This window comes from Notolepis coatsorum, assembly GCF_963971535.1.
Source record: "Notolepis coatsorum genome assembly, chromosome: 18".
Lineage (NCBI taxonomy): Eukaryota > Metazoa > Chordata > Actinopteri > Aulopiformes > Paralepididae > Notolepis > Notolepis coatsorum.
In genome coordinates, this window is record NC_140182.1 from 29,219,044 (window position 1) to 29,291,132 (window position 72,089).

A 72,089-nucleotide genomic window follows, 5' to 3' on the forward strand; every position below is an offset into this window, starting at 1 on the left:
TAGACCAATGAAAGAGGATATCCCTGGACTCCTTCCCCTGCAGGAGAGAGAGAGAGCTATAGCAGCAGTGCAGCTATAGGCACTTCAATTTGCTCAACTTTGTCGGCTTGAATACAGATGTATTGCAGAAAGGCCAGTGGAAATGCTGGCAGCACGTGGTGCATCTATACAGCTCCGGCAAAGATTTCCCATTTTGAATTGTGATATGCATGCATCTAGAAAAATAAAGGGCCTAATTGGTCAAATTGAACGTTCTTATATGATTCCAGACATAACTTTGACCACAAGACCACCTGACATACCCACATATGTAGTGTCTTATGTAGTCTTATGCATAATTGCACATAGTTCATGTATAATATTGTAAAATAGCTTAGACATAGCCTACTTGCATAGAATAGTCATGTATAATAATGTATAATATTGCTGGCTGTACAATACTGCTGTACAATACTGCTGTAGGCCTATAATACTGCTGTTCATATCCAGTATACACATATTTACATTAAACATAATATTCACCATTCCTTAATTACCATCATACCCACATCACATAGACTGTAGTGTATAGCACAGGGGTCAGCAACCTTTTTGACATGGAGTGCCTGTTTGAAATATAGTTGTAACTAGTGTGCCTCAACAATATTCCATGCATCGTACATTTTTTTCTCATAATCGGGTCTTTTTAATGATAATTTGTACATTATTACATCATTATTGTTATTGTTATTATTAACAATATTATTATGATGGTTGTATCAACCCTAAATCTGAGTTGGGGGGGGGGGAATGCAATGCAGACAAACAGCTGCATACAGTGCGACCATTTCACTCACATTTGCCCATTCATTTTTGGACACATCACACACCATCGGTGTGTGTACTGTACGTGTGCTGTCATAGCTCCACCTACAGGCCTAATGGAGAACACCAGGAGAACACCAGGATGTGAATGGAGGGTGAATGTGAGGTATATCGTGTAAATAAGTTTTGATTGATCGCAAGACTACACTGTACAAAAATAAATAATAATAAGTTACCAGAACTTAAAAATATTGAGTTCAGTTACTGTGCATTAAGGTTTTCAGTTTTCAATCCATAATAAGTTAACAGAAAAATAAGTACACAACCACATTATTTCAACCTAATAAAACTATGTTTATTGTCATTGTTTTAAGAACACAAGTTGACTTGGTAATACTCACATTTTGAGTAAAAAAAATGGCTTTTAACATGTGCAATGTGCAATGAAATAGAAAAATAAATAATAAAATGTGTTGATTAATCCCACTGGTCACAATGGTGACCGTAATAATGTTTTTGTTATAAGGCTCTGCAAATGTTACTGAATGATGTAGCAATGTATTTCCAGCTAAATTTAAATAATAAACAAATAAAGGGTCTCAATTAAATATGTGGTAGTAAAAATAACCTGTGGGAGGATTTCAACAAGATAAATGCGACAACAGTGCAAAATATTTCACTATAATATTTCAAAGCAAAAAAATAAATAAAAAATTATAATATATTTGTTTTTAATGCTGCCCCCTGTGCCTATGAAAATGCCCCGCGTGCCTATGCAGGCATGCGTGCCTAGGGTTGCCTACCCCTGGTATAGCATATAGCAAAAGTATACCGTTACCTGGCCTATGGGGACATTAATGTGTGTTGTCGGGCCTTACAAATACATTTGATTTTGATTTGATTATCAATAAGGTAGGATATCTGACTGGAACACACAAACACACTATTTTTTAAATCACATGCCATGAAACTAGAGGAGAGTCTAACTTCAAGAAACAGGCTGTTCATTCAACAATGTATGTATATTTCAGTTTGTGGAGTGAATATGAGTTGCATTGTTTTTTATTATTATTTATTTTCAATTTATGTTCGAAATAAATAAACGCATTCATTCAAGATATTGTGTGAGCAAAAGTATAGTTAATTTACTCATACAGTATGTACATCCTCTGGCCTTGCGCGGATCTCACAGCTGTGCCTGCACAGTGCAATACTCCAATTCAGCCATTGGGTGGGTGGCGCTGCTGAGTGGCCCTCACAGCGCCTGTCAGAGCGCGGCCCTGAGACTGCCGCTGGCTCTGCGGCTCTGCAGCGGCATGCTTCTCTGTAACGCGTTATTTTTTCCGTAGCCGCATTTCTCGGAGACGCTCTCTGATTGGCCGACGCCTGTTTCTACACTGGTTAAGCTTAGGCACTCTTTCGAAGTTGGTTAAGGTTAGAGTTTGTCTTAGACTTTAGAGCGTGACGGCAAGTTCTTTCGACGGTTAAGCTTAGGCACTCTTTCGAAGTTGGTTCAGGTTAGAGTTAGAGCATGGCGATAGAATGCCAGGTAGTTTGCAGGCTGTTCAACGCGGAAATGGGCAAAGCACAGCTCGTCACGCGGTTGGGCAAACATGTCAGTGGCCAATCAGAGAGCGTCTCCGAGAAATGCGGCTACGGAAAAGAATAACGCCTCTGTAACACACACAACAACCATAAACCCCTCCCATCTCAACAATCACTTTCTCTTTGAGAGAAAACGAAACTTACCAGCGTTGCTGCTGCTGCTGAATAGTTGAAAATGGCAGAGTGTGTTTCGGTAGATCCAGACCCGCTGTCTTGTTCTGTTTGCTTGGACACTCTGAAGGACCCGGTGACCATTCCCTGTGGTCACACCTATTGTATGGCATGCATCTCTGGCTTCTGGGACAGGAATAATAATAATAAACCAGTCTTCAGCTGTCCACAGTGCAGGCAGGCCTTCACACCAAGACCCGTTCTGAACAGGAACACTGTGCTGGTCGAACTGCTCGATAAGCTGAAGAAGGAGACAACAGCTCCAACCAGCTCCCCTGTCCTCTGTGCTGGGCCCGGAGACGTGGAGTGTGACATCTGTCCCGGTAGAAAGCTGAAAGCCGTCCAGTCCTGTCTGCAGTGCCTGGCTTCCTACTGTGAGAACCACCTCCAACCTCACAGAAACTCGCCTGTGTTTAAGAAGCACAAGCTGGTGAATGCCTCCTCGAACCTACAGGAGAAGTATATGTGTCCTTGTCACGACAAACTGCTGGAGGTCTACTGTCACACTGACCAGCAGTGCATATGTCTGCTGTGTGTGATGGATGAACACAAAGGCCACGATATCGTCTCGGCTGCGGCAGAGAGGACTGAGAAACAGGTAGGTTTTTACAGGACATTCACAGCCAAGAAAGAACAAATTACTTATTTTCAGTGGTGGAAAAAGTACACAGTTCTTTTACTTAAGTAAAAGTAGAAATACCCAGATAAATGAGTACTCTGGTAAAAGTCCTCCATTCAAATTCCACTTAAGTAAAAGTGGAGAAGTATTTGCAATTGAATGTAATTGCAAATTGAATGTAAAGTAAAAGTATGCATTCTACATGACGTTTGTCTATTATTCCAATGCTTGGGACGTCAAAAGGTTGTGTTAAAGTGGTATGTAAGTGTAACGGATGGTATCGTGAAGTGCAGTCAAGAAGGGTTGGGGTGAGTAGTGGTGCTATGGCCCTGGGTTAAACTCACTCTCATCCTCAAAAGACACAAACACGTTACAAAGACACGTTACAAAGCAGTGAGTTCACTTCTTGGTATAGCGGTCTGTGTTGTTGCCCTCGGCGTGGGAGACATGGGTTCGAAAAAGTTTGATGTGACAACTGACCACTGGCGTAACTCTCTCTCAATGTGTGCGGGGGACAGATTTGGGGGCGTGGCGAGTGACGGCGATGGGGGGGGGGGGTTAGGGGGGGGGCCGACCAGGGGTGCAATACCGCATTTTCCCAAGCGGTGGCGCCATTTCTCCATGTAAACGACACACTGAGTGAATGAATGAATGAAAACTTTATTTAACAGATTGCAGAATGGGTACAATACAGTACGGCTCAATACATACAATTGTTAAGGGGATGCAGACCTGAGAAAGACGTTTGTCTTGTTTCCATCAGGATCCCCCATTTTCAATTCATATAGACATTTATGAAATACACAACATACATGACATTTATGGCATAGGGACATATAGGTATTTAGTACTGATACACTGGGGCGACAGTGGCTCGGGAGGTAGAGCAGTCGTCTGGCAATCCGGAGGTTCCCGGTTCGATTCCCGCTCCTCCCGGGCAGCGTGTTGATGTGTCCTTGAGCAAGACACTTAACCCCTAATTGCTCCCGATGAGCAGGTTGGCACCTTGCATGGTTGCCTCCGCCGTTGGTGTGTGAATGTGTGAGTGAATGGGTAAAAATGTGAGTAACAAATTGTAAAGCGCTTTGGATAAAAGCGCTATATAAAAAAGCAGCCATTTACCATTTACCATTACATTTGTGACATAAACGTTTTAAGCGCCTTTGAGGTGCTTTGGTACCATGAGGTAAGCATAGTCATAGTACCCTTGAATGAGTGCTCCTGCCAGAGTCTTCAGGGTATTCTTGTTTACCAGAGAGGAGATCCGGTACAAGAATCTAGTTCGTTGGTTGACTTTTTTTGAGCTCATACAGAAACAAGTATTGTTGTGACAAATAATAAACAAATTTGAAAGGTTTATGGTGAAAGAACATTTATTATATGGTGCTTCAATTAGCAATTATGAACACAGTAATACAAGATATGCATGATAAAAAAAAATACATGCTAGGTTCCTGAGAAACACTACTATACAATATACAATTTTAGCTCTTAATGTATCTATCACCTTTATCTATCACCAATCACTTTTAATCAAATTTAATTACAGGTACAAAACATTAACATAAATCACTCTTATGCACTGGTACATAAGTTATATAACAAACCTGTTTCTATGTAGACTACTATACAATTTTAACTTTGTCATTATTATACTTAATGTATCTAAACTATATTATACAAGAGCCACATCTGTTCTTTCCTTAAAGTGACTTTATATACCTCATTCCTTTAAAGTGACTTCTCCATTATTTAAATTGACATTTTCACATTTAAACTCATCCAATGCTTCCAAAGACATGTTGTCTCCGATCATGGGCAGAGATGAATTCCTCACAGAGTTCTCTAATGTCAAAGGCATCAACTCTTTCTTGATGTATATGACAAACTGCCACACTGTTCAACCTTTTCTGCTTCATGGAGTTGCGAAGCCAGGTCTTCAACCTCCGGAGTCCGCTGAAACTCCTCTCAGCTTCAGCAGAGGATGAGGGAACAACCAGCAACAGCCTCACAAGGACCTCCACCTGATCAAAAAGACCTCTGACTTCAGGCAACATGCCTCTCAGGATGTCTGCAGCTTCTGTGCTTGATGCATAGGTGTTAGTTGCTTTGAACATGGCTAGCTGAACATCCAGCATCCTCCTGTTCATCTCTGGATACTTGTCCACAATGTCATCACTTTCTCCCCTAATAAGCACACCCTCCAACTTCTGAAGCACTTCAAAGCTTCTTTGATTAAACCGCTCTCGGAATTGCAGATCTGCTGTGTCCAGTATTTTGAAGAACTCCCCTCTGAAGAAGTCCACAGAAGTTGCTGGGACATGTGCTGCAGCGTCACCAGTTAGACGTTTTGGAGGGTTGCGGATACGAGGCATTTCCATCGGATCGATGTTTAGTGAGGTGACCACTGACCAGCTTTGCGGTGTTGTCAAATATCTGTGAATGAATGAAAATTTTATTTAACAGATTGCAGAATGGGTACAATACAGTACAGCTCAATACACACAATTGTTAAGGGGATGCAGACCAGAGAAAGAATTTAGTCTTGTTTACATTAGGGTCCCCCATTTTCAATTCATCATTATTAGTCAGGATTTTCAATTCTTAATGACATTTATGACATAGGATAGGGACATACATATATAGTACTGTTATATTTGTGACATATACCTGTTGGAATCTTTCCTCTGTTCGTTTCTTGTGGAGAGCTGTCTTGACACACTCTACTGCAGCCTGCATCCCTGTGATTGTGGTGGTTCGCCTTTGCAAGGATTTGTTGAGGCATTCCATTGCCTCAAGAACCTCCAAAGCAAGATGGAGTCCCAGAACTGTGTTTCCTTTCTGGAATCTGTCAAGCAGACCATTTGCCTTTGTAGCTGATTCAGAGCCAGTTGAAGCCATCTCTTCCAAGCTGAGTAACACTGCCGCATACTGATTGAGGACTGCATGCACTGCTGCGACTCGCACAGTCCACCGTGTAGGACACATCGGCTTCAGTGTGGTGAAGGATCCATGTGAAGATGTGGCAATGTTGCTGAAGATGTTCTTGAACTTGCCTGAAAGTCCAAACAGACGCCCCAATTCATGGACCCATTGCAGAGCATCACGGACTACAGATGAAGCTGTGCAAGTTGCCTGTGTTATCAAATTAACACAGTGAGGACCACAGTGTACATACAGAGCCAGTGGCTGTGCTTGTGAAATATAGGCTTGTGCACCAGAATATTTTCCGGACATGTTTGCTGCTCCATCATATGTCTGTCCCCGGAGCCCATCAAGAGACAAACCAAGACGAAGCAGCACATCTTTGGCTACATTTGCTAGGTTTTGTCCAGTTGTGAGCGACACTTCATATAAACCAACAAATTCTTCATGGGGAATAAGGTTGTGGTCAACATAGCGAAGACAGATTGATTCCTGTTCGGTCCCAGTGATGTCCTGTGTTCCATCAATAATGATGGAGTATTGCAACTGTGGTTGTGATCTGATTTCAGTGGCTATATCTCTAATGATGGATTTTGCCATTATGTTCAACATTTCATTTTGGATTTGGGGGCTTGTGTAATCGACACGTGAATTAAGCCACTCAAACAACTTGGAGTCATCAGCTGATCTCATCCTGAGTAACTGAGACAGATTTCCTTGATCTGATTCATGGCCTCTGAGAGCCAGACCTTGTCTGCCCAGGAATTGCACACTGCTCATGATCTTCTTCAAGCATGACATGGCTTTTTGCTGTGATGCTGCCAAAGCACTAGAAAGCTGAGCATTAATAGGATTTGGTTTCTGATAATGTTGCATAACTGCAAGCTTATGAGACTTGCTGTTTGTATGATCTGTAAATCTCTCCACAGCCTTTTTCCAGTTTCTGAATCCAGCAGAAACAAATGCTGGATCAGTGTATTTCGCCAGGGTAGACTTCTCACGTTGAAATGCTTTTGCACAATAAAAGCACAGGACTCCACTGTGTGTATGACTGTAGTGAATCCAAGAAAATGCTTTAAACCATTTCTCTTGGAAACGTAGCGTTTTGTTTGCCAGTGTTTGACCTGGTATTTCTCTTGGATTGGGCTGATATGGCTTATTTGCATCCACCTGCAGAATAAACAAACCCAAAAAGAGAGAAACCATTAGAACACGGGTATAGGTTTACTAACTTTATTTATTTGAACCATGGGGACAGCGTACATTAATAAAACATTAATGCACCAGTGTTCCATTCCCATTATTGATTGATTGATTGGAAATTGTATTAACAGATTGCAGAATGGGTACAATACAGTACGGCTCAATACACACAATTGTTAAGGGGATGCAGACCAGAGAAAGAATTTAGTCTTGTTTACATCAGGGTCCCCCATTTTCAATTCATCATTATTTTGTCAGGATGATTGCAATGAGTTTGTATCTTGTTTGCAAATGACTATGTCTTGCTGATGGACTCTGTAAACAGGCTATTGGGAATGGAATGCAACCCATCACATTCACAGGTTTGGTGTGAGTGCTCAGCCTGAGTACCGGTAATCAGACCATGACATCGTTCACACACCAAACCTGAGGGGAGGGGGCAGGGAGCTCTGTGTCTTCCATCTATCCAACCATCCACTACACAGTCAAATATGTATTTTGTTAAGACATTATTGTTACTTACATAATTTCTGTCATTCAGTGGTGGGGATAGTGCACGCTGCAGCTGTGCATCTACGTTTACAGGCACTGTCTGTGTGCTTTCAGAAGCCGTATTTGCATCCTCCTGCAGAATAAACAAACCCAAAAAGAGAGAAACCATTAGAACACGGGTATAGGTTTACTAACTTTATTTATTTGAACCATGGGGACAGCGTACATTAATAAAACATTAATGCACCAGTGTTCCATTCCTATTATTGATTGATTGATTGGAAATTGTATTAACAGATTGCAGAATGGGTACAATACAGTACGGCTCAATACACACAATTGTTAAGGGGATGCAGACCAGAGAAAGAATTTAGTCTTGTTTACATCAGGGTCCCCCATTTTCAATTCATCATTATTAGTCAGGATGATTACAATGGGGTTGTATCCAAGGACGGAACGAGGATGGAACGGACCCGAATGGTGAGTGAGAAAGCACCCTTAGTCTACATCCACCCTTTGTTGTTATTGCCTGCCCATTGTAAGCTTTCAGTTGTGACTTTTTCTGTGATTTTTCTAGGCTTCTCACTAAGTGCTTTGAGATTACTTTCATTTATTAAGTTAGCTTCAGCCCCTGTGTCAATTTTAAAGGTCACGATTGTCCCATTGACCATCAGTGGCACAATCCATCTGTCATCACCTACAGCGTTTACAGTATGGGCTGTATCCCGCAAATCTGAGGGCTGTGTGCTGTCAGCATCTGCCTCACGTGAAACCATACCAATAAACAATGCATCATCACTGTCAGTGTAATCCGTTTCTTGCAGTGTTCTCACACCCTGTCCTTTTTTCTTGGATAGACACATTCTTGCATAATGGTTTTGTCCCTTACATTTGGCACACATCTTCCCATAAGCAGGACATTGTCTTGGTTTGTGTTTTTCACCACACCTCTTACAATTGAACATCTCTCGGTCAGTGTCTTTAATGTTAGTTTTGTCATCCTTGTCTCTATATTTGCTCCATCGCCTTTCTTTCGCGGACAGGGCGTTCACTGCCTCGCTCTCCTGGCACTCTGCTCCGTGCGCATGCTCACTGAACGTAATTGAATGTTGACGCGCTAGCTCACTGGCTTGACATATCCGTATAGCGCACTCCAACGTGAGGTCTATTTCCCTCAACAATTTCTCCCTGATTTTCTTCTCATTAGTCCCCAACACTATCTGATCTCTTACCATAGAGTCTCTGAGAGCACCAAAATTGCAGGACTTTGCCTTTATCTTTAGATTGGTGAGAAAGTTATCAAATGACTCACCCGGGTTCTGAAAACGGCAACGAAAGATGTACCGCTAGTACGTTTAATTTTTTCTTGACAGGCAGTGCTCATCAAACTTTTTTATGACCTCGTCAAACTTGTCTTTGTCCTCGGGTTCAACATACTGTACATAAAGGTGTTGAAGACTTCTATTGCCTCTGTGCCGGCGATGGTGAGTAGCAGGCCATGTGAGCGGATCGGAGCGTGAGCGGCGCGGGGCGCGGAGCGGGCGGTTTTGACGTGAGCGAGGAGTGGGTTTTAAAATGGGTCGGCGCGACGTCCGGAGCGAGAGTTCTCCTCCGCTCCAATCCACTCCAGGTCGCTCACAGTGGTTTAACACTGTTGATGTAATATACATGCAAAAAAAAATCTGCCGAGCGATCTGGCGCGGGGCTCGATTCAAGGTGAGCGGGGAGCGAGCGGAGAGCGACTTGGGGGCGGGGTCAACATGATCGATTAGCGGAGCGGACCAAGCTTTGAAGAGCGGATTTCTCGGCCGCGCCGATCCGCTCACGTGGCCTGGTGAGTAGCATGGCTATTTTCCTCGCATCTACACTCTTGTCCACTCCAACAGCGGCGAGATACAGCAGGAATTGCTGTTTGAACGCTCTCCAATTTGCATCCACATTTCCCGTCCGTTTCAATGTGCCGGGCGGTTTAAATGCTTCCATCTTCTTGCTTTTACTCCTGGTACCATGTAAAGATTGTAGTCTACTATCAATAAGACACTTGGTTAGTTCTTTATGCTTGCTTCAGCCAGCTGTTTATTGTCTGCAGGTTGTACACCGGTGCCCTAATTATATAGCCCTACCAGTAACCATAGTAACAGCTTGCATGATGTTATACTGCCACTTAGTGGTAGCAGCTATGATAGCACTTATCATTACAGTGCCGACTCACCCGGATGCCTTGGGTGGAGTGGAGTGAGTTTAAGGAGGGAGAGTGTAACTGATGGTATCGTGAAGTGCAGTCACGAAGGGCTGGGGTGAGTAGCGGTGCTATGGGTTAAACTCACTCTCATCCTCAAAAGACACAGACACATTACAAAGCAGTGAGTTCACTTCGTTACAAAGCAGTGAGTTCACTTCTTGGTATAGCGGTCTGTGTTGTTGCCCGCGGCGTGGGATACCCGGGTTCGAAACTCCCTTGGGGCAGCGAAGTTTGAGGTGACGATGTGACAACTGTTACATATGTGGTCCAGTAATGCTGCTCTGATTAAAGGTGATGTTAAAGTGGTATGTGGTCCAGTTATGCTGCTCTGATTAAATGTCATGTTAAAGTGGTATGTGGTCCAGTTATGCTGCTCTGATTAAATGTCATGTTAAAGTGTTATGTAGTCCGGTTATGCTGCTCTGATTAAATGTCATGTTAAAGTGGTATGTAGTCCGGTTATGCTTCCCTGATTACGGCCTCTTGAAGTTGACAGGCTTCAGATTTGAAAGTACATAATCTTCATAATATTGTTGCCATGCAACATGCTATGCAAAATATTTTTCTTCAAAGTAACTACTTAACTGATGGGTTCAGATACATGTAGTGGAGTAAAAAGTTCAATATTTCCTTTGAAATGTCATGGAGTAAAAGTACAAAGTTCCCTAAAATGTAAATACTCACGTAAAATACAAGTAGCTCGAAATTGTACTTAAGTAAAAAAAAATACTTAGTTACGTTCCACCCCTGCCTTTTTTTGTGTAACGTGATTACTGTGTTACAGATTAGTGACATTTTATGATCAGATTACACACACACACACACACACACACACACACACACACACACACACACACACACACACACACACACACACACATAAATATATATATTTGTTTAAATTTGCACAGAATCTCACACATAATGCCAAGGCTCTAAAGTGTTTTGCACACATTCATTTAGTTTGAGAGTTAATTAGTCTGAATATGACCACCAGTGATCAGAGGACATTGAATCTTTGTGTTGTGTTAATTACAGCTAGATTAAATGAAGTAGATGAAGAAAACGGAGATAAGGATTGCAATAGGAATTGCTATTTTTCCACCTGCATCATTTCACTGAACTGTAATTGAACACAACACAAGGATTCAGTGTCCTCTGATGACATCACTGGTGGCCACATTCAGACTCACTAACTCAATAAATGTGTGCAAAACAGTTTAGAGCCTTGGGATATGTGTGAGATTATGTGCAAAATAAACCAGCGTTGTTTTTTGGTGAAGTGCCCCTTTAATGGAATATTACTTATTTACAGAAGCAAATAGGAGGGACGAAGGTCAAATATGAAGAGGAAATCAAAGCGGGCGAAGAGAAGGTCCAGAAGCTCAGGCATTCTATTCTGAGCCTAGCGGTGAGTGTTGGTATTGACTGTACAGTGATGGGGCTGCAATATTGGGGGGAGGGGGGGGTTATCAGATATACTGATATACCTTATATATTGAAATTCTTTATTTGGAATTACCCCTTGAGATGAACCATCTCGTATATCTAAAGGTATTCTGATATACCTTTACATAACCTTTACAACACACACAGACTCAGTCGTAAAGAAGGCGAAGCAGCGCCTCTAGGCATAAAAAGAAATATTGTTTGGTTCCTGTTGGTTGTCAGTTAAGGCCATGAGTAGGTAGGGAATTTATTTAATTTAATTTAATTTTTTATTTTATCTTCCCACGGCGACTATGGATAGGGAATTTCTTTATTTAATAAAAAATTTCACGACAACATGGATGCATGTACTCTGCCAGCATGTTTAATATCCATAATACTAAAGGTTTGACTAAGATTTTTATGAAATTGTATTGTGTACATTTTTATATATATATATATATATATATATATATATATATATATATTTTTTTTTGAACTCCATAAAATAAATTGGGTCGCACCTAAATCGGCAGGGTCGGTCGGCAAACCGGAACCAAACCATTATTTTTGTTAGGCCCTACCACCTGAGACAGTTAACCCATTCTCTGCCACCACTTTGACCATCCTAAACCATCCTCTGCCAGCGCTATTTGTCTATGGAGATGTTCACCTTCTTTGCAGGGCTATAACTTTTTAAATTGTATTGCTAAATTGACATTACTATGGCCCATTCAACATCAATTATCTATCGTTCAGGATGTAGGAACGTTTTACTTTTTCATTCATACATTCATACTAAAATACCGTCTAGAGTATAAATATGTTTTTATCTTTTTCTGCAGTATTTCATAGAACGTGAGATATAGGCATAAATGCATGTATTAGATTATCAAATGCAGTTTGATCCATATCCACGGTGTCTGTATTGAGCTCCGGGACGATAAACGAGTGGCCGGACGAAATTAGGGGACAGACCGAGCTCCAACGGGCACTTCAGGTTTGGCAACTCGCCGATCGGCCACAAGGTGGCAGTATTGAAGCGTTGCAGAGTTGTGCTGGCTCAGACAGCATCAGCCAAGACTCTGTGGGTGAAATATGAATACCATGACGAAAATATGAAATATTGATCTAAAACACGCCTCACGGCGTGATTGGCAGACAACGCATGGCGGAGAAACCCGCCTTAACACGTGATTGGTGGAGAATGGGTTAAGGAAGTTCAAAGTATCGGGGAAGATACTCCAGTCCTTCTACTCCGGAGCTGTAGAGAGCATCTTGACTGGAAACATCACTGCCTGGTATGGAAACAGCAAGGCACAGGACAAGAAGGCCCTACAGAGAGTGGTGCGCTCAGCTGAGCGTACTACGGGTATTGCACTACCACCCCTGCAGGTCTTATAATATAACAAGAGGTGCAAATCCAGAGCCTGCAGAATAATGAAGGACCCTCACCACCCCAACAACAGCCTGTTCAAGCTGCTGCGGTCAGGCAAACGCCTGCGAACACCAGCAACTAGGACAGAGAGACTTCGGTTCAGCTTCTTCCCCCAGGCCATCAGAGTCTTGAACACTGAACTCTCCACACACAAGCACACATGAGCACACACACAACACACACACTGCATACGCTCACACACTAGTAGTCACTTTAGCATGAACACACACACACATGCTGCACACGCTCACACTCAACGGTCACTTTACACAATGAAAGGTCACTTTAAAAGGATATAGCAAGCTAGCAATAAGGACACATACCGGTAGTATAACTGTAGAGTGTAGATTGTATTGTATAGCATTGTATAGTAGTGTACATAAGACCCAGTGCCTCATCCGTAGCTAACAGTCTATTGCACTATCGCAGGACCTTAGCATGTCTTACCATGCTTTTTGTAAACTTTATGTACATATACCTGTTATGTCTATTCTTATTACTTGTATTATTGCACAAAATGTTTTATTCTCATCCTATTCTTATTATTGTATTATTGCACAATCGTTGCGGGCAAGACCCCCCGCATTTCACTGTATGCTTGTATGCCGTGACAAATAAAACTCTTGACTTGACTTGACTTGACTTGTATATCAGAATACCTTTACAGATATAATGTATATCAAGTTTTGATTATAATAATCATGATCAGCAGATCATTACTACTGTTGAAACCGTTAGTCATTGATCAGCAGATCAGTAACCCTTTCACTACCACACTACCAAAGGGTTAACCCTTTCACTGTGACAATACATAATGTTAACCCTTTCACTGCCACACGACAAAGGGTTAACCGTCTGTGTAGTGTGGTAGTGAAAGGGTTCAAAACCCTCCCTCATCCTATTTCCCGTGTCTCCCTCCTGTTGGACCTCAGGTCTGGGCCCAGGCGCTGGTGGAGGAGAGTGGCAGAGTGTGTGCGAGCGTGGTGTGCACTGCTGAGAGGATGCGCGGCGAGGTGGAGGCGCTGGTCAGGACCCAGGAGGAGGCTGCAGCGGGTCGGGCGGGAGAGCAGCTCAAACAGCTGGAACGAGACCTTTCTGACCTGAGGGCCAAAGACGCAGAGTTGACTGAGTTTTCAAAAACACAAGACCACATCCAATACCTTCAGGTGATGTCGGCTATGTTTGTGGAGCTGTTATATTATTTATATAGTTGATAGGCCAAATTATAATATGATCGACCAGATCCAATTGTGTTTAGGAAAAAACGCACGATGAACAGGAAGTGACGTGTTACTTGTGTCGTTTCATGGTGGCACTATTCTCACAAAACACAAACAAAAACACAAGGACTCGGGTCGCTTTCACACAGGGGCTGTTTGGTCCGGACTTTCGGACCAGAATTCGATAGTCCGGTTTTTCAGGTTTGTGTGAATGCGCGTCGAACTCGGTCCGCGGACCAAGCAGGCGAACTCTGGTCCGCCTGAAAACGTAGGTCTCGGTTCGGCTTCATCGAACCAAACGTAGGAAGTCACCTGATAAACCATCTTGGGTATATTATTACCGCAGCGCGCATTCACTGCAAAACAAGCACACTGCATCTATCTATCTATCTATCTATCTACTGTGCATCTTGGGGTAGAACAAGGAAGAAAAAAAACACAGCTGTTATTATTATTAATATTACCGCAGTGCGCATTCACTGCAAAACAAGCACACTGCATCTATCTATCTATCTATCTATCTATCTATCTATCTATCTATCTATCTATCTATCTATCTATCTACTGTGCATCTAGGGGTAGAACAAGGAAGAAAAAAAACACAGCTGTTATTATTATTAATATTACCGCAGTGCGCATTCACTGCAAAACAAGCACACTGCATCTATCTATCTATCTACTGTGCATCTTGGGGTAGAACAAGGACGAAAAAAAACAGCTGTTATTATTATTAATATTACCGCGGTGCGCATTCACTGCAAAACAAGCACACTGCATCTATCTATCTATCTACTGTGCATCTTGGGGTAGAACAAGGAAGAAGAAAAAACAGCTGTTATTATTATTAATATTACCGCGGTGCGCATTCACTGCAAAACAAGCACACTGTGTAAACATGTCTCGTGGACAGACTTGGGGGGCTGAAGACCAAATAAAACAGCTGCTTGTGGGGAATGTGGGCACTCACAAAAACAACGAGGTGTACAAGTTGTTTAGCGAGAGGATGGCGGTAATGGGAATTATAATCGAACGATGGATCAATGCCACGTCTCTGCTACTATCACGCTCACGCAGTTTGTGTTGACGCGCATTTCACTTCCTGAAAGGGAGGGATTTCCACTCTCCATTGTGTCCAATAGACGAGCGCCCTTTTCGACCGCGTGACATTGTTCAGATAGTTCGGTGCATAGGGTGCGCCTCACAGATTTTAGTGTGAACGCAGGTGAACCAAATGAAGAATGCAACAATGTTGCAACTTCACCACCAGAACCGCACAGAGTCCACCAAAACTATATGTGAAAGCGACCTCAGATGTGAAGTACATTTCATGCGAGCCACTACTGGGGGGACTGGCTGTTCGGGGGGGGGGGGGGGGGGGGGGGTTCACATGCTTTTGAGCAACACTGTACTTATTGTACTTATTTTATGCCTATTCTTATGTCTGCACTTTCTACATTGCACTACTTTTATTGACTTTTATACCTATTATTACGGTATGTCTGCAATGCTTTTATTCTATCAACTGTATGCTAAATGTTATGCCTATCTTCATTTTATGCTATTTGCTGTGAAGCACTTTGAGCTGCAATCCATGTATGAATTAATATTATTATTATTATTATTACTAGGCGCAGAGTGGCTAACTGTGAGTGAGTTAGTGACATTGCTGGTCATATAGATGCGCTTCACAGGGTTAACATACAGTCTCCCATTATGTGCAGGAAGGAGTGTTGACTGCACAATATGGGGACATTAAAGGTGCTATAGAAGATAACATACTGTAGATAAAATTTTTATGTAGACTAATAAAATATAAATTAAAATATATATAATAATAATAGAAAGGCGCAGAATAAAAAAAGATTGCTTTTCCCCCAAAGAAATGTTTAATTTACAAAATGTTGGCGGGTCCAAAATTAATGTTGTTGTTTACATGTTGCAGGCATGTATCCCCTCCCTACTTCCCAGTTCCCCACATCGAATGCACCCGATTGGATAAACGTGCTACTAGTTGAGACATGCTGGTGCTCTAGTGGGACATCTAGTGGCTCGATGTTATCTATAGCACCTTTAACGTTTTCTAATCTGAATCTGTTTCCAATGTAGAATTTCCAGTCTTTCTGCGACCTTTCCGGATCTGTGAGTACCATCCAGAGTACCACTTTCTACCCCGACTCATCGTTTGACGATGTGAAGAAACTGGTTTCCACACTGACAACACAAGTCAACAGTATTTTCGGCGAGACGTGGGATCAGATCTCTGAAAAGGGTGAGGTCACAATGTGAGGGGAAACAAATCCACGTGACACAGTTCTACAACGCTCGTGTCTAGGGCGGCTAGGTGGTGTAGTGGGCAAGGCGCTCGCCATCAACGCTGGAGACGCTGGGTTCGAATCCAGCTCTCGGCGTTGCTATCAGCTTGGCTGGTCGTTCATACTAACACAATTGGCAGTGTTAGGGGTGGGAAAGCTGATGGGTGGGTCCTGGGCGTTGTGGACAGCGACCCCTACAGTTCGGTCGGGGCGCCTGCACAGCGAGGGTAGGATCTGGAGGGAGGTAGTGTGACCTTCCACACGTTACACTCTCCCGGTGAGAATCTGCGCTGCCAGGCTGGCTGCCGGCTGGCTGCACATGCGTCGGAGGAAAGCATGTGACAGTCTCCGGCCTCCCGGACCAACAGTAGGGGGGAGTGCGCAACAACCAGGAAGGGGGTTGGGAATTGGCATAACGACTAAAACAGTGGGATGGGAGACAAATCTGAAAAAAGGAGGGGGGGGGGGGGGGAAAGATAATAATAAAACCTCTGCATCTTGTATTCCAGTGAAAAAATTACAAATTGTTCGAGTTCTTAAACCGAAGACCAGAGAGGAGTGCTTGGAATGTGAGTAACAACTGGACCCTCACATTTACACAAATCATACTAGGTTTTCTTTGTAGTTTATTTACATAAATCATACTAGGTGTTCTTTGTAGATTATTTATATAAATCATACTAGGTTTCCTCTGTTTATTTACATAAATCATATTGTTCTCTCTGTATACGTTACAGTTGAACAAAGCAGTCAAATGTGGCAGCACCCCAGAACAGACAGACACAGGAGACAGATGCATAAATAAACCAGATTTAATAAGATATAATTAAGGGGGGGGGGACTATCCTTTACAAACGGGGCCTACGTGGGGCGAGTGTGTGGATGCCAGCGAAAATGTTAATGAGGTGTGTGTAAGACAATTTACCGTATGGGTGCGTGCGTCTAGCGTGCAAAACGAATGTGGTGTGGTTATGTAGATGCGCAGGGCTGTTGTTCGTGCGTGTGTACTAACCAGTCCAGTATAGCAGGGGGGGGGCTTATCCAGGGAGTGAGTCCGTCTGTGAGGAGAGGGGGGAGAAGTCCAGAGGTGCGAGTGGGGGAGAGAGAGCGAGGGGACAGTGACACTGGTTAGGGAAACAAAAGAACAAAACACTGGGGAAACAAAATAACAAAGCCGGGTTTGATTTTCTACATGAGAGAGATATGCTAGGACTTGAATATACTTTAGGTTGACCAACCACAAGTGATCAGTACGATCAAGCACTGAGCGACGGACTGTCGGGCTTCTTATGCGGCAGGTGTCTCTGTCTCAGAGTGCGCCCAGCTGCTCCAGATTGCGCTTGATTAGGCCTGACGTGACGAGTTGTGACGAGGTGGGAGTCGCAACAGTAATAAATCATATTGCTTCCCCCCCCCCCAAAAAATATTTTATTTACAAAATGTTGGCGGGTCCAAAATTAACGTTGTTGTTTACACGTTGCATGTATCCCCTCCCTACTTCCCAGTTCCCCACATCGAATGCACCCGATTGGATAAACGTGCTGCTAGCGGAGACATTCTGGTGCTCTAGTGCAGTGCTTCTCAAACTTTTTCTGTCAGGCCCCCCTTTGGCGGACCAAAATATTTTGCCCCCCCTCGCCCCAACAAAATAGTCATGAAATGGGCCATGTTTAAATTTATTGAAATAACACCAATATCGTGACCTTTCAAATTGGCCCTATATTTTGTTTTCAGAGCTGTCATGGATGAAAAGCCAGCTTCACACAGATACTGTATGTGGTGCTGAATGGTATCAACACCTTAACTGCTGCATCATGAGATACTTGGTGGGCCATGAGATGAGATACTTGGTACTCAGCACCACACTCTGAAACTAGCTCTCTAGGTGGTATCAGATGAGATTTCAAAGAGTTCTTCCAAGAGTTTGGATGGAGATGTGTCAGGAAGCTTTGTCTCAATGTTGTCTGTAAAGGTTTTTTTTTTATCCAGAGTAACTTGGTGATCTTTTTCTGTGTTTTATTAAATAATGATTTTCAGATTTTGAGAAATGGTATTTTCATGGAGAACAGTGCAGCTGCAACAGATAGCACTTTAGTGATAATTTTCTGGAATAATTTTTTATTATTTTTTTTAAATCTCAAGGCCCCCCCTGTCATGCTTCTGCGCCCCCCCCCCTGGGGGGCGCGCCCCCCACTTTGAGAAACACTGCTCTAGTGGGACATCTAGTGGCTCGATGTTATCTATAGCACCTTTAACGTTTTCTAATCTAAAGTCGTATCCGTTTCCTCCCTCAAGATCTCTGCCGGCTCACGGTGGATCCCGACACGGCGTGCCAGACACTGAGCGTGTCCCAGGGGGACAGGAAGGTGGAGTGGAGCGACAGGATGCAGGCGGATCCTCGTCTGGAGAGATTCACCCACTTTGACCAAGTGCTGTGCAGAGAGGCTCTCTCCGGCACCTGCTACTGGGAGGTCGAGTGTAAGGGCTTCTTTAGCGTCGCGGTGGCATACGGGAGCATCGCGAGGAGCGGGGAGGGCGGTGAGTGTAGATTTGGAGGCAGTGATCGGTCCTGGAGTTTGGAGTGCTCTCCCTCCACTGGCTTTTTCCTCCACGATAACGTCCGCACGACGATCAAGAGGTACATACGTCCCAGCAGGGTAGGGGTCCACCTGGACCAGGAGGCAGGGACTCTGTCCTTTTACAGCATTGGTAAAAAAGTCACCTGCCTTCACAAAGTCCAGACCGCCTTCAGTCAGCCTCTGTACGCCGGCTTCAGGCTGGGGCTGGACTCGTATGTGAGGATCTGTGATATGTGAGGATAATATCGTACCAGTAGCACGGGTTAGAGTTGGGAAGTGACTGGTTACCTCTGTTGTTTATTTAAATAAATCATACTAGGCTTCCTCTGTAGTTTATTTACATAAATCATACTAGGTTTTCTCTGTATAAATCATACTAGGTTTTCTCTGTAGTTTATTTACATAAATCATACTAAAGTCATAGGTTTTCTCTGTATAAATCATACTAGGTTTCCTCTGTAGTTTATTTACATAAATCATATTAAGTTGCCTCTAGTTTATTTACATAAATCATACAGTTTCCTCTGTAGTTTATTTACACAAATCATATTAAGTTGCCTCTGTAGTTTCAATCAATCAATCAAATTTATTTGTATAGCATGTTTAAACATGACGCTTGTCAACCAAAGTGATTCACATAGCTAAGCTAAGTACAAAGAAAAGTATAAAATAAACAGAAAAATAAAATCAACGGATAGACAAAGGAAAAACAGAACAACACATCAACAAGTACGGCAAGAGTCAGAGAAGGCCAGGCGTCGCGATATAGGTGGGTTTTGAGTTTTGATTTAAAAGACTATGGAGGGGGCAGATTTGATGGACATGGGGAATTTATTTACATAAATCATACAGTTACCTCTGTAGTTCATTTACATAAATCATAAGGTTTCCTCTGTAGTTAATTTACATAAATCATACTGTTTCCTCTGTCGTTTATTTACATAAACGATGGAACATATTCTTAATGCCATCTTGTTGGCACTTTAAAGGACTATACCAGTGTTACTACATGTCACTTTTTAAGGGTGAATTCCCCACGTGGCTCAAGGAATCAAACATCTTCCAAGTGACATTATACATGTAGCCTAAATTATCAAGCGATAAATAAATTGTCACAGTTGCTATGTTTTTGAACCCTTAAATTAAAAGTGCTATAGATAACATTCAGTCACTAGATGTCGCACTAGAGCACCAGCAGGTGCATTCCACTGGGGAAATGGGAAGTAGGGAGATGATACATGCCTGCAACATATAAACAACAACATTCACTTTGGACCCACAAACATCTTTTAAATGATACATTCATTATTCAATAATGTTTTGGGGTAAAAGCAATACTTTTATTCCACACCTTTCTAACTTATTTTCTTTTTAGTTTAAATTAACACTTTGATCGCTGGGGTTAAATTCATAATTTACCATCCCTCGCCAGCCCTATTTAACATGGAGAAGTTCCCCTTCTTTGCAGGGCTATAACTTTTTAAATTGTATTGCTAAATTGACATTACTATGGCCCATTCAACGTCCTATATCTATTGTTCAGGGTGTAGCAACGTTATACTTTTTCATTCACATATTCATACTAAAATACGGTCTAAAGTAGTATGTTTTTATCGTTTTCTGCAGCTTTCTCCAGAACTTGATTTATAGCCCCAAATGCATTATATTGATGATGAAATACAGTTTGATAGGAATCTGTGCGAGATAAAAACCGTTCGACATCCAGTGTGTCAAGATGGAGTCCTGCTAACGATAGCGAGTGCCCGGACGAAATATGGGTGAGCACCACTTCATCCGCATCACTTCCTGTTTGGGCGATCGGCCGATTAAAGTGTTAATCTATTGACAGCATAATTTTTTTTATGATTACTCCACATAAAGATTTTTATCTATAGCACCTTTAACAAAATTGTAGCAAACTAGCTGCGTTACTTGTTTGATATCCTTTAGAACTACTGACGACAGATTGATGGGCCAAACACCTGAGTAGATGATGCAATTTCGTCAGGGAAGCAGGTTGGATATCTGTTGATAGAGTAGATGATACAGTAGGTTCTATTGAGGCTCGTTGAGGTTAGATGATACAGTAGGTTCTATTGAGGCTCGTTAAGGTTAGATGATACAGTAGGTTCTATTGAGGCTCGTTGAGGTTAGATGATACAGTAGGTTCTATTGAGGCACGGTGAGGTTATTTGATGCAATCTCTTCAGCGAAGCAGGTTGGATATCTGTTAGAGGGGCTTTAGTAATAAGTTTAGTCATATTAAACAATGGTTCTAACATATTGGGCAATTTTACATCAACATTGCCTCTATGAATGAGATTCAATAAGATTGAAAAACACAATTTTCATTGTACTGAATCTTTAATGAATAAAATTAAATATGTTCAAGTTTAGTTGTGTGTTTTGATTTTATTATGCTCTTTAGGCTGCGCTCTGCAGTCGCATCAGTGACATGGTTTTTACTGATTAATGTCACAACTAAGTATCAAGAAAATGCTAAAGGTTTCCATTTGTGTTCTGCATACTAGCATGGAGGATGTATTGTGCATTAGGGTAAAACCATCACACCCAACAATCGGAGACAAGTCAACTTTATTAAAGGGGACATATTTTAGTCCTTACGAAAAATTCAGATCCAACTTTCAGACTAGACGTTGCAGATCAAATATGACTAGATCCAGCAATAGCATAGCAATCCTGTCGTAAATCTTTTTTGTCAGAAACATATTTCAGGATATGAGAGAAGATGTACGGGCGAGACGCCATCTTGTACACGCACATTTCACCAAGATATTGTCACACGCACATTATTAACCCTTTCACTACCACACTACCAAATTGTTAACCCTTTCACAACCACACTACAGAAGGTTAACCCTTTCACTACCACACTACAGACTGTTTTCTTTAGTGGTAGTGAAAGGGTTAACTATGACTATTGTGGCTGCAATTCTGAACGGCTCATTTCAAGAGGGAGGGTGTTTTCAAGTGAGTTTACTATTCATGCAATCTCATTGTACACATTCTGTGTTATCCGTTTGCTTGAGGGTTTATAGAATCTAAATGAAATATATTGATGACATAATAGTCTTATTTTTTTTTAAATTATGATTACAAATGATTAAATCACTCGCACAATAGATGTATTAGCGGCTCAGTCTAATACAGTATATCCTCAAAGAAATGTAACATGTTTGTAAAAACAAATACAAGTAAAACGAAACCTTTACACACATCCTATACAGTTTGGAGGATTCTCAACTTTACATAAATATACATAGTAAATACAGGTGTGGCGCCAGCGCCACAGAATCAGAGGGTCATGATGTCATGATGTCACAGGACGGCTTCTACGGAGGCTTTAGAGTAGGAGGATCCATAGTGTCTGAAACGCAGAACTATTAGAAGGATAGGTTCTGTTGAGGTGTTTGTGAAGGGTGAGGTTGGATGATAAACTATTGAGGCACAGTGAGGTTAGATATACTCAGAGGAACAGTGAGGTTAGATGATATACTCTATAGAGGAACAGTGAGGTTAGATGATATACTCTATAGAGGAACAGTGAGGTTAGATGATAGACTATAGAGGAACAGTGAGGTTAGATATACTCAGAGGAACAGTGAGGTTAGATGATATACTCTATAGAGGAACAGTGAGGTTAGATGATAGACTATAGAGGATCAGTGAGGTTAGATGATGGACTCTATTGAGGCACAGTGAGGTTAGATGATAGACTATAGAGGAACAGTGAGGTTAGATGATGGACTCTATTGAGGCACAGTGAGGTTAGATGATAGACTATAGAGGAACAGTGAGGTTAGATGATGGACTCTATTGAGGCACAGTGCGGTTAGATGATAGACTATAGAGGAACAGTGAGGTTAGATGATGGACTCTATTGAGGCACAGTGAGGTTAGATGATAGACTCTATTGAGGCACAGTGAGGTTAGATGATAGACTATTGAGGCACAGTGAGGTTAGATGATAGACTAGAGGAACAGTGAGGTTAGATGATAGACTATTGAGGCACAGTGAGGTTAGATGATAGACTATAGAGGAACAGTGAGGTTAGATGATGGACTCTATTGAGGCACAGTGCGGTTAGATGATGGACTCTATTGAGGCACAGTGAGGTTAGATGATAGACTATTGAGGCACAGTGAGGTTAGATGATAGACTCTATTGAGGCGTGTGTTAAACGGCGGTCCATTGTGTCGTAGAAGCGTAGGCAGGCCTTGTAGCGCAGCAGCTTGTCAGCCAGAGGGCTCCTGGTCAGTCCCCGACCCTGAACAGTGAGGTCCAGGTACCTGGAGGACACAGGAGACAAGTTATACGTTAACCCTTTCACTACCACACTACTGAAGGGTTAACCCCATTCACTGCGACAATACAGAAGGTTAACCCTTTCACTGCCACAAGACAACGGGTTAACCCTTTCACAACCACACTACAGAAGGTTAACCCTTTCACTGCCACACTACCAAATGGTTAACCCTTTCACTGCCACACTGCAGAAGGTTAAAGATGGCACGAAACACCAAAATTATCATTCAAATGATGTTATTAAATGTATGTAATGGTAGCGTGTACAATGTTAACTCAATGATGTGTCATATTATCTAGCAAGAGACCATTAATTAATGATGCTGCTAATATATGTTTACTTATGCCAAGTAGTAACAACCAAAAGTACACCGGATATGAAACGCTAGTATATATTAGTTACTTACTTTTGGTTGTTACTACTTGGCATAAGTAAACATTTTCTCAAAGTTTCTTGATTTTCATTTTGTTATCAAAATGTAAAAAAAATAGTTTTGCCCCGTATCGGTTTTGTCAGTTTTGAGTTATAGGCCCTATGACCTCACTGAGAGTTGGACGACATGTTCACTGTGACATACAGGCATAGAGACGTGTGTGTGTGTCTCTCTCTCTCTCTCTCTCTCTCTCTCTCTCTCTCTCTCTCCCCTTGCTATCTCCTCTCTCTCACTTGCTATCTCCTCACTCTCTCCCCCTTGCTATCTCCTCTCTCTCTCTCTCTCTCTCTCTCTCTCTCTCTCTCTCTCTCTCTCTCTCTCTCTCTCTCTCGTGAGATGGTTGAAAGAACATTCTAGCTATGGACCGCCCTGAACATCAAACGTGTAGAGTTGTGGGTAGGGGAACATGACTGCCCATTAACTGTTTCAAGCAGTGCAATTTGATGATGTCTTAGGATTTATGATGTTATAGGGTTGTATTTTCTTAAGGGTTATAAAACTCAAACTTGTAAATCAACAGAAAGAAAAATTATTTAGTTAAACGTCCAGGTCGGGCAGGCTAGGCTACTGTCGCAGAACAACAACCCAAGAGTTCATTTCAGTGGAATTCTCCTTTAAAAGGATACCCTTTGAATTGTAGTTTGTCATAATGTGAGGGAGAGGGTTCTTGACTCACTCTTCAGGTTACAGACCCCTCCCCCCAGAACATATCTTGTTAGCTAATTAGCTTGTATTGATTTCACAAGGAATGTTACCAAGACACCTAGGGTAACAGAAGGACACATGTAGAAACATAAAGCTGCATTCATTTTAGGTTGGAGGTGGGAAGTTACAAGTGGGAAGGAAATGTCTCGAGCTACAAAGTCAGAAAAACATGGATGGTCATGCTAAACCTTTTGGCAATTTTTTCTTACAATTTGTCTCGCATGAACTACAACTCACAAAGACAGTTTACAACAACATATAGCTTTGTAAGTATATTAGCTATATGTTTTGAGAAATATACCAGCATTTGCGACTAGGAACTCTGAGTTATAATCGAATTAAATGGTAAATGGCTGGATTTTTATATAGCGCTTTTATCCAAAGCGCTTTACAATTTGTTCCTCACATTTTTACCCATTCACTCACACATTCACACACCGACGGCAGAGGCAACCATGCAAGGTGCCAACCTGCTCATCGGGAGCAATTAGGGGTTAAGTGTCTTGCTCAAGGACACATCGACACGCTGCCCGGGAGGAGTGGGAATCGAACCGGGAACCTCCGGATTGCCAGACGACTGCTCTACCTCCCAAGCCACTGTCGCCCCGAATTAGGCCTGTCGCAGACTAAGGACTTGTATAGTTTACTTTGATTGGCTGAAATTTGCAGATAGTCGACTTACTGAATTACTTACTGAATGCAAAAAAATTAAAAATAATATATTTTATTTATTTATTTATTTTTATTTGGGGGATGATTCCATTTGAACTGTGGGGGGTGCTTAATGTCTGAAGGAGTCGACTGAAGGCTTCTTGTCCTCTGCGAAAGCATGCAATTGGTCCACTGATGGATACATCTTGATATTTGTGTGAAATCCTCTTTCTGTGCCCCGTTTTCTTAGGCAGTTAGCCTCGCTGGTATGTGCACCATTAGCGTTAGCCACGCTTCTAGGCCTCTGCTTTTGGAAAGAATGATTACAAAAAAATAAATAGATATCATTATTATTATTATCATTATTATTTGCTAAGAGGTTGGCAGTCGACTACGGCTCCTTTCGATCGATTAGTCGATTATTCGTAGCAGACTATAATATTCCAAACAGGTCAAATAATCCCTTTAGTTTCTCTTTATTAATGTGGTGAGAGATAACTCCTACCTGTATGATACCCTCCAGAACGAAGGTTATCCTATAACCCTAGTTATATGAATTATGGTGAGCGCTCTGCCTACTGGAACTATCCCTTTAATCATATACTATCATGAAAACTTTCACCCACGTGTACGCACCCACCTGCCTGACCACGCCCACATCCGCTCATATATAAGCGGGGTCATGTCCATACTACCAGTTCCTTCCCCAGTCTTTCACTGCTGAAACGGAAGACCGTGGGGTCTTCAGTGAGTCAGAGCAGAGCGCTCGCCATAATTCATATAACTAGGGTTATAGGATAACCTTCGTTATATTTAATTTATGGCTTTGCGCTCTGCCTACTGGAACACAAGAGTGGAGCAGAGCGGAAAGCTCGACAGATGTACCCGCTGAGGCCCCCTACAACCATCAGAATACCGGGGAGGATCCGGGCCCCCCGGCCCCCCCTAGTGAGGGACGGGAGGGAGACCAGACCCGACTGTGCGAAGAGGGTTTAGCACCTCAAACGCACAGGGTGAGCAGACCGTGGGACTTACTCGGACGCGCATCCCGCACGCCACCAGGGAACGGACGTGAAGCGAAAAAAAACCCTTCACAGCCCCCAACATCGCGGGTCGGGGTCAAAAAGCCCCAACCCTGTGGCAAGGCCGTAGCAGCGGGGCGTGGAGGAGGTCCCAGCCCCAGGCCACATCCTGGGGGCTAGGACCCCCTGAAAAAGGGGCCTGGTGAGGTCAACGAGGCAGCGGCATCGAGACCCCACCAGACGGTCACTGGTGACACCACCCCCCACATCGCCAGCGTATCGGACAGGGCCTAAAATAAGTGAAGGCCCTTCTCCCCCTGGCACGCCGCTCCAAAGCGCTCCCAAGGAGGCTTCGCCCCCACAATGTTGTGGGGTCAGCTGGCGCGCCGGGGAGACAACCCTCCAAGGAGGTTGATCTCTCAATCCAGGTCGACAGGTCTTAAGAGCAGAACTCGACCTGCGCCCAGAGCACTGCGGACTAGACAGGCGCCTAAGGGGCCTACTGTAAGAACAGTATCCCGGCGGAAAGGGTGTTCGGTATGCCGTGCACCATGTCACAATCTCATGGGGCCACGAACCTCACGGAGTCTGAGTTAGCCAACCCCGCCAGCGAACAGATTCCACCACGAACCCTGACCCTGCCAATTTAGTAATCCTGCGGGGTCGAGGTTCAGAGAAAGAGTTTGACACAATTGGCAGACATCATGAAAGATGCGGGGGCATACTCTCGGGCAGCCGGGGTCAGACCCGGGCTCAACCTGAGAGTCGACTCTGCTACCAACACACCGGAGAGACAACCACCCCCCTATGTTTATTTTTTTTTATTTTTTTTATTTTTTATTTTTTTGTATTTTATTTTTTTATTCTTTTTTAAAACAAACATATAAACAAACATGACAACACACGATAAGATATACAAGCATTAATTGTCAGGGCACATCCAATGGGATCACCTTTTGGTTAGTTGTTTTATATAAGATATACCCATAATACCTGTTATCTAAAAAAAAAACCTACATACATATGCTCAGCTCGAACCCCCCCCTCCCGGACCCCACCTTGAGAAGTACCTCCACTATCCCTCGCACCTAACCAGACACTACCATTATAAGCTAGCTTTTATTCTCTCCACCACTTCTAACCACATTGACATTTTGGATTCATTGAGACCCAGAATTCTTGCTGTAGATATTTCATGGTAAATTACATCGAGATATGTAAGAAACCAAACTTTACGGCACATTTTTTCCGGTTGAAACCAGCGTGATGCGATCAGCTTTTTGGCTACTGTGATACCCGATAAAACCAATCTCTTTAGCTGTGGATTCACTGCAAACTCAAAAACATCATTCAACAGCAATACCGAGGGGTGTACAGGTATATTCCAAGATACGAGTTTTGATATTTGTTGGGTCACATCTTTCCAGAATGCCTTAACTGGTGAGCAGTCCCAATACATGTGCATAAATGTCCCTTCGTCCCCATTTGTACATTGGGTGCATTTGGAATCTTGTTTGAGCCCCATTCGGCACAGTCTTATAGGAGTCAAGTATGTCCTGTGAATATAGTTAAGATTGATTTGTTGATGATCCGGGTTCCTTGATGTAAGTCGGACATTTGCCCAGGCTCCTTGCCAATCAAAGTCATTTTCCAGGTCTGGTATATCCCTCCTCCAGACAGAGTCAAGTTGGAGGGTTTCATACGAGGACGTTAGTAATTGATGATAAAATTCTGAAACAAAACCTCTCGATGTCTCTCTTGAGTAGAAGAATTTGTGGTATCTGTGGTGTTCAATTGGTCTGTCTAATGGAACACCGTGAGACTTCAAACATAGCTCTAACTGTTTGTGAAAAAGCCATGTGGACTTGGTGAGATTAAATTTTTTGCGTATTTCTTTATCACTACAAAAACCCTGTTTGTTAAAAATATCCCCTAATGAGTGTATGCCTTGCTCTTCCCATATAGGGAATCTTATAGGTCGTTTTCCAATTAAGAGAGCATTGTTATTGAATAAGGGAGTATGGTTGTGCCATTCTTGTGGGTTAGGATTTTTTTTTTGTGATTCACGCCATATCCGGATCGCATGAGTAATTATGGGGCCAAATTTTCGTTCACAGTGCTTGATTGGTAGTTTAGTGTATGCTATGTCCTTCAGTCTATGTGGGGCTACTATGTTTTCTTCTATTTTCCTCCAAGATGCTAATGCTTGGGAGTCAAACCATGTTGTCAATGGACTTAATGAGTACGCCTTAAAATATAGGAAAAAATCTGGAAATGCCATGCCACCATCTGCTTTATTTCTCTGTGCGGTGGATCTTTTTATACGTGGTGGTTTGTTATTCCAAATAAATTTGTATGTGGAGGAGTGTAATCTTTTCCAGTAACCCTCTGGAGGGGGTAACGGTAGCATTGAACAGAAGAAGTTGATTTTAGGTAGTACATCCATCTTAACTATTGATATCCGTGCTTGTACTGTGTTCTTAAGTTTTGCCCATCTATCAAGGTCGTCTTTGATTTTGTTTTGGATTTTTGTGTAGTTGTGCTTCACCGTTTGTCTTATGGTAGGGAATATTTCCACTCCCAAGCATCTGAAATGTTTTACCATCGGTATCTGTCCTGGGAGGGTTGTATCTTTTTTTGCAGGGGTGTTAAGTGGAAGGAAAGCCGACTTCGGCCAATTTATCTTAAATCCCGATAAATCACCAAAGTCCTCAATCAACTTGAGCAGATGAGGCAATGTGGTGTTGGGGTTTTTCATGAACAATATTACATCGTCCGCATATAAACAAATTTTTTGTTGTGTGCCCTTGATTACGATAGGTTCTATGGATTGGGATTGTCTTATATATTGTGCTAACGGCTCTAATGATAGATTGAACAGACCGGGACTAAGAGGACAACCCTGTCTGGCAGAGCGTGATACCGGAAATATTTCAGAGATGATTGTGCCTGTTATAATCATGGCCGATGGGTCTTTGTATAATACTTTAATCATATCGATGAATCCTTTTCCTAACCCCATCCTTTCTAGCACTGCCCACAGATACGACCATTCCAGCCTGTCAAAGGCCTTCATAGCATCCAGGGACAGTATCGCCTTAGGTATGGTGTCCTCTTTGTCGGCATCAAGTACGTGCAGTATACGTCTTATGTTCTCAGTGATCAGGCGGCCTCCTATGAAGCCAGTTTGGTCCGGGTGAACTAAAGACGTCATATGCTTTTGTAATCTGATGGCTAATACCTTAGAGTACAGTTTGATATCTGTTCCGAGGAGGCTTACAGGTCTATAACTACCGCACTCGTTGGGGTCTTTGTCTTTTTTAAGGAGGACTGTTATGAGTGCAATATTGTCGGTTTTATGGAAGTTCCCCTCCTTGACTGAGTATAAGATCATATTTAGTAATAAGGGGCCAATTATGTCCCAACAAGAAAGGTACATTTCTGATGGGAAACCGTCTCTTCCTGGAGCCTTACCACTTTTCATTGCGGTTATGGCCATCTTGAGTTCCTCTAGTGTGATCGGTATTTCTAACTGTTTAGCGTCATCCTCTGAAAGTTTAGGGAGAATAATTTGATTAAGAAATGTGTCCATTTTGTTTTGATCGAAGGTCATTTCTGATTTATATAAATCGGAGTAGAATACTTTGAATGTATCGTTTATTTTTACCGGATCTGTTACAAGTACTTGTTGTGCTCTAATGGTAGTTATATCTGCAAATGTTGCATTAATTCTTAATCGCATGGCTAATAGGTGGCTGGGTTTGGAACCATGGGAGTACTGCTGTTGTCTTGTGCTGCGTATTTGTATTTCCGATTGTTGTCTGTATATGTCATTGATCTCTATTTTTAGTACGTTAACTTGATTTTCTAGTCGAGTTGAGTTGTTGTATTTCAGAGAATTAAATAACGTTGAGTAAAGCGTTTCCAGCTCATCCAGTTTTGTGTTTTGATTCTTGCGCATTTTGGAGGAAAAGCTATCCGTGAAGTCTTTGATCATTCCCTTTACCGACATCCATATTATTCTGGGGTCTTGCACCGAGTTTGCATTCTCCCGTTGGAATACTATAAGAGCTTCTTTGAGTTGTGTAATGAATTCCTTGTTGTTAAGCAGCAACGAGTTAAATCGCCATCTTGGGGCTCGGGAGGATAGTATACCAAATGTACCTTTAAGGAGTAAATAACAGTGATCTGATAGTGCGTTGGGTATCATTTCCACTTCATAATTATCAAATAGTCTCTGTGATGCAAAGACATAATCTATTCTGGATAGTGTCTTATGTCTCGCAGATCGACAAGAGTACTTTCGGGTCGTGGGGTTAAGTAACCGCCATAAGTCCTTTACACCTGTAATCTTTGACCAATCCTTTAATGCCTTCGATGAATTCTTTTGTTCGCTGGAAAAGGCGAGGTAAGATTTGTCTATCCTTGGGTTCCAGATGGCATTAAAATCCGCTCCTATTATAAATGAGTAATCGGGAATGTCTAACATTGCATTGGTTAGTGTAGTGAAGAAATCTTCTTCGTACAAATTTGGGGCGTATACCGCTATCAACGCTATTTTCCTGTTCTTATGTTCAATCTTAGCTATAGTTATCCGACCTTCTACATCAGACCATACTCCCTTTAGTACAATATTCAACTTACGTTTAACGACTATTGCTACACCCCGAGTTCTCGTACCAATAGAGGAGTGACTGATATTATGGTATATGTTGTCCGCTAATTTACCTATGTCTTTCCCTAGAATGTGTGTTTCGCTTAGCAGAGCAATGTCCACATGTTCTTTTTTCATCAGTGTGAGCACGCTTTTGCGTTTAAGTTGGTTATTTATTCCCCCGGTGTTCCATATCATTATATTCAAACTAGCCATAGTCTATACATGTTGCATTGTAATTTTTGGTAATGCTTCTAGAGTGCGAGGCAATACTAGATATACATCCCACTAGTGAGGTCCCGTTGAGAGCCGAGCTTAAAAACATACATATATACAAATAAAAATCCCCTACCCTTCCCTCCCACCGAGAGTCGTACAGGATTGTGTTCCATGAACACAACCTTTGCGTATGACTCTCTCCCTTGCACCACCGGATATCCCAGAATGATCCAATTATCCTTAACATTCCTATGTATACCATAGGATCTAACACTCTAAATTCTACCATAAGTAGAATGTCGACTGTGGCTTGGCCACTTACCCGTAAAAAATAAATAAATAAAAATTTAAATGAGATAAACTAAAAATAAAGACCAAAAATAAGCTTCAATTGTCATGCCTTAATCACTTACATTTTATATGAACTTGTAATTTATAGTAATTTATAGTAACCCATGAATAATATGAAGGTATTGAACTGAAGAGAGAGCCTCAATAAATCAGAGAGAGCGGATGAAAAAGAAAGAAAAAAAAACAAGTAAAAGGAAGAGAACATTAACTTAGATCTTAAAAGAGCATTGCTATGCTTAAACATCTAAAGTATTAATTGGAGAAGTAGTGAAATTATTTCCCATTAATAAAAAAACAATTTTTAAATACGTATATGCAGCATTTTTCCCCCTCCTTTTTCCTCCGATTTTCTCCCATCCCAATGTTAGTCGTTATGCCAATTCCCAATCCCCTTCCTGGTTGCTGCGCACTTACCCCCCACAGTCGGTCTGGGAGAGTGGAGGCTATCACGTGCTTCCTCCGACACACGTCTAGCCAATCAACCGCTTCTTTTCACCTGGCAGCGCGGACTCTCACTGAGAGGGTGTAACGTGTGGAAGGATCACACTACCCCCCTTAGATCCTATCCGCGCTGAGCAGGTGCCCCGACCGAACTGTAGGAGTCGCTGTTTACAACGACCCGGACCCACCCCGCCAGCTTTCCCACCCTCTAATACAGCCAATTGTATTAGTGTGAACGGCCAGCCAAGCTGGTGACAACGCCGGAGCTGTGAGCTGGATTCGAACAGGCGAATCCAGCGTCTCCGGTGTTGGTGACGAACGCAATCTCCGCCTCCCCCCCCCCCCCCCCCCCCCCCTATGTTTATTAACAGAAAGTGGTTGCTCCCTTAACCCACTAAGAAAACCCCGGAAACATAACTGTGCGTATACAGTTATGCGTATATATCCTATAACTAACTAACTACTTTAAGCACTAAACTTGAAGCGGTGCTATACACAGACTTCACAGTGGTGAAAGTAGGGAAGGAGCTGGTAGTATGGCCAGGACCCCGCTCATATAATATGAGCGGATGTGGGCGTGGTCAGGCAGGTGGGTGCGTACACGTGGGTGAAAGTTTTCATGATAGTATATGATTAAAGGGATAGTTCCAGTAGGCAGAGCGCAAAGCCATAAATGAAATATAACAGCAGGGTGTTAATGTGGTGAGAGATAACTCCTACCTGTATGATACCCTCCAGAACAGCAGGGTGTTTATGTGATGAGAGATACTGTAACTCCTACCTGTATGATACCCTCCAGAACAGCAGGGTGTTCACAGCCATCAAGGAGGCCATGAAGAAGAAGAAGCGCTCCAGGTTTCCCTCGTGGAGGAGGTTTGGGTAGAAGTTACCTGCAGGGGTGTAAAGTACATGAGTAATTGTACTTTATTACAATACTTAACACATTCAGTGCCAGCTATTAGACGGGACCCGCTGTAGCAATGCCAACGCTTTAAAAGATAGGAGTGCGTCACCTTGTTTGTAGAGCTAAATCTATATTCTATATTATAGCCATGGATACAATACTATGGTCATTTGACAGTGACTTTCTTCCGGTCAAGATGCAAAAAAGAGATAATTTTTCCATGCATACTGTACATTCACGCGTTATCCCGTGGTGAATATAAGTATATTTTCAGAGTGGTCTGGGGTAATTCCCGAAATTCTATTGTGCAAGAATAGAAAGCGGGGATCTTTGATTAAACACCTGCTATCAGAAGAATAGACAGTCAGAGTGACAAGCTACAGAAGATGGCCGCAAATGATAGTACGAGTGATGAAGAGGACGAACCGGAAAATGTCACTCCCCCAGAATAAAAAAAAAAGTTTTTACTTTTACTTTTTTACTACTTAAGTACATTTAAAAGTATAAACTTTTTGACTTTTACTCAAGTGTGTTTTTAGCCCGATACTTTGACTTTTACTTGAGTACGATTTTGAGACAGTATACCCATACTTTCACTTAAGTATAATTTCTGGGTACTTTTTACACCCCTGGTTGCCTGTCAGCGGACATGGTGTGATTAGGTTTGGCATTAGATCAGGAAGCTGCAGTGAAATCACACAGCATCAAACTGCTACCGCGCTTCCTACTCATTCGTCGAAGGTTCAACCTGACATTTTACATTGTAGTCTGTTCATTCGGTAACTCTGTGCCGTGTACCATCAGTATCATGGTTTGAATTGGATTATACCGTGGATTTATAAGAACACCCAAACATTTTGGGGAAATTAGCTTACCGTCTTCTCCAGAGAGAGACAAGAAGATAGATACCAGTTTCCTCTCTGTGTGTTCAGTAGAAAGCTATCTGGCTGCATGTTAGCCTAGCTTAGCACGATGAATGGAAACGGACAGTGCCAGTTAGCCTAAGCGTTGTCCAACTAACACCTCGCCCGAACGCTAACCGGCCATGTCTGCTTCCATTCATCGTGCTAAGCTAGGCTAACATGCAGCCAGATAGCTTTCTACTGAACGCACAGAGAGGAAACTGATATCTATCTTCTTGTCTCTCTCTGGAGAAGATGGTAAGCTAATTTCCCCAAATGTTGGCGTGTTCCTTTAAGTACAAAATTGTGGTACCATAGAGATCCATGGCTGTAATATAATATAGATATTATATTGTATATTCTATTTATATATATATATATATTTATATGATATATAAATATATTATATTATAATATAATATCTAAATTAAATAAAACAAGTCATATTAACACGACTTTTAACCACAAAGCACACAGCAGCTGTTGTCACCTCCAGATAGAAGGTAGACCAGCTGAACGATGAAGGCTCCTAGGAAACAGCCCCCTCCGTAGGACAGAGTGAGGAAGTGCAGCGAGATGCCTCTGATGTGGCTGGGGGTCAACTGGAAGGAGATCAGAGAGCCTGTCAGATAGGGACGGAAGAGCTCTAGTTAGAGGTCAGAGCCTGTCAGAGAGAGGAGGGGAGATCGGGGAGCCTGTTAGTAAAACAGAAGAGCTCTACTTAGAGAGGAGATCAGTGAGGAACAGGAGCTCTAGAGAGGAGATCAGTGAGGGACAGAGGAGCTCTAGTTAGAGGAGAGGAGATCAGTGAGGGACAGAGGAGCTCTAGTTAGAGCAGAGGAGATCAGTGAGGGACAGAGGATCTTTAGTTAGAGAGGAGATCAGTGAGGGACAGAGGAGCTCTAGTTAGAGAGGAGATCAGTGAGGGACAGAGGAGCTCTAGTTAGAGGAGAGGAGATCAGTGAGGGACAGAGGAGCTCTAGTTAGAGAGGAGATCAGTGAGGAACAGGAGCTCTAGTTAGAGGAGAGGAGATCAGTGAGGAACAGAGGAGCTCTAGTTAGAGAGGAGATCAGTGAGGGACAGAGGAGCTCTAGTTAGAGAGGAGATCAGTGAGGGACAGAGGAGCTTTAGTTAGAGAGGAGATCAGTGAGGGACAGAGGAGCTCTAGTTAGAGAGGAGATCAGTGAGGGACAGAGGAGCTCTAGTTAGAGGAGAGGAGATCAGTGAGGAACAGAGGAGCTCTAGTTAGAGAGGAGATCAGTGAGGGACAGAGGAGCTCTAGTTAGAGAGGAGATCAGTGAGGGACAGAGGAGCTCTAGTTAGAGAGGAGATCAGTGAGGGACAGAGGAGCTCTAGTTAGAGGAGAGGAGAGCAGTGAGGGACAGAGGAGCTCTAGTTAGAGAGGAGATCAGTGAGGGACAGAGGAGCTCTAGTTAGAGGAGAGGAGATCAGTGAGGGACAGAGGAGCTCTAGTTAGAGGAGAGGAGAGCAGTGAGGGACAGAGGAGCTCTAGTTAGAGGAGAGGAGATCAGTGAGGGACAGAGGAGCTCTAGTTAGAGGAGAGGAGATCAGTGAGGGACAGAGGAGCTCCAGTTAGAGAGGAGCTCTAGTTAATTAGTGATCAGAGCCTGTCAGCAAGCGACAGAAGAACTCTAGTTAGTTAGAGATCAGAGCATGTCAGCGAGGGAAATGTGCCAGACATGTGGTTCCTTGTTGTGTTTAAACCTTGGTGGTTAAAACCTTCATATTATGGTGTGGAATAACACTCGTGTTCCATTTGCTGAAGCCTCCCGGTTTTTGCTTGGAACCGGGCCAGAACTCCGACCATGGGGCTCGGTGAGTACGCTAATGGCACTGCATCGACCTAATGAAATCCAAACTATCCCTTTAAGATGAGTATTTTCGACAGTGTACTACTCACAGGCAGGGGTGACCAGGGCCTCGGCCAGACCCAGGAGGATGTACTGAGGAGCCAGTTGGAAGCAGGCCATGGAGGACACCTGCAGCACCTTCCCAGACATAGCCTGCTCCACCAGGGGGTAAGACTTCCTGTGTAACTCAGACAGACCTGCCACCAACACGGACAGAGCCGCACACCCATGGCCCAAGGCTGGGAGGGAAGGAGGGAGGAGGAGAGATGGTGAGAAAGAGAGCTACAGGAGGAGATATGATGAGGGATCTACAGGAGGATATATGATGAGAGCTTACAGGAGGAGATGTGAGAGATCTACAGGAGGAGATCTGATGAGAGAGAGGTACAGGAGAGATGAGAGAGCTACAGGAGAGATGAGAGAGAGCTACAGGAGATATGAGAGAGCTACAGGAGAGATGAGAGATTTGAAATGTACTACTGCTTAATTTTAAGTTTAAAGAGAGGTGTGTGTGTGTGTGTGTTTGTGTGTAGTACTCACTGATGACTCTAGCAGGCGCCAGAGGGCTCTTCTCCATGGCGAGGTAGCAGGTGGTGATGCACTCTATGAGGGGGGCCAGGAGGAGGAGGGGCAGGATGCTGATGACGTTCATGGCAGCGATGGGCAACAGGAAGCCGTTCAGGTGGAGGTTAGAGTTCATAGTCTGGATGTAGTAACCTGATGGTATCTAGAAGAGGGGCGGGGGTTAAAGGGGCAAATCCATACGAACCCATAGCCTGAAGCCTTATGTAGTACATGTCCAAATTTCATAAAGATCCATTCAGAAATTAGTGATTAGGAGTGATTTTGGTAAACTGTGTACAAAAGAAAAACTGAGTTTTCTCATAGACTTCAATTCATTCGGCTGTTTTTCTCTTCCTGTTTTCGCTCGTTCGTTTTTTTTGTTTTTTAGATTCATACATCCCCACGTGGTGTTTCATTGGTAAGCCACACTCATTGGCTACAACGATCCATAATCATTTTCGAGATTGGATCTAGATTGACGGAGCTACTGCGCCAAGAGTTGGGAGTGGTATTTTGCGCAATACCGTGTACTTTGCACAAGCCTCAAATACAGGCATGTAACTCGAGAACCGCTGAACGGATTTTGACGGATCGACAGGCAACAAATAAGCCTTCAATTCGATATATATATTGAATTACAAAATATGCACACCCGAGCCACTAGGAGTCGCCAAAGTGCCGGTGGGAAAATCGTCCTAAAAACGTCCCATATGCGGGTCGGCGCATGCTAAGAGGATGATAAGGCAGCAGTCCCTATAAAACAAGGTATTGCTATTTTTTCATCTACATCATTTCATGGAGCACCTCAACCGTTATTCTTTAATACTTTAATTCTACTTTTTGTAGAATTTTGCATAATGTCTTTATATTGTTTGCCATATAATATTTAATGTAATGTAATCTAATGATATTCTTGGTGTATCCTGCTATCTAAAATAGTATGATTGTTGTTTTATATAGTATGGTATATTGTTCAGGATTATAGCTTTTCTAAAAAGAAAAACGTACCCATTCACCTGGATCCCAATTGGCACATTCACTGATTGACGGGTCTATACATAGACATATATAAAGGCTAGATGACTCACCAGCGCTGCTGGCCAATGGAGACCGACATTGCCACATGGTGGCCATCTTGCCACAGGCAGCATGCCCACTCATAACATAAATGTCTATGGTGATGTACTATTGAAATAGCCATAGCTTGCTATATTTTCAACCGATTTTCAAAGTTTAAAAAAATATATATTATCAAATACTTTTATTTTTTTCTTTTTTTTTCTTCCAAATGAGACAAGACAAAACATAATACAGTAATAATAATAATAATAATAATAATAATAATAATAATAATAATAATAATAATAATAATAATAATAATAATAATAATAATAATAATAATAATAATAATAATAATAATAAACAATAATAGTAGACTTCACAGGACAATAACAGCAGTAATAACAATAATGACAATAAATAGAAATAATACAAAAAAAAATATATATGAAATTAATATGCCACAGACATTACAAAAAATTTACCTGTTCCTTCCCCCACACCCACCCCAGGACCACTCAGGAACAACACCCCAACCCCGGTTCGCCGCTAGATCATGGCCTTTACTTTCTCGGCCGCTGAGGCCCATAGTTCAATGTTGTATTGCCCAACTCCAATCACCCAAGCAGTGGAGATCTCCATGTAAATTACATCCAAAAGTGTCAAAGACCAATTGATCGTTCTAAGTTTTTCAGGTTGTTTCCACCTCATGGCTATACTTTTTTTGGCTGCTGTAACACCCGCTAGAATGGTTATTTTTTGTTATATGGAGGCCGGTAGTAGTGACATTTAGGATTAGTGTTGCTGCGGTAAGTGGAATTGTCAGGTTACATATGTCTGCAAGTTTAGTTCACGGTTTGGTTTGTTATAAACGTCAGAGATGTAGTTATCATATTGCATACTTATAATGGACTTTCATATACAAATAATTTCGACATGTCCAAGCATCCTGAATCATAGCCACGTTAATACCGTTCGTAATAAACCAAACCGTTTGTAAATCGGTTGAAAATTGAGCAAGCTATGCTTATTTCAATAGTACATAGACCATAGACATTCATGTTATGAGTGGGCATGCTGCCTGTGACAAGATGGCCACTACGCTGGAGACTCCGCCTTACATCATCTAGTTATATATATATCTATGGGTCTATATAAGGGTTTCCTGTGACCTGATGGAGCCCTTCCTTGGCGAAACATTGTTTGTTTAAATAGGAGCTAATGAAGCAAGGGATGTGAAGAATGACTTGGAACCCACATGTCAAAAAGACATGGTCAAGGTCTGGTCTGGTCCTTTAAAAGGACTGGCCTGGTCGCCTATATTCGAATACCAACCGTTTTGTGCGTTTTGCTAATCTGATTGGCCACTGACGTTTCTGGTCATGTGACATGTGCACCAATCGTGTGACGGCAAGTTCTTTCGCCGGTTAAGCTTAGGTACTCTTTCGAAGTTGGTTAAGGTTAGAGTTTGTCTTAGAGCATGGCGATAGAACGCCAGCCCTGATTCCAAACTCTAACCTTAACCGACTTTGAAAGAGTCGCCTAAGCTTAACCAGTGATAAACTAGGCGTTGGGTAGTTTGCAGGCTGTTCGACGCGGAAATGGGCAAAGACACAGCTCGTCACGCGATTGGGCGCACATGTCACATGACCAGAAACGTCAGTGGCCAATCAGATTAGCAAAACGCACAAAACGGTTGGTATTCGAATAGACGCTGCCTGGTCCTTTAAAAAGACTGGTCTGGTCCTGTAAAAAGGCTGGTCTGTTGTTTCATTGTAATGTGTGCGTGTGAAGCGCTGTACAAATACACTTTTTTAACAAATTATTATTATTATAATTTTTTTTTTTTTACTTTGGATCAATCAAAGGTGCTATAGATAATATTAGGCTACTAGATGTCGCACTAGAGTACCAGCATGTCATTTATCCAATCAGGTGCATGTTTGCGTCTATTTAGTAGGCAGTGAAAACAGCAAATATAGTGATTATCTTTTCTCTCATTGGCACGCCAACATTATGGGAAATGTTGGCATTTCCCAGACAAGACAAGAAGATAGATACCAATTTCCTTTCAGTAGAAAGCCTTCTGGCTGCAAGCTAGCCTAGCTTAGCACAAATGAATGGAAGCGGATACAGACCAGCTAAACACCTCTCCCGGAGTTTTAAGCTAGGCTAGTAGTCCGTATCAGCTTCCATTCATTTGTGCTAAACTAGACTATAGCTTACAGCCGGATAACTTTCTACTGAACACACAGAGAGGAAATTGGTATCCATCTTCTTGTCTGGCTCCAGAGAAGACGGTAAGCACATTTCCCATAATGTTGGCGTGTTCCTTTAAGGTTAATGATATAAAAGTATGTTTTTCATTTTTCTGGACCCCATGGATCCCCTCTGGTCCCCATGGAAACAAGGACCCCTGCATAGACCCACCTGTGTGACGCAGGCCCTGTACAGCAGCTGGAGGCTGTAGAGGGGGAACAGCCTGGCGAGCACTTTGACGTTCTCCACGTGTGTCTCGCTGTAGCGCCCGCCGTTGTTCTCCTTGGCGCGGTCCAGCCAGGTGGCCACGTCTCCGCTCAGGTGGCGAGAGTGGAGACAACACATCCTCAGAGAGTTGAGGAAGACTCCTAGGGTTGTTAGGAGAGACCCTCCTGTATTAATCACACAGAGAGAGAGACAGGACTGTTACTGAGTATAGACCCTCCTGTATGAGACGCACAGAGAGAGAGACAGGACTGTTACTGAGTATAGAGACCCTCCTGTATGAGACACACAGAGAGAGAGACAGGACTGTTACTGAGTATAGACCCTCCTGTATGAGACACAGAGAGAGAGACAGGACTGTTACTGAGTATAGACCCTCCTGTATGAGACACACAGAGAGAGAGACAGGACTGTTACTGAGTAGAGACCCTCCTGTATGAGACACAGAGAGAGAGACAGGACTGTTACTGAGTATAGACCCTCCTGTATGAGACACACAGAGAGAGAGACAGGACTGTTACTGAGTATAGACCCTCCTGTATGAGACACACAGAGAGAGAGACAGGACTGTTACTGAGTATAGACCCTCCTGTATGAGACACACAGAGAGAGAGAGAGGACTGTTACTGAGTATAGACCCTCCTGTATGAGACACACAGAGAGAGAGACAGGACTGTTACTGAGTATAGACCCTCCTGTATGAGACACACAGAGAGAGAGAGAGACAGGACTGTTAACTCATTCAGGGCCAACAGCACCCTCTGCTGATGGCCCTTCGGTGCCAATGCTTTAGCCAATGGAGAATAGGACTTATTTGCGAGTGCATAAAACATATCTAGTGCTGTCAGGCGATTAAAAAAATGAATCTAATTAATTACAGGATTTGTAATTAATTAATCTAATTAATCGCATTTTAATCGACCTGCTATTGTTACGATCGGGGCCCGAGCCTGCCTGATGAGGATCAATCAGCACGGCTGCAAGGGATTACCTCATCAAGCAGGCTCTATATCATCTGGCAGAGCCTGTCATCTGGCAGAGCCTGTCATCCGGCGTCGCAGTGTTAAACTGCAAACCCAGGTACGACGTCTCGACCTGAAGCCCTGCTGACCCGCTCTTGAATTATTCTCTGTCCTAACCTCCCTCTCTTGTGCCCAAGGACCTCCGCTCCAGCGTCACCCAGGACCTCCGTTCCAGCATTGCCCGTCTGGACCCCTGGTGCTGACTACGAGGTTCCTGTTCTCCACCCCGACACAGCCGGTGTCTACCATTCTCTCATACTGCACGAGGAGTGCACCTGCTCAAGGACCATTCTCTCGTACTGCACAAGGAGTACCTCTGTGCTACCCCCCCAAGAACATTCATCCCCATCTGTTGTACATTTCTGCATGATTCTTGTCTGTTTGGGGGGGAAACAATTAAAACACCCTAAACCGCTCCATTCTCTCTACTCCTGTGTTCGCTATTGGGCTCCACAAGAACCCCTATCCTCACAGCTATTCTATATTCTATAATCATATTTCAAATTGCATGTGTCCGGATGGCAGAATTCAGTACTGTATCTACAAAACCTTCTGTTTAATCATCTTCCATTTATTCATTTGCTTAGATTTTTCAGGTCTGGTCAATTTTAGCATGGTGTTATTCACAGTCAAAGATAAAAAAAAAAAAAAAAAGAAAAAAAAATTGAATTGATATTCTCATTTGGTTCATTACAATTTACTCAAGCCTAGTAACAGACACAGTATTTCTGACACTGGGAATACATTCCCTGAGATCCATAGATGTCCCTAGAATCAGATACCAAGAACATGCAAATAGACCATTTAAAAGAAAAGTCTGTAACTGTTTATTCTACATTCTTATGTAATGAATGAGATTAAAAAAAAATATATATATTTTTTTTTGTGTAGTTAATTTTCATAACGTGATAATTTGCTGTGTAATTAATTAATCTAATTAACGCGATAAACTGACAGCCCTAATTTTTTCATACATTCATTTCCATTTTATATCGTAATGAATATCAATATATTTCTAGGGCGTTCTGTCTCATCTCAATAAACTCCAGCAAATCGAGCTTAAATGTATTTCCTTAGAAAGCGTGCCATTTGTTGCTTGATTTATGAATCGTTTTCAAATAAACGCTAGATTATCGATAGTATATGTGTCCTCATGCACGAAGAGAAGCGGGTCTGAAAAATCGCTTCTCCGTACTTTGGTCGGCGCGAACCTCACACACACACACACACACACACGCTCCGATGGCGGAGAAAGGAACATCTGATTACCCCAAGATTCATAACATAAAGGCCTTACCTCACATCTGATGTCATGCAAAAGGATTAATCCAATTCCTGATCGCCATTCCAAATATCGATCATGTCCATTGATCCAACGTTATAGTCCAAAACACATAATCCAGGCTGCTCCCAGTCCCCCCAGTCAATGCAATAGTATCCAGCTGCATGCCCGAGAAGTAAAACCTGGACCGGACTTATTTTTTTGATGCACAGTCCCAGCCAATCCAATCCAATGATGTGCAATACCATCCGGGAGACGATAGGCGGCGGTATTTGCCCTTTTGCGAGCTCAGACCCATTCCCAACGATAACATCAGGTTGGATGGATGAAAATGAATGGATACCGCTAATAAAAGAAATAACGATTAAAACCCAACTATACTCGTGATTGGCACGCAAGCGATGGCGAGTTAACCCGACTATCATCGTGATTGGCACGGAATGGGTTAACTGAGTCGAGAGTCTCCTGTATGAGACGCACAGAGAGAGAGAGAGGACTGTTACTGAGGAGAGAGTCTCTTGTATGAGACACAGAGAGAGAGAGAGAGAGAGAGAGAGAGAGAGAGAGAGACAGGACTGTTACTGAGGAGAGAGTCCCCTGTATGAGACACAGAGAGAGAGAGACAGGACTGTTATTGAGTATAGAGTCTCCTGTATGAGACGCACAGAGAGAGAGAGGACTGTTACTGAGTATAGAGTCTCCTGTATGAGACGCACAGAGAGAGAGACAGGACTGTTACTGAGTCGAGAGTCTCCTGTATGAGACACACAGAGAGAGAGAGAGAGAGAGAGAGAGAGAGAGAGAGAGAGAGAGAGACAGGACTGTTACTGAGGAGAGAGTCTCCTGTATGAGACACACAGAGAGAGAAAGACAGGACTGTTACTGAGTCGAGAGTCCCCTGTATGAGACACAGAGAGAGAGAGACAGGACTGTTATTGAGTATAGAGTCTCCTGTATGAGACGCACAGAGAGAGAGAGGACTGTTACTGAGTATAGAGTCTCCTGTATGAGACGCACAGAGAGAGAGACAGGACTGTTACTGAGTCGAGAGTCTCCTGTATGAGACACACAGAGAGAGAGACAGGACTGTTACTGAGTAGAGAGTCTCCTGTATGAGACGCACAGAGAGAGAGAGAGAGACAGGACTGTTACTAACATAAACACACGTTCTCTCTCTCACACACATACAAACACACAAACACACACTTTCTCTCTCTCACACACACAAACACACACTTTCTCTCTCACGCACACAAACACACACACACTGTTGTATTGTTACCTCTCTTGGGTCTGTAGGTGAGGTTGGTACGGACCATGTGGATGGCGATGAGCGCCAGCAGCGCGGAGGTGAAGGGGATGAGGAAGGCCAGGTTCTTGGCCACAGACTGCTGGATGTAGGCGATGCCCAGGAACACCACCACGGAGTTCAGGTTCACCAGCCAGTAGAACCTAGGAGGAGGTAAAGGCCCACTCAAGTTCAAGTGTCTTTATTAGCTGTCATACAAAAATACACAATACTTTTATATGAAATGCTTTTTTCTGTTTTGCTCCTGAGAGTGTGCTATAAATTGTTAAAGTGTCTAAAGTGGGTGCTACAGTGAGTTGTTTATTTAAAGTGAGTGTGTACGTGTGGATGTGTGTGCTGTGAGTGTATTTGATTGTTTGTTACCGGTATATAGTGTTATTGTCGTTGAGAATCCTGATGGCCTGGATCCTTAATCCAAACATAAACTACAATAAAAATAAACAGTAGGAATGGAAATTACTTGTTGATTAAGTGAGTCTTGATACAAGGGCAAACAATAGCCAACAAGTAAATATGAGTTTTTAAATGTATTTTGTGGCTGTTAAAGGTGTGTTTACATAGATAATATTTGTAAAAACTTGAATAAGGCAGACCCACTGTATATTCTGATTTATAGTTTATCTGAATGTCTATCTGACTGTATTGACTAATGATTGATTGGTTGGTTGATTGATCTATTGAACTAACCGAGTTAATTTAGTGATGACAAGAGTTAAGTTAGGGATGTTTATTATTTCTGTATATATTATATTATAAATATTTTGACAATCATTTTCAATCACATTCATCACAGATTGATTGTCCTTCATATCTTATTAGATTAGATAAAAATGTATTGTCATCACACATCACAAGTACAATACAATGAAAAGCATCTAACCAGAGTGCAAATGTAACAGTAAAGTGCATTAACAATATACAATGTGCAAGTGATAAAATGTGATATTATACTGAGTAATACATGCTAAACTGACATACTACTACAGTATCATTATGTACAGTGATACAAGGCAGTTGTAGACAGTGAAGGCAGTAAATAGGTATAAATATACTATGGTAGTAAGTAAGCCATACTGGTCAGTGGTATAATTAATAAGAGTAGGTATGGGATATATACAGATAATTCATATAATATATACTGGTATGTATACAGGTAAGGGATATATGCAGTTATATACAAACAGTAGTAGATACAAATATATACGATATATACAGTATAATAGTATTACTGTATATGGCTATCATACAGGTATGTAAACAGTAATATGTGGGTAGACTATAGGTTGAGGGAGGTAGTTATGATTTGATTTGATTTGATCTAAACACACAAACTTGAAATAACAAAAACTAAATTAATTAAAATTAAATAATAAAAAAAAAACGAAATAAAATGCAAATACAAATACAAAAAATAAAAGATATCTTCCTAGACATGGAAGCAATTGTCAACATAGCTCAAGACAAATGGTTTTGTTCGAGAAGGGACAGAAAGAATCAACGCTTATCTGGTCCTGCCCCTTCCTTACAATATCATATTAATATGTAATAAGTTATCTATCAATATCAAAAATAATATACCTATCCACTACAGCAAAAGATAAATAAATAATTATAAAAATACTAGTTCACATTATTTTCAAGCTTCTCTAACTTATACTTGTCCAAGAATTCCTGTTTATATCTGCATTTAAACATTTCAATAGTACTTGTTTTTATTGCTACATCAAGGCCATTCCAAATGGATACCCCACAAACTGAGATTACAGTGTAAGGCAGTTGTAGACAGTGAAGGCAGTAGATAGGTATAAATTGAGAGCAACCGAGTTCAGAGTTCGTACGGTATGGGCAACAGAGCCTAGAGTATAGGGAGTGCAGTTCAGAGTTGCACGACAGTGGCTCGGGAGGTAGAGCAGTTCCCGGTTCGATTCCCGCACAGCATGTCGATTCCCGCACAGCATGTCGAAGTGTCCTTGAGCAAGACACTTAACCCCTAACTGCTCCTGATGAGCAGGTTGGCACCTTGCATGGTTGCCTCCGCCATTGGTGTGAGTGAATGGGTCAAATGTGAGGAAAAAATTGTAAAGCGCTTTGGATAAAAGCTGCTATATAAATGCACCATTTACCATTTTATTTTGTACGAATGTTTCTGTAAAATAACTCTTCTATATTTAGACTCATTACATCCACACTGTGAATGAGAGCTATCGTATGCTCATTTCATGTCTGCACTTTATGCATTGCTTTTATTCTGTCAATTTGGCATCCACAGTTTTAAACTGTGGATGCCAAACAGAGAAGGTAAAGACGACTTTAAACTGTTAAACAGTAATCCAGAACTATTTTATTGCACTGTAAAAAAACTGATTTTATATGTCTGCACTTTATGTGCTCATTTCATGTCTATTCTATTCTACTACTTATTGCACTATTTTACTCTTGTCTATTCTATCTTACTCTTTTTATTATTGTCTATTTTAAAAACTGAATCAAACCATAAACAAGGTGGCCTGTTGGGATGTTAGATCCTAATGTGAAAAACTGTGATTTTATATGTCTGCACTTTTTGTGCTTTATGCACTTTATGTGCACTTTATTTTCCTGTCTTTTTTCTGTTGTGAATGTGAGGGCTGGGTAGGAACTGCATGCTTCCCAACGAGGGGGCGTGGCGAACATTCAGCTCACGCACCTGAGAGTGGTTGGCATTCAGCTCGTCGGGAGACTACAAGAACTGCCGACTGCCTTCCACTCATTGCCAGGTTGTTCCGTTGCTACCATCTACCGCCGCGTCTCTGGGGTGAGACGTCGTGCCATCTACTGCCCTACTCTCTCTCCGTGGGCCTCGTTCCTGGTGTGAGACATCGTCATCGCTCTCAATGTTTCCATGAGAGGATTCCTATGTTCTCACTCCTTTTTCATGGACCCCCTGTTTGCTGAGTTGCCCGTCGGCAGTGTTCTGGTGAGTCTGAACAGGACCAGACTCAGAACTTTCACTTCAGTCATGGACTCTAGAATATTCACCCTTTTTGTTCTCCCTTAAAGGGACAGTGCCGGTTTTTGTTTGTGAATAAATTATGCCCAGGTTTTGGCTAACTCTCATACCTGTCTTGTGTTGTGCTATTGGGGTTACATACAAACCGTAACAGTGAAGCACTTTGAACTGCAGTTTCTGTATGAAAGGTGCTATACAAATAAAGTTTTATTATTAATTGTACTGCTGTGAAGCACTTGGGGGGGGGGGGGGGGCTGTAATTCTTGTATGAAAGGTGCCGTACGCAGATAACGTTTATTATTTACTATATTGATATTGTCTTCCTGAACGGAGCGCCTACCAGTTGAAGAAGGAGAGGAGCTGGTGCTGGTTGTACCCCTGCAGGCTGTAGGCCCCCATGGGACAGAGGATGGCTCGGATCCCGCCGATGCCCAGCGCCGCAGCCAGAAGCCCCGTGTAGAACAGGATCTGCTGCTCCCTGGCCTCCAGCTGGTGGGTCATGTGGTGAGTGTCTATGTAGAAGTCCTCGAATGGGAACGCCACCACGGGGAGCATGGCTGTACCTGGAGAAGAAGAAGAAGTCTTTATTTGTCATCAGATTAACACACACACACACACACACACACGATGGGCAACCCACAGGAACACACACACACACATGCACTGAGTCGCTGACGAAATGTTCTCTGCACCCAAATTCCAATCTGTCTCAAAGAACACCAGAGCTGCACCCACAGCTAAACGGGTGTGTATGCAATTCAGCTTTATTCTGTTTTATATGTGTATTTTTGTTAAAATGTGTATATTGTGATGATGAATTGTATTTTATGTAGGCCTATTTGATGTATGTTATGTGTGATAACCTTTTTTTATCACTTTAGGTTGATGCCCTTTTTAACATCTTGGCCAGGGACTACAGATTAAATCTAGCCTTCTGGCTTATTGAATAATATGCACTGTCCCTTTTTCAAATAAACTTAAACCTCCCATCCTGTTGTCCTTCCCCCCCAAGGGCACCCGGGATCGCCGCGCCCGGGGGCCAATCCAAGTGGTCTTGTTCTGTTCTGCATGTTTTTCCATTGGGTTTATCTTATCAAGAGGGGAAACCCTTGCGAGCACGGGGAGAACATGCAAACTCCACACAGAAAGGCCCGGGAGATATCCCACCTGGGTAACTGGCAACATGGCAACCTGGTCCCCAAGCGGGAATCGAACCCAGGACCTTCTGCTGTGAGGCGACCACTACACCACCGAACACCACTCTGTGTTAGAGATAGACCCGTTATGTTAATCACCACGGGGAGCAACACCGCGCTGTGTTAGAGATAGACCCGTTAATCAGGTCCATGTTTGACATTTTTAGATAATCGGCATTCAACAATAAATAATCCGATAAACAAAATTATTTTGCAGACAGCCGGGTCAATTTAGCCATTCTAAGGCTTCTACGCCCCCCCACTCCTAATGTTACTCCCTATTTGCATCAATTCAAGTAATTTCAAACCCTGTTTGATTCAGACTTCTCAACACAGGTGCTGAGGTCTGACTAACAGCATGACTAACAGACTGAGTTAAACTCTGAATCAGCATGACTAACAGACTGAGTTAAACTCTGAATCAGCATGACTAACAGACTGAGTTAAACTCTGAATCAGCATGACTAACAGACTGAGTTAAACTCTGAATCAGCATGACTAACAGACTGAGACTCTGATTCAGCATGACTAACAGACTCAAGTTCAACTGAATCAGCATGTTAGTTAAACTCTGAATCAGCATGACTAATGAATGAATGAAAACTTTATTTAACAGATTGCAGAATGGGTACAATACGTCTCAATACACACAATTGTTAAAGGGGAACTATTTTACTATTTCTTTCACTATTTGGGCACTTTTACACAATTCCTGTGAGTCTATGGAACACCTCTGTAATATATATATTTTCTTTATTCATTGTTTTGTATTTCTAATCAAGTCCTCAAAAACAGCATTTTTCTACCTCAAGATCTCGAGCTGTTTTGAGCCTGGGCTCCTAAACCACTGCGCCGGGCCTGCTGAGCGTCGTGTTCGCCTGAACATTAACATGCAGCAGTGACTATATGACATCACATATAGGCACATTTTCAAACGACTCAGTTCAGTGAGGGTGAATATTGTGAGAGGAGAATTGGAAGAATGCGCCAATATGAGAATTTTGAGACATAGATCATATTAATATAAGTTCACATAGCTAGGAAACAATGCTAAACACTCAAAAAGGCCATTTATAAGATAGTTCCCCTTTAAGGGGATGCAGACCAGAGAAAGACGTTTGTCTTGTTTACATCAGGGTCCCCCATTTTCAATTCATAGTGATAACAGATCTATTAATAACTAGCAGATCATTAGGTCAGTTCAGTATAAGATTTAGAGGTCCTACAATTTGGAATTCAAAACCCTCCATAATAAAAACTTGCATCTATTTCATCACTCAAATCCAAGCTTAAATATACATTGTTAAATGAATAGCTTAAATCTCATAAAACCATTAATGTCACTTTGTTTTACAGTTTCATGTTAATTTGTTTAGACTAATTATTAATGTTGTTCTTTTTGTTATTATTACTTTGATTATTATTGTTATTCTCTTATTATTCTCTTAATATTATGAAAATTGTTTTATGAACTTATTTCACTTTACTTTAGTTTTTGTGTGTTTTTTTTTTTATCCGATTTCATGAGTTGAGGCCCCGTATAGGCCCATCTGGGTCTCTTGCCTCTACTAAGCACCTTTATATACACTTTCTGTCATGGTCACTGTTTCGATTTTTTACTGTTTTGCTGAAATGGTGCGAAATAAATAAATAAATAACAGACTGTTAAAACTCTGAATCAGCATGACTAACAGACTGAGTTACCGTAAGCTCTGAAGCAGCATGACTAGCAGACGTGAGCTCACACACCAAAGGTCAAACTGAAAACATCTTTTGATTTTCAAGATGAATAATCCAACAGAGTTTAACTTCCCATAATTTGAAATGCATTTTCTTTTACTTTGTAGTACACTATTAAATGTGCTATAGATGCTATAGAGTCATATTATTTTTTTAAAGAATACATCCACAGAGCTTTTAGAAAGGTGTGGATTAAAAGTATTGCTTTTCCCACAAAATATGAATGTATCATTTAAAAAAATTTGCGGGTCCAATATGTATGTTGTTGTTTACATGTAACGTGCATGTATCCCCTCCCTACTTCCCATTTCCTCACGTGGAATGCACCTGATTGGATAAATGACATGCTGGTGCTCTAGTGTGACATCCAGTGTCCGAATGTTATCTATAGCACCTTTAAGTAAACACATTAACACACAATTATTTACTGTTGTTTTTAACCCTTTCACTACCACACTACCAAAGGGTTAACCCTTCCACGGCGACAATACAGAAGGTTAACCCTATCACTGCCACACGACAAATGGTTAACCCTTTCACTAAAGGGTTAATGTAACAATTCCTGCGAAAAGGAACCTTCTTACCCACGATGTTAACTCGTTTCCCAAATCCCAAAGGATATTCACACCAGCCACCTTCATCTCAGATAGATCCCATTATAAACACATCGCATACTGTAGATACGGTACAATTAATCACACAAAGTCCCAAGTATGAAATGTAATCCTTTGTCGTCTCTCTTCTCTTACCAAAGAAGTGAAGTAGGGCACACAGGTACAGCACCTTGGTTCTCCCTAAGCAGGTCTCGGCAAACCAGCCCACCAGCACGGGGGTGAGGGTGCTGGCCCCGACGAAGCAGAGGTTCACGGTGGCGGCCAGGTAGTAGTCGTAGCCCAGCTTCACCGTGCAGAAGAGGATCATGTTGCACACGATGCCGAAGAAGGTGAACCTCTCGAACAGCTCCACCAGCAGGATGCAGATGATCACCTGGAGCTTCTTGCGGGTCTTCCGGGGTCCGTCCCGAGGGGGCCTGCGGTCCGGACGAGGGGTCTTGGAGAGCCGGCGCAGCTGCCGCTGGCCCTCGGAGGGGCCCGGGAGGTCTCCTACCAACATAGCGCCTGACTGACCGACCGACCGGCCGGCTGGCTGACCGGCTGGCTGGCTGGCTCACCGGCTGCCTTGACTTCTCGGCTGGTAAACAACGGTCTCGTCAGACCATGTTTATTTTTATAAAAGGTTCCGGTTTAGCTAAACCGTACGGTTCTCACTGTGGTTCAAGGTGTGGAGGAGGAGGAGGAAGTGATCATCTGAAGGGAAGACGGGGGTCTCCGTTACCCACGGCGAGGTCAGGGAGACGGGTCTCTCGGATGCACGGCTCAGCAAGGACTCGTCGTGAGCTGTGAGGGTGTAGAACCAGGCAGAGGACTGAACGGGACAGCGCTCCAGCCCCCTCTTGGGCCCAAGGGCCAATAGGATGACCGCGGGACCCGGGGCCAGAATTCCACACCTGGCTGTGAGCATTCCAGAGCAGCAGCAGTGGCCACTGAGTGACCAGAGACCCCGAGAGGCGGAGTGTCGTCTGCTTACACTTGCACATGCTGACGGCTGTCGTTTCCAGCGGGGTCTGATGATGATGTGGCGGGACCCGTCCCAGACCCGACATGCTCGATACGGGGGGGGGGGGGGGGGGGGGTCGACACGTGGACCCGTCGAGCATGTGAGGAAGGGAAGCAATTTAGAGAACATTCCTGACAAGTTTCCGTAATGAACAACGGGACACAAACAGGTGGCGTGTTTTCTTTTAGTCGACTTGTATGTTTTCATGTTGAGAGAGGTGATGACCGGGTCAAGGTCGTTGTTGTCCGTGGTGGAAGAACGGTACACGGCTCCTTTACTTAAGTAAAAGTAGAAATACCCAGATAGAATAGTACTCTGGTAAACGTCAAAGTCCTCCATTCAAAATTCGACTTGAGTAAAAGTAGAAATACCCAGATAAAATAGTACTCTGGTAAAAGTCCTCCATTCAAAATTCTACTTAAGTAAAAGTAGAGAGGTATTTGATATTGAATGTACTTAGGTATCAAAAGTAAAAGTAGTATGTGTTCTACACGATTCTTTCATAGATTAGAACCAGTGGTGGAAGAAGTACACTGTTCATTTACTTAAGTAAAATACCCAGATAAATGAGTAGGCCTACTCTGGTAAAAGTAAAAGTCCTCTGTTCAAATTCTACTTTGAGTTGAAGGTTGAGAGGCTTCAAATGTGAAAATATATAAAGTATATTCATAAATTTTTGCCATGTTTTCTATGCACAATCTTTTTCTTCAAAGTAACTAGTAACTGATGGGTTCAGAGATACATGTAGTGGAGTAAAAAGTGCAATATTTACTTTGAACTGTAGTGGAGTAAAAGTATAAAGTTCCAGTACAAGTAGTTTGGAATTGTACTAAAGTACAGTACTTGAGTAAAAATACTTAGTTACTTCCCACCACTGATTAGAGTAGTATAATCAGACTAGGCCTGTCCCCGACTAAGGGTTTGTATAGTTGTATATATATAAATACTTTAAAAAAAATTTATCCCATTTGGGCGGTGGGGGGTGCTTAATGTCTGAAGGAGTCGACTGAAGGCTTCTTGTCCTCTGCGAAAGCATGCAATTGGTCCACTGATGGATACATCTTGATATTTGTCTAGTCAGTGTGTTCATTAAACGAGTGAAATCCTCTTTCAGTGCCTCTGTGCCCGTTTTCTTAGGCAGTTAGCCTCGCTGGTATGCGCGACATTAGCGTTAAGCCACGCTTCTAGGCCTCTTTGCTTTTGGAAAGAATGATAATAATATTTTTTTTGTATTATTATATATATATTTATTTATATATATATATTTTTTTTTGCCTTCAACTAAGAGGTTGGCAGTCGACTACGGCTCCTTTCAATCGATTAGTCAGCCAGCCCTAAATAAGACATACTGAATATACTGGAAGGTGACGCATTCCAAGCTGTGTCACGGCAGCCTGGAAACTGAGCAGCTCCCAGTCTCCCTGAAGAGGGCGGGGCTTACACACAGGCGCTATCATTGACTGGACTTTTTGAAGAAGAAGTCTTTATTTATCATGCAGTGACACACACATGCGATGGGCGGCACACACAGGAACACACACATGATGCAATTGAATTGAAAGAAACAAAAAACGAAGAAATAGAGAGATGGGCGGAGGAGAAAAAAAAGGAGAGTGAAAAATATGAGCACCTGCACCAGTGGCTGTTAATAGCTGATGCTATTCGCTAGTTAGCTATCAAGCTAATGTCAGTTCAGCTAATGTTAGCTAGCTAGCCCAGCTAATCTGCTTGCTACAAAGGCTTATTGCTGCCACGCAAAATGAAAAGAATATGTTGTGGCCTCAAAGTAGTATTTTGTTACCTCAAAATGTATTTAGTTACCTCAAATTAATCAATTTTGGGCCTCAAAATAAACCGGCCCATGCACACAACGGCCGTTATGAAACACTCGTCCAGTATTAAACAAAAGGCTGCATGTGGCTAAGGAGTCAACATCAGGGAGACCAAATCTACACCCCGCCCCTAGATGTGCACTCGTGCACAGTGCACGCACACACACACATACCCACATACCGTTACTTCCTGTCATTGGCATACATTATTTTTTTTTTACTAACATCTTAGTGCCTCATTAGCCTAGGGATTAAGGATACATGAAGTATTAACTACACCATAATAATATTGAGGTTTTGATCCATAGAAAGGTATGTGCTACACAATTGACAATTTCAGTTAGATTAGATTTATTGTCCTTTAATTTTGCACTCATGATATTAGTTGCTTGCCGTTTAATCAACATCGAAAGACCCCCCACTTCCTCCCAGACACCCATTCCAAGAGCCTGTTCGCTTTCCAGGTCTCTCTCTCTCTGTCTGTGTGTCTCTCTCTCTCTGTCTGTGTGTGTCTCTCTCTCTCTCTCTCTCTCTCTCTCTCTCTCTCTCTCTCTCTCTCTCTCTCTCTCTCTCTCTCTCTCTCTCTCTCTCTCTCTCTCTCTCTCTCTCTCTCTCTCTCTCTCTCTCAACAGCTTGGAATGATGGAATCATCCATGATAAATTAACTTTGACTTGAATGAATGCCCATTCTTTCTCTTATACAATTGATATCTTAATTATAACTTATTAACCTTAGTTGTATAGTGCATGATGAAACGTTTGTCAATCTGTATTGAATAATACAGATTGACAAACGTTTCATCATGCACTATACATTCAAAATTAATTTGAATAATAATTATTGAATAATACAGATTGACAAACGTTTCATCATGCACTATACAACTAAGGTTAATAAGTTATAATTAAGATATCAATTGTATAAGATTTATTTAGGATAACTAAAGACAGGACTTTACTAAAGGTTGACACTCACAGTAATTTCTTCCAGAACAAGCTTAAAATAGCAAAGGATATGTTGATCATGTGTCTGTCTATATCGTGTCTGTTATATATACATATTGTTCACACTATGGTGAGGCATGAGACATGGTGTTTACACATTCAAGTGAAGTGGTTATAGTGTAACAGAGTATTTTCTGTTTCCCAAATAATAGATTCTTATCAAACTGGTGAACTACACACCTGTAGCCCCTAAAGCTGCTAAAATACACATTTTGTTCACTGTTTTGTTTCTAGAAGTAGAGCAGGTTGGAAACCCTAAGTATTACTCTCCCCAAAACCAAGACTTCTCCCCAAGCAGAAACAATTTATGAGTAACGCATACCTACTCCCATTATGGGCGGAAAGTGTGTACACAAAGTTAAAACACAGATATACACATCAAGTAGATAATGTATTTTTTTGGGTTATCAATGAATACACTTTTTTACATGTATTAACTCTAGAATTGCCACAGTTATCTACAATAGCAACGATAAAGAAGTGCCAACCACATATTATTATAATAATTCATCCAGTTTTGGTTAATCAGAGTGTTTACCAATCGTATATTATCGTTTTTTTTTGTTCCAAGGGTTATTTTTGATTACATCACTAACAAAATAATAAAAGAAAAAAGACCCATTCAATCAGATTAATCACTTTATTCAAATTGAGGATTTAGTTTGAGGATATAAAATAAAAAAAATAATTTATAAAAAGAAATTAGATTAGACTTCCGGTTACGCTACAACATGTAGCACACGCATTTTGCAATTGCTCCGCTCCCACTAACGCTAATTTCGTTTAAAAACATTATTTGGACAGTAAAGAAAGAGAATAGACCACATCGTATGTATTGTTAAGACCCTCTACTAACCATATCAAAAGACAATATGGTTAAAGGTGGAAAGAAGGCAGAGAAAATAACTACGGCAACTTCAACGGCGCAGGACGTAAAAATACGAGATAGACGCGTCCGAACCGTCGCTGGTTCTGAGCCGACGGCGACAAGCTCCGAGGAGGAGAAGGAAGAGGACAACGTACCGGGATCATCGATTACGGTCCCCGAAAGAGAGTCAATAGAGACCAACATAAAAGAAGGTACAGATTCAAGCTCCGTGAGAGGGAGAGCAGTCAGATTTATGGATTCCAACGTCACTGCATCTATCTACCATTTGCCGTCAACTGAAGTAAGCAGAAATCCACCCGATTTCAACACATTGTCTAACCTGATGGTAGAACAGTCTAACATGATGAAAGAACAGTTAGAACAGTCTAACCAGATGAAAGAACAGATGGTAGAACAGTCTAACCTGATGAAAGAACAGATGGTAGAACAGTCTAACCTGATGAAAGAACAGATTACACACATCAAGGCGCTCGAGGCAAACGTCGAGGCTAAATTCGATCGCATCGAGGCTAAATTCGATCACATCGATGAGAAATTAGAAGAAGTCAAGAAAGCGTTCGATGCACAGTCAGAGCGAATCACGACAGTGGAGATTTCGGTGACAGAAAACACAAAAGCAGTCAAGGCGAACGAAGGTATCATGACAGTGATGGGAGAAGAGATGGAAAAAGTTAAAGATGAATACCGGAGGGAAATAAAATTGCTTAAAAACGAAGTGATGGAGAGGCAACTAGAAACCCATCGTTACCACAGGCGGAATAACATCCGCATAGTGGGGCTTGATGAATCAGTGAACTGCGATGACATCAACTTTCCAAACGAGTTATCAACGATTTTGAATAACTCCGATCCAAACAAAGTGCCAGAAGTGGAACAAGTTTACAGAATTGGTTCCCAGGGGCAAAATATCAACGGGCCGAGAGTCATCATTGTCACTCTGCGGAAAACTACAACAAGGGATGAAATCATCAAATATGCTCGCAACCAACGTGGGAAGCTGAAGTATGGTGATAAACCAATATTTATCTACGAAGATTTGAGCAGAGGCCATCATCCGACGTCAACCATACAAAGTTGTGATGCAAAAGCTGTACACAGCCGGCCACAAGCCAAGGCTAGCATATCCGGCGCTGTTATCATTCTTGGACAATAACGGCCGCAGGTCAGGTCCATTTACACCCTTTGATGCTGAGGATTTCCTGATTCAAAATGCAGCAAATAACCCAAAGCATGACGGAAATGCCGGAATCAGTTAAGCCTCTCTCTAAATATATACCAGTGTAGGAATGACTTTATTGTGTTCATCAATGAGGTCATTCCACCAGTGTTGGAATAACATTGCTGTGTTCATCAAAGTAGCAAACGATATGCAAGTCGTCTATAACAATGTTTACTGTGTATAATACGATTCATAATACATTATAATTTCAGTCTCTGGTCTCTGAGGGGACAAATAAATATCAATGCAAAAAGATCTATCTGGAATATTCTGGGTTTATCGCTCAAATGCCCTGGGTCTCTTAGATCATTCTGGAATGTAAAAGAGTCTAGGCACTAGTATATTCTACAACCTTCTAGAATATAAGGCACCATGACAACGAAGTAAAATAGTCTAGGCACTAGTATATTCTACAACCTTCTAGAATATAAGGCACCATGACAACGAAGCATACAACTCTAACAATAACATTCGGTGTGCATACACATAGCATATATAAATTAAATGAAGTGCAATCAGCCCTTAATAATACTTTAAAATTATCCACACATAAACGTATGGGCACAGCAAGGTTATTCTAACAATTTAAGTAATCACTCCATTAAAGGCACATTGAAGCGCTAAAAGGCGCTGCTTTTCTATCTTATCTAATCAGTTAAATCGGTTCTAGTGGCTTCTCCACGTTGATAATTATTTATCTCTTATTCATTATCTATATCTTTCCATTGATTTTTATTTTATTAAATTTTTTCTTCTCATCACCCTATATTTTTTAAATATAATTTAACTCACATTGTTCTTTTCCAATGTTCTTCACATTAAGGTGTCAATATTACTATATATTTTTTAAATATATTGTAACTTACATTATTCTTTTCCAATGTTCTTCACATTAAGTGTCAATACTGATCTACAATCTTTTCCTTTTTTTTTTTCCCTCACACGTTGGTGGAGGGTTCAAAGGAATATGTCGATAAAGGTTTATTCTCTTTTTATTTTATTTTTTATTTTTATCTTTAGGTTATTTATCACAATACTTCATTACAGTAAGGGAAGGTGCAAGACCAAAAGCGACATTCTATTGCAATAGAATGGAAATGTTAGATCCTATGGCAATGAGCATAGGAAAATTAGGATTACAATGCTCAGGTTGGGCAATCCGGTGGACCATGGGAGAAAGTCAATCGCGGAGGATGTGTTCTTGGAACACAGGCATGTTCGACTTTCTGGGAGAGGGGAAAATAGGGGATTTTTATTTGTATATATATATGTTTTTAAGCTCAGCTCTCAACGGGACCTCATTAATTGGATGTGCATCTATTGTAGCTTCATACTCCAGAAACATTACCAAAAACTACACGAAAACATGCATAGACTATGGCTAGTTTGAATATAATGGTATGGAACACCGGTGGGATAAACAAACAACACAAGCGCAAAAGCGTGCTTACACTGATGAAAAAAGAACATGTGGACGTGGCACTATTAAGCGAAACGCACATTTTAGAGGGAGACATAAATACGTTAGCGGATAACATATACCATAATATTGGTCACTCTTCTTTTGCTACGAGAACTAGAGGGGTAGCCATAGTCGTCAGACGCAAATTAAATATCGAATTGAAAGGGGTATGGTCGGATGCTGAGGGGCGCATAACTATAGCTAGGATTATACACAATAACAGGAAAATTGCATTGGCAGCGGTATATGCCCCGAATTTGTACGAAGTGGGTTTCTTCACTTCACTAACAGGAGAAATGTTAAACCATCCCGAGTACTCATACATAATAGGTGCGGATTTTAATGCCATTTGGAACCCAAGGATGGACAAAACTTACCTTTCCTTCTCCAGCGAACAAAAGAATTCATCTAAAGCATTAAAAGATTGGTCGAAATCAACAGGAGTAACTGATTTATGGCGTTCACTTAACCCCATGACCCGCAAGTACTCCTGTCGTTCGGCGAGACACAACACACTATCCAGAATTGATTACGTCTTTGCATCCCCGAGAATATTTGATAAATACGAAGTGGAAATGACACCCAATGCGCTATCAGATCACTGCTACTTAATCCTGAAAGCAACATTTGGTACATTATCTACCCGGGCCCCAAGATGGCGTTTTAATTCGATGCTGCTTAACAACAAGGAATTCATTACACAAATTAAAGAAGCTCTCACAGTATTCCTACAAGTTAATGCTAACTCGGTGCAAGATCCCAGAATATTATGGATGTCGGTAAAGAGTATGATCAAGGATTTCTCGGATAGATTTACCTCCATATTGCGCAAAAATCAAAACACAAAACTGTCTGAAAAAGAAACGCTTTACTCAACGCTTTTTAATTCTTTAAAATACAACAACTCTACTAGACTAGATAACCAAGTTAACATTCTAAAGACCGAGATCAAAGCAATGTACAGACAAAAATCGGAATTGCAAATACGCAGCACTAGACAACAGCAGTACTTCCAAGGTTCTAAACCTAGTCACCTTTTAGCCATGCGACTAAGAATTAATGCAAAATTTGCAGATATAACTGCCATTAGGAAACAACAAGCTCTAGTAACAGAACCCAAAATAATAAACGATACATTCAAAGAATTCTACTCCGATTTATATAACTCAGAAACGACCTTTGATCAAGACAAATTAGACACATATCTTAATCAAATTACTCTCCCTAAACTTACAGATGAAGACGCTAAACAGTTAGAAGTACCGATCACATTAGAAGAACTCAAGAAGGCCATATCCGGAATGGAAAACGGCAAAGCTCCGGGAATTGACGGTATCCCATCAGAAATGTACATTTCTTGCTGGGACATATTTGGACCCTTATTACTAAATATGATCTTATACTCAGTCAAAGAGGGAAGCTTCATCGAACACCAAAATACCGCACTCATTTCAGTTCTTCACAAAAAAGACAAAGACCCCACTGAATGCGGTAGTTACCGTCCTTTAAGCCTCCTCGGAACCGATGTCAAACTGTACTCTAAGATATTAGCCATCAGATTGCAAAAGCATATGACGTCTTTAGTTCATACGGACCAAACAGGCTTCATAAAAGGTCGCCTGATCAATGATAACATAAGGCGAATACTGCACGTACTAGATACAGACAAAGAGGACATCACACCTGAATGAATGAATGAATGAAAACTTTATTTAACAGATTGCAGAATGGGTACAATACAGTACGGCTCAATACATACAATTGTTAAGGGGATGCAGACCTGAGAAAGACGTTTGTCTTGTTTCCATCAGGGTCCCCCATTTTCAATTCATATAGACATATATGACATACATGACATACAGATAGTCAGTACTGCTACATCTATACATTTATGACATACCAGATTTGCAAATACAGTACTGTTTGTGATACAGAAGGAGTCAAGAAAAGGGAGTATATACATTTGACGTAGAAACTGTACATTGGAGGTTGGGTGGGGGGGGTTGGGTACATTGGGATATTGACAACCATACTGGGTAATTTACATTGGAGGTGGTTGGGGGGGGGGGGGGGGGCGGGGGGCATACTGTATAAACAAGTAACACTGTACATTGAGGGGGGGGGGGGAGGAGACACTGTACAAACAAACACAATTGTACATTGAACTATTGACAAAACCATACTAGGTAAATGACTGTACATTGGAGGGGGTTGGAATGATTGGGTTAGGATATTTACAGGGGCCAGTGTTGAATTGCAGTCTCCCGTAGGTGTCCCTTGAGAGAGGTTTTGAAAGTGGGTAGTGATCCACATTCCTTTACAGCTTTGGGTAGGGCGTTCCACATTGATGTGGCATAATTGCGAAACGTGTTTAGTCCCTTATTTGAGCCGAATCTGGGTTTGACATGATTTGTGGAGCTCCCTCTGGTGTTGTGATCGTGGTATTCACTGACCTTTGGGAAGTATTTTGACATGTACATGGGTACCTTGGTCGTGTAGTGTATCTTGTAGACCAGGCCCATTGCAAGTTGTTGTACTCTGTCGTCTACTCTAAGCCATCCTAGGTTGTCGAAGTGGGCAGGGGTGAGGTGGGTTCTAGGAGTAAGGTCAAGCAGTAGTCTGACCAGTTTGTTTTGAGATGTTTGTAATTTTGTTTTTAGCGCCTTTGAGGTGCTTTGGTACCATGAGGTGCAAGCATAGTCGTAGTACCCCTGAATGAGTGCTCCTGCCAGAGTCTTCAGGGTGTTCTTGTTTACCAGAGAGGAGATCCGGTACAAGAATCGAGTTCGTTGGTTGACTTTTTTTATTACATTGGATGCCATTTTGTCACAGGAGAGATTAGCCTCTAGGATGGACCCCAGGTAGGTAATTTCATCTTTCCTTGTGACAATATTGTCACCCACTGTAACTGAGAAGCCGTCGGTCTTGCTGAGTTTGTTATTTGAACCGAAGAGAATGGACTCTGTTTTGCCCATGTGTAATGATAGTTTGTTATCAGCGAGCCATATGCAGATTCTGCCTAGTTCCGAGCTGAGGGTTTTTTCAACCTGTAACTTGTTCTTGTCAGAGACCAGCAGGCGATACTATCCCTGGATGCTATGAAAGCATTTGACAGGTTGGAATGGTTGTTTCTATGGGCAGTATTGGAAAGGATGGGGTTAGGAAAAGGTTTCATTGATATGATTAAAGTACTATACAAGGACCCATCGGCCATGATTACAACAGGCACAATCATCTCCAAAATCTTTCCGGTATCACGCTCTGCCAGACAGGGTTGCCCTCTTAGTCCCGGACTATTCAATTTATCATTAGAGCCTTTAGCACAATATATAAGACAATCCCAATCCATAGAACCAATCGTAATCAAGGGCACACAACAAAAAATTAGTTTATATGCGGACGACGTAATATTGTTCATGCAAAACCCCAACACCACATTGCCTCATCTGCTCAAGTTGATTGAGAACTTTGGTGATTTATCGGGATTTAAGATAAATTGGCCGAAGTCGGCTTTCCTTCCACTTAACACCCCTGCAAAAAAAGATATAACCCTCCCAGGTGCGATACCGATGGTAAAACATTTCAGATGCTTGGGAGTGGAAATATTCCCCACCATAAGACAAACGGTGAAGCACAATTACACAAAAATACAGAACAAAATCAAGGACGACCTGGACAGGTGGGCAAAACTTAAAAACTCAGTACAGGCAAGGGTATCAATAGTTAAGATGGATGTATTACCAAGAATCAATTTCTTCAGCTCAATGCTTCCGTTACCTCCTCCAGAGGGCTACTGGAAAAGATTACAAACCTCCACATACAAATTTATTTGGAATAACAAACCACCTCGCATAAAAAGATCCACCGCACAGAGAAGTAAAGCAGACGGTGGCATGGCAGTCCCAGATTTTTTACAATATTTTAATGCCTTCACATTAAGACCATTGAAGAAGATATGGTTTGACCCCGAGGCTTTGGTATCTTGGAGAAAATTAGAAGAAAACATAGTAGCCCCACAGAGATTGAAAGACATAGCATACACTAAACTTTCAATCAAGCATTGTGAGCGAGAATTTGGCCCAATAATAACCCATGCAATCAGGACATGGCGGGAAACTCAAAGGAAATTTCCTAACAATCAAGTATGGCATAATCACACTCCCATATTCAATAACAATGCTCTCTTAATGGGAAAACGACCTATAAGATTCCCTGTATGGGAAGAAAGAGGCATACACTCATTAGGGGATATTTTTAATAACAAGGGCCTCTGTAGTTATGTCGAAATATGCATAAAGTTTAACCTCACCGAGTCCACATGGCTTTTTTACATACAGTTAAAACTTTGTATGAGATCCCACGGTGTTCCATTACACATACCAATTGAACACCACAGATACCACAAATTTTTCTATGACAGAAATACATTGGGAGGTTTTGTATCAGGTTTTTATTCACAATTACTAACGTCCTCGTACGAAACCCTTCAACTAGACAATGTCTGGAGGAGGGATATACCAGACCTGGAAAATGACTTTGATTGGCAAGGAGCCTGGGCAAATGTCCGACTTACATCAAGGAACCCGGATCATCAACAAATCAATCTGAACTATATTCACAGGACATACTTGACTCCTATAAGGCTGTGCAAAATGGGGCTTATACAAAACTCCAAATGCTCCCAATGTACAAATGGGGACGAAGGAACATTTATGCACATGTATTGGGACTGCCCACCAGTTAAGACATTCTGGGAAGATGTGTCCCAACAATTATCAATACTCGTATTTTGGAATATACCTGTACACCCCGCTGTATTGCTATTGAATGATGTTTTTGAGTTTGCAGTGAACCCACAACTAAAAAGATTGGTTTTATCGGGTATCACAGTAGCTAAAAAACTGATTGCATCACGTTGGTTTCAACCGGAAAAAATGTGCCGGAAAGTGTGGTTTCTTACATATCTTGATGTGATATATCAAGAAATATCAACAGCAAGAATTCTAGGGCTCAATGAATCCAAAATGTTAATGTGGTTAGAAGTGGTGGAGAGAATAAAAGCTAGCCTATAATGGTGATGTCTGGTTAGGAGTGAGGGATAATGGAGGTACTATCCAAGAGGGGGTCCGGGAGGGGGGGTTTTGAGCTGGAGCATATGTGTGTAGGGTTTTAGAAAATAGGTATTCGGGGTATATTATATACTAACATTTATATAATTGTAACTTCGCTGGATATACACGGTATACGGTTAAAATGTTATTATTGACTATTTTTGTTTTATCCTGTTTCTGTACTTGCATATATTTTAACCACCTTTACTGAAAGTTTCATTATACATTGTGTGTTGAGTACTGACTTTTAATAAGTTTTGTTTTGCAATAATAAAAAAAAATTAAAAAAAAAAAAAAAAAAATTAGATTTAATTTTTTTTGTTTTTTTAATTAAAAACGAAGGTTCGAACGTCTGTTCGAAAAACCCTGACGAAGTTCACTTTATTCAAATTGAGGATTTAGTTTGAGGATATATAAAAAATTTAAAAATTATAATGTTTTTTTTCTTTTACTTTTTTAATAAAAAACGAAGGTTCGAACGTTCCGACGAAGTTTGAATCCCAAAAAAGGCTTCGGGGACAGCCTTACCATACATATTATTTATATTATTCAAATGGAACTCAAACATGTTCCGTTGTGATGTCACAGTATAATGTCATAATAGATCATTCTAGAACATTTGTGATGTCACAGTATGATGTCATTTTGTGTTCTATATATATATTCAACAATTCTCTCAAGATCTCATTGTGCATCTTGAGACAGTATAGTTAGACTGTCTATCCTACAACACAGACTGAAACCTGCATTTCTCAACCAAGGTGCCTTGCCTACCGTTTTGCTGTGGAAAGGTGAGTGTCCACAACGGCTAGCTAGCTGTTCTACTTGAATACTGAATGTTAATATTGAACCAGACAATATTGAATACTGAATGTTAATATCAGACCATATTGAATACTGAATGTTAATTCAGGTTGACAGTTGACATCATTTGACAGTTGGCTGGAAAGTTGATTTAAAGGGGACATGCATTAGAAATGCCTTTTTTCTGTGTTTAACATGGTTTTATAGTAATACAGGTTAGTATCAATGGGTCTGTGTCTCTAATTACCATATTGACTCATCAGTCTAGTCTCGAGTTCACGAGATCTTCCCTCACTCAACTAAACTGTTCTGATTTGACGGTTTCTGTGACGTCGACATAGCATTGATCTGTAGTAGGGCTGACCCCTATTAATCGATTAGTCGACTAATCGGTCGAAAGGAGCCGTAGTCGACTGGCCAACCTCTTAGTCGAATATATATAAAACAATTTTTAATTTTTTTGTATCATTCTTTCCAAAAGAAAAGAGGCCTAGAAGCGTGGCTAACGCTAATGGCACGCATACCAGAGGCTAACTGCCTATGAAAACAGGCACAGAGGCACTGAAAGAGGATTTCACCCATCTAATGAACAGACTAGAGTAGACAAATATCAAGATGTATCCATCAGTGGACCAATTGCATGCTTTTGCAAAGGACAAGAAGCCTTCAGTCGACTCCTTCAGACATTAAGCACCCCCCACAGCCCAAATGGAATGATAAAAAAAAAAAAAAAAAATTTAAATACATTTTTTTTTGTCGACCAATAGTCGACTAACGGCAAATTGTGGCCAATCATAGTCGACCATCCAAATCCTTAGTCGGGGACAGCCCTAATCTGTAGTAACACCCCCTCTATGGTTGTAGTGCAGTGTAACCCAACACTTCCTCAAACGGGTTTTCACAGGCAGAGAACGAGCGAGAGGGAGAGAGAGAGAGGGACGGCGGGAGGGACTGCAGAACTGTGTGTAATGTGTGTGTGCCATCTCTCTCCCTCGTCGGGGACACACACATACACAAACTTGACTGCGTGTGTCGGGGACGTAGGCATAGTGTAACCTGACACTTCCTCAAAAGGGGTTTGACAGGCAGAGAACTAGCGAGGAGAGGGAGGGAGAGAGAGGGGGATGGCGGGATGGACTTCAGAAGTGTGTGTAATGTGCAGGGGCGGACTGGGACACAAATTCAGCCCGGGACATTCAGATGCACCAGCCCACACACCTGCCCCGAAACTGGCCCACACAACGGCCGTTATGAAACACTCGTCCAGTATTAAACAACCCAAGGCTGTGGCTAAGGAGTCAACATCAGGGAGACCAAATCTACACCCTGCCCCTAGGTGTGCACTCGTGCACAATGCACACACACACACACACACATATACCGTTACTTCCTGTCATTGGCATACGTTTTCTTTTTTTTAGCCTAGGGATTAATGATACATGAAGTATTAACTACACCATAATAATATTGAGGTTTTGATCCATAGAAAGGTCTGTGCTACACAATTTCAGTTAGATTCGATTTATTGTCCTTTAATTTTGCACTCATGACAGTTGCTTGCCGTTTAATCAACATCGAAAGACCCCCCACTTCCTCCCAGACACCCATTCCAAGAGCCTGTTCGCTGTGTCTCTCTCTCTCTGTGTGTGTCTCTCTCTCTCTGTCTCTCTCTCTCTGTGTCTTTCTGTCTCTGTCTCTGTGTGTGTCTGTCTGTTTGTCTGTCACTCTCTCTGTCTCTCCCCCAATTAAACTGTCCTACTCTACATCACCAGCATGTTTCGCAGCAAGTCACTTGTTGTTTTTGTTTTTTAATTCTAGCTTTTTCAGCTCCACCATTTCTTTTTTTTTTACAGGGGCCAATTTCGAATTGCATATCATTCTTGGTTGACACTGAAGTTAGTAAAATGCCATCCAAATTATGAAAAAGCTTTCTTGATGGAGAAACAGTGTATAAAAAATCTGAAAGAAGGAAAGATAGCCTACTGTTTGAAATTCTCAGTTGTTAGATTACTGCTTCCCTCTGCTGATCAGCTCTTCCACCTTAGAGATATATCTCCAGGCAGCCTCACGTTGTTCACTAAGCATAACATTTTACGACAAGGGCTGTCCCCGACTAAGGATTTGGATAGTCGACTTTGATTGGCCGAAATGAGCCGATAGTCGACTATTACTCGACTATGAAAAACAAAAGTTGGAAAAAAAAATCATTCCATTTGGGCGGTGGGGGGTGCTTAATGTCTGAAGGAGTCGACGAAAGGCTTCTTGTCCTCTGCAAAAGCATGCAATTGGTCCACTGATGGATACATCTTGATATTTGTCTAGTCTAGTGTGTTCATTAGATGGGTGAAATCCTCTTTTAGTGCCTCTGTGCCTGTTTTCTTAGGCAGTTAGCCTCTGGTATGCGTGCCATTAGTGTTAGCAACGCTTCTAGGCCTCTTTTCTTTAGGAAAGAATGATAAAAAAAAAGTTTAATAAATAAAATAAAAATTCTAATAATTGAATTTTTTTTATTGCATTCGACTAAGAGGTTGGCAGTCGACTACGGCTCCTTTCGATCGATTAGTCGACTATTCGACTAATAGGGGTCAGCCATAGACGACACAGAAGCAAATCTTCATTCAAACAGCAATGGCAGGCAGCTCGCACAGTAGAAGCAATCGTCCGTGTTATCTGATTTGGAGAGTATTCCTTCATTAAAAGGACAACAAAAAACTTTTCTGAAGGCTTATATTGTCAGAGAATAGGCTACGGTGTCAGAGAATTAGGCTACGCTACGGTATGCTCCAAATGGCATTGAGTTTCTCTCGTTCGATGTCACGGATAGGGTAGGGGACACAAATTCAGCCTGAAATGTTCAGTCACTCCGGCCCGCACATACACTATTGTCACCTATATGTGTCGTTGCGCTCTGGGTAGTGTATCTGTAGTAGAGCGCTGTGTAGGCTACATCATCTGGACGGACTGTTTCTGTGCGAGCAAGCATGCGTACTATGGAATTGAATCCTGCCGGCGCCACTGCCGGCACACACACTGGCCCAAACACCGGCCCACACACACCGGGCCACATACTGGCCCACATACCGGCCCGCATTTTTTATTTATTTTTTGACCAGCCCACTTTACTTCCGGCCCATCGGGATTTGTCCCGAACGTCCCGATGGCCAGTCCGGGCCTGGATGGATATACGAAAATGTGAGTCTCTCTCTCCCTTTACGCCCCCGCACCCTCCCTTGCCTGACCATGGCATTTAGTGAAATTATGCTACTGCTCTAGGGGCTGAGCCCCCCTAAAGGTCTGATGCTAGAACCGCCCCTGACCTGCACCTCCCAGCTGTGCTGTGCTTATTCTGAATCATCGCTCCACCCGGAGACTGCTTAGCGTTTCATTTGGAAAGCAGGGATTTATTGCCATGGGAGGGGGGTGACTTGGCACCCTACCTGCACGTCTATAAATAAAGGCAGTTACGCTCGATGCCACACCGTCTACACGGTAAATAATACAGTGAGATTGGACAATGTTCACTAATTTCAGAGAGAGAGAGGAGGAAGTGGAGGAAGAGAAGGAGAAGAGGTGGAGGTTAGGAGGCGTGGGGCTTGCGCCCCAGGGACCAATCCAACTGCTCCTGTCTGTCTTCGTGAGGGACGCGACAGCGTTAGCGATCTGTTCTGCCATTGGGTTTATCTTATCGGGACGGGAAACCCTTGCGAGCACGGGGGAACATGCAAACTCCACACAGAAAGACCCTGGAGATACCCCACCTGGGTAACTGGCAACACGGCAACCTGGTCCCCAAGCGGGAATCGAACCCTGGACCTTCTAGCTGTGAGGCGACAGTGTTAACCACTGCACCACCGTGCCGCTAGACATAATATGATTGACACAGTGATATATCATTGACAGGGTGATATATATGATTGACAGGTGATATATATCATTGACAGGTGATATATATCATTGGCACGTGATATATGACATTGACAGGTGATATATATCGCTGGATAAGCTTCAAACAAACTCGCTTTGCGCCGCCGGATCAACGGGTTGTCGTGGAATATATTATCATGTTCTTATAGATCTGTGTTGAGACATCATGTTATACAGCGTGACTTTCAGTGTGGCCAGCTTGACTGGTTTATGTGTGTATGTCTTTTTAAGAACACTCCGACATCCCCCAGCCATAACTTCTTTGTTGTTGTTCCCAGTGACTGAGAACCATTTTTGTTTACCTTCATCATCATATCTGATATTATGTTATGACTGACAACTGTGTATTTAACATATGTCTGAAACAGCGCTCTGGGTCAGTCTATGGCCAGACGCTAATGTGTTAACATGTTGTCTCTGACTGTAGGCTGTCCTTTCATTTGTGGCCACGGTGAAATAAACGTTATTATTATTATTAATAATGACTCAGAATGATTTGTAAACGGCTCATCGTTTAGTCCTTTAATATTTCCCATTACAGGGTCATAAAATCGTCAATTTAGTGTCAGAATGTTCAGAACACCTTCAACGTGTCAAGTGTTGACCTCAATTTAGTGAAGAGAGAGAGAGAAAAGCAACCTCTTGTGAGAACCTCCACATCTCTCATTAGAGTAAATGGAACATGTGCCCTAGTCACGGGTGGAAAGTAACTAAGTATTTTTACTCAAGTACTGTACTTAAAGGCACACGCCAACATTTTGGGAAATTAGCTTACCGTCTTCTCCAGAGAGAGACAAGAAGATATATACCAGTTTCCTCTCTGTGCGTTCAGTAGAAAGCTATCTGGCTGCATGTTAGCCTAGCTTAGCACAATGAATGGAAGCGGACAGTGATGGGTAGCCTTCGGGAGAGGTGTTAGTTGGACAATGCCTAAGCTAACCGGCACTGTCTGCTTCCATTCATTGTGCTAAGCTAGGCTAACGTGCAGCCAGATAGCTTTCTACTGGACGCACAGAGAGGAAACTGGTATCTATCTTCTTGTCTCTCTCTGGAGAAGACGATAAGCTAATTTCCCCAAATGTTTGTGTGTTCTTTTCGAGCTACTTGTACTTTACATGAGTATTTGCATTTTAGGGAACTTAATAATTTTACTCCACTACATTTCAAAGGAAATATTGTACTTTTTACTCCACTACATTTATCTGAACCCATCAGTTACTAGTTACTTTGACGAAAAAGATTTTACATAGAAAACACGGCATAAATCTATGCATATTATATACTTTCACATTTGAAGCCTGTCAACTTCAACAGGACGTAATCAGAGCAGCATAACTGGACCAGATACCACTTCAGCCTAACCTTTAATCAGAGCAGCAGAACTGGACCACATAGCACTTTAACATAACCTTTAATCTGAGCAACTGAACTGGACCACATACCACTTTAACACAACCTATAGAGGTCACTGGATCAAGGATTGAATGCTCCCAAGCACTGGAATACATAACACAAACAATACTTTTACTTTAGATACTTAAGTACATTCAATAGGAAATACTTCTCTACTTTTGCTTAAGTAGAATTTGAATGGAGGACTCATTTATCTGGGTATTTCTACTTTTACTTAAGTAAAGGAACTGTGTACTTCTTCCACCACTGACCCTAGTCTTCTAAAGTGTGTGTGTGTGTGTGTGTGTGTGTGTGTGTGTGTGTGTGTGTGTGTGTGTGTGTGTGTGTGTGTGTGTGTGTGTGTGTGTGTGTGTGTGTGTGTGTGTGTGTGTGTACAGTAGCTTACATACAGTAACATATTGTAGGAGAAGGACTTGACTAGTGTCCCTTCGAAAGGTCTCTGACATAACCTAGACCTCAGCTGTGTGCTGGGAGAGTTGAGTTGAGTTTATTTTTATCTCGAACAATCAACCATATAAAAAACACAATAAAAATGATAAACTAAAGTTTAAATTTTTTATTAAATCTTACATTCTTCATTAAATGATAAACAAATGAGTTCGAGAAGGAGCAGAAGGAAGTAAATGCTTATCTAGTACTGCCCCTTTCTCACAATATCATACATAAAACAAAATCTCTTACAAACCTAAAATAACAAACAAAATAAACATCAATAAAAAAATAACACAAATGTTAGTAGAAATAAAAATATATAAAATAGCAATTTTAGAGCTCCTCATTTTTGTACTCATCAATAAGAGTTTTCCTATATCTATTTTTGAAGTGTACAATGTTCTTGCTCATTTTTGTTTCTTCATCTAAGCCATTCACAGGATTACACCACAAACGGAAATACACCAACCTTTAAGAGTACTGCGGACATAGGGTTGTTTGTAATTATAATTCCTTCTTAAATCATATTTTTGCAAACAAGGAGAGCTTGTTTGGAGGACAAAATGTATAAAAAAAAATGCCTTACAGTGCTATCAGTGCATTCACCCGTAGTGTGTCTGGGAGGTGAATCCCTAATCTGGTTATTTTCATCACCACGTTCGACCCACTCACAGACGCCACGATGATGGCTAATTGAACGGTGGCAAAGGTTTATTACAGACACCTAGAAAATGTCACACCCACCCGTCAGATCAGACTTCCAACGAGGAAGCTCATTTCAGTTTCCCCCGAAAGAGGTGCAGCCAATTAGACTGATGCTGTGAAGTGTGAGTGAGCCAGAGAGCAAGGTGGGTGGGCTGGTCAGGGCAGGCTGGTCAGTCAACAATAACTCTGACCTGAACAGCAAACATCCTGTGGATTGGCAAAAAAAAAGTTAATATATGTATAATGTGATACAGGTTTCCAGGTTTTGCTCGAAAAAGAGATCTTTGATCTCAAGTGATTACCTGGTAAAATAAAGGTTAAATAAATATTGTAATCGGAAAGTATGATCATGTCCATAGATCTGTGTTAAATACATATTCTCTGTACAGCCTTGACTAGTTAATATAGGTTAACTAGCTACAGCTCAGACACTACAGTAGGTGACAGTCTGACAGTGTTTCTTAATTAAAACATCAGCCAAAAGGGTCAGGAGATATGACACGTCCAAGGTTCTTTTCGACTCCAGTTCTTGTGTGAGACATAACAAAGCCCCTAGACCCATCTTTTGTTTTAATTATCTCACTAGGGCATTTTTGTTTACCTTTCTTGTCAGATCTGGTCATCTTATGTACGTCTGCGTCATGTCAATTATGTATATATTGTAAGTCTGACCAGAGCTCTTGGTCACTTTCTGGTCAGACACTTGTGTGTACACATGTGTCTCTGATTTTAAACTGATCATATTCTTTCTATGGCCATGAAAACAGATAATAAACTATGTTCTATTTTTATACAATTTGACTCATTTGAATTTCTAACAGTCCACTGGCATGGCTCATTTAAAATATTCCACAACAATATATATATATATGTTTTACAAATATTGGATGATGGCATTGCTGTTATTTATGATTTCTGAGTCTTACATCACCCCCCCTTACTGAAGTACTGCACTTAAAGGTGCTATAGACAGGTGCACATAACTTTGTTGGTCTTGTTCTCAGGGTTGTTGCTTGGTGAATTGTTTTATGATTAATTGAAAATGGGGGACCCTGATGTAAACTAGCCCCTTTCGTGACTGTGGTTTGCAAGCCTACAAAAGCCCCAGGCTTGCAAACCGCAGTCACGTAAGGGGCTAGATGTAAACAAGACGAAAGTCTTTCTCTGGTCTGCATCCCCTTAACAATTGTATGTTTTGAGCTGTACTGTACTGTACCCATTCTGCAATCTGTTAATAAAGTTTGCAATCAATCAATCTTCACCTTTTTTCTTTTATATATTTGTTTCATGACCCACCTCACAGGATGAACAAAACAGAGGGATACGTGGATAACGTGACATTATTAACTTTCATTTCAATTGAAAATGTATAAAAACAAAATGTCTGTTCTTTAAAGCCCCATAGTATGTAGCATTCTAATGAAATTAAATGCTTTTTAAACGTTTTCCAGCTTGCTTTAAAACGCATCCACTCTCTTAACCCTTTCATTACCACACTACCAAAGGGTTAACCCTTTCACTGCGACAATACAGAAGGTTAACCCTTTCACTGCCACACGAGTGACACGACAAAGGGTTAATAACCCTTTCACAACCACACTACAGAAGGTTAACCCTTTCACCACCACACCACAGACGGTAGTGTGGTAGTGAACGGGTTAACCTTCTGTAGTGTGGTAGTGAAAGGGTTAAAGTGGAGTCTCTGTCAACAGACATGCTGGCCTTGTGTTGCCAAAACCACAGAGGTCTTTTATTCCAAGAGGCCAAGTTGTAGGATAAAAAATCTAAAAGGGATCACATGACTTGATCGGATTCATGTCATATTCGCTTTCAAACTCAAACACAAATGAATCAGAGCTCTCAACACATCAATCTAGTCCCTGTCAGCATCAACATGTGACACAGTCTCCTTCCTCTACTCGCCCTCACTGTCCATCACAGTCGTGTCATCTGTCCAATAGCAACCATGAGCTCATCTTTGCATTCACCAATAGTCAGATTCTCTTTCTGGAACCTGAGGTGAACTGTAAAATGTTCCCAATATCAAGCATGTTGGCTGGGAAACAACAAAAGCGCTCTGTGCAGATATGTTTTAAGCTACTGTCATCACTTGTTGTTGCCACTTGAATCTGAATGGCTGGTAACATTCTCCATATGTTCAACAGAGTCTCCTGTCTCCGTGCAGACCATCTGATGTTGTGAAACTTTCCTCGTTTGACAAAAGCAATGCCTTTCTCTTTACAGATCTTCTTTAGTTGTGCAATTAGTTTTGTACCCTTTTTCTGTAAGTAAAAGCTTAGCAACTTGACGATGGATTGATTAAATGACCAACAGTATGGGACCGTGCGATCAGCTGACTTGGCGCAGTTCTCCAGGGTTGTGGGCGGTGCACAGGATATGTACAAGGGAATCCCTGATGTCCACCATCTGACGTCATTTGGGAATGACCCCGTTGTGAATTCCAACGTTGACAGCGGCTCCGTCAGTGCTTATGCTGAGACCAACTTCGTC

General features: G+C 41.9%; 2 protein-coding genes across 3 annotated transcripts; one reads left to right on the top strand and one right to left on the bottom strand.

Annotated features, from left to right (window-relative positions):
- Positions 1-2,583: 2,583 nt before the first annotated feature.
- LOC311245610 (tripartite motif-containing protein 16-like) lies at positions 2,584-21,418 on the top strand. 2 transcript variants are annotated; one of them, XR_014620751.1, is made up of 7 exons: positions 2,584-3,178; positions 11,377-11,472; positions 13,860-14,093; positions 16,254-16,416; positions 16,969-17,028; positions 18,755-19,591; positions 19,924-21,418. XR_014620751.1 is itself a non-coding variant. In XM_084335518.1 (6 exons), the coding sequence occupies exons 1-6, from the start codon at positions 2,585-2,587 to the stop codon at positions 19,273-19,275; spliced, it is 1,668 nt and encodes a 555-aa protein (XP_084191644.1). In that variant the 5' UTR covers position 2,584; the 3' UTR covers positions 19,276-21,418. The 2 variants fall into 2 exon arrangements, 1 of the variants encoding a protein (XP_084191644.1); XM_084335518.1 differs by having other exon boundaries at positions 18,755-21,418.
- Positions 21,419-23,207: 1,789 nt separating this feature from the next.
- On the bottom strand, positions 23,208-50,224 carry slc15a5 (solute carrier family 15 member 5; the record flags this gene model as incomplete). Its single annotated transcript, XM_084335134.1, has 9 exons — positions 49,915-50,224; positions 46,570-46,792; positions 43,214-43,383; positions 39,574-39,794; positions 36,061-36,247; positions 35,571-35,759; positions 34,139-34,270; positions 32,624-32,732; positions 23,208-23,349 (listed from the first exon to the last, which is right to left on the bottom strand). The coding sequence occupies exons 1-9, from the start codon at positions 50,084-50,086 to the stop codon at positions 23,208-23,210; spliced, it is 1,545 nt and encodes a 514-aa protein (XP_084191260.1). The 5' UTR covers positions 50,087-50,224.
- Positions 50,225-72,089: the final 21,865 nt, after the last annotated feature.

Excerpts from the sequence above, each read along its gene's own strand:
- LOC311245610 (XM_084335518.1), top strand. The coding sequence starts at position 2,585 with ATGGCAGAGTGTGTTTCGGTAGATCCAGACCCGCTGTCTTGTTCTGTT. Across the intron at positions 3,179-11,376 it reads CAGAGAGGACTGAGAAACAG|AAGCAAATAGGAGGGACGAA; the intron begins GTAGGTTTTTAC and ends ACTTATTTACAG. Across the intron at positions 11,473-13,859 it reads ATTCTATTCTGAGCCTAGCG|GTCTGGGCCCAGGCGCTGGT; the intron begins GTGAGTGTTGGT and ends GTTGGACCTCAG.